General features: G+C 45.5%; 1 protein-coding gene across 1 annotated transcript; it reads right to left on the bottom strand.

Annotated features, from left to right (window-relative positions):
* Positions 1–3673: 3673 nt before the first annotated feature.
* CCDC93 (coiled-coil domain containing 93) lies at positions 3674–38596 on the bottom strand. Its single transcript, XM_056533618.1, has 23 exons — positions 38451–38596; positions 36254–36367; positions 36062–36156; positions 33605–33716; positions 32750–32848; positions 29389–29445; positions 29022–29122; positions 25911–25947; positions 15058–15141; positions 14893–14943; positions 14689–14775; positions 14483–14599; positions 10328–10390; positions 9692–9765; positions 6635–6716; positions 6462–6533; positions 6307–6378; positions 5966–6074; positions 4653–4735; positions 4396–4433; positions 4230–4314; positions 3947–4060; positions 3674–3839 (listed from the first exon to the last, which is right to left on the bottom strand). Exons 1-23 carry the CDS (start codon positions 38541–38543, stop codon positions 3786–3788), a joined length of 1893 nt encoding a protein of 630 aa, XP_056389593.1. The 5' UTR covers positions 38544–38596; the 3' UTR covers positions 3674–3785.
* Positions 38597–62451: the final 23855 nt, after the last annotated feature.

Here is a 62451-nt window from a genome sequence, read left to right as displayed (position 1 = left end):
TATCCACCTTTTCCAGCCCACGGGAGCACCGGAAAGCTGAACTAATTTATGCAGGATAAGTAATCAACAGCCGAGAAGTTCGTGACGAATCGAATTTATAGTAAGTTTGCTCATCTCTAATGATATTCCTTCTTCCTCCAAAAAATTAGAGGATAAGAGATACTATTTTTCGGCCGAAGATACGGATACTCTTCTAAGTGCCGTAAAAAGTACCATGAATATAGAAGACCCTAAGGTTACCCTTTCAGTGCAGGATGAAATGTTTGCGGGGTTAAAACCTAGGAAACAAAAGACGTTTTCTATTCATGAGAACCTGAAAAAGCTTAATTATGGATGAATGGAAAGAACTAGAGATGAGCGAACTTACAGTAAATTCGATTCGTCACAAACTTCTCGGCTCGGCGGTTGCTGACTTTTCCTGCATAAATTAGTTCAGCTTTCCGGTGGTCTGGAAAAGGTGGATACAGTTCTAGGAGACTCTTTCCTAGGACTGTATCCACCTTTTCCAGCCCACCGGAGCACCTGAAGGCTGAACTCATTTATGCAGGAAAAGTTATCAACTGCCGAGCCGAGAAGTTCGTGACGAATCGAATTTACTGTAAGCTCGTGTTATCTAAAGAATTTAAAGCAAGGTTCCCTTTTGGTAGTGAGGATACTGAATTATGGAGTGAAGCTCCCAAGATAGATATTCAAGCGGCTAAAGTGTTCAAGAAAACGTCTCTCCCATTTGAGGACTCACAATTAAAGGAGCCTTTGGATAGGAAGATGGAAGGAATTCTTAGGAAAAATTCGGCTTTATTAAATCCCAATATTGCAGCTACAAGTGTTTGCAAGATCCCTTTTTTCTATGGCTGGGTCTATTAGAAGAGAAGACCATATTGAGAATAAGACGCCCAGAGACCAACTTCTTTCTTCTGTCCCTATGCTGACGCTGGTTACTGCTCTTCTAGTGGACGTGTCCGCTGAGTCGGTAAGAATGGCAGCAAAATCCACGACCTTATCCAACTCTGCCAGGAGAGCCCTTTGGCTGAACAATTGGCAGGGAGATTCTGTCTCTAAGGGTACATTCCCACACGGCGTATTTGCTGCTGCGTATTTTATTTTCTCTGTTGAAGTCAATGGGTAGGAAAATACGCAGCACCAAATACGCCGTGTGGGTACGTACCCTAAAACTAAACTCTGTTCTATTCCCTTTTGAAGGTGAACTGGTGTCCGGATCTGTCTTAGGCTGGGTTCACACTACGTTTTTGCCATACGGTTTTCTTTAGAAAAAACGGATTGAAAACCGTATGGCAAAAACGTAGTGAGCATAGGGAAAGAAGTTGGTCTCTGGGCGTCTTATTTTCAGTATGGTCTTCTAATTGACTGTTTAAAAACGCATACGGTTTACTTTTTTCCATACTGTTCCATCCGTTTTTTTGCCATACAGTTTTCTTTAGAAAAACGGATTGAAAACAGTATGGCAAAAAACGTAGTGTGAACCCAGCCTAAGATAACATCCTACAGAAAGCGGCAGACCACAAAAAGAAGTTTCCTCACGAGAAATCTTCAAAACCAAAGAAGAATTTTCGTCCCTTCAGAAATAGATAAAAGGAGTACAGTGGTCCCTCAAGTTACAATATTAATTGGTTCCAGGACGACCATTGTATGTTGAAACCATTGTATGTTGAGACCATAACTCTATGGAAACCTGGTAATTGGTTCTGAAGGCACCAAAATGTCATCCAAAAATAGGAAAAAGTGAGGATTAAAGAAAAATAAGTAGATAACTAATAGCGATAAAGCAAATCCTTCCATATAAAAGTAATAAAGATCTGCTGGGAGCTGTAATCACTGTCTATTTCAGTGTTTTCCAAGCCAAAGGCTGTCCGGGCATGCTGGGAGTTGTAGTTTTGCAACAGCTGGGGGCACCCTGCTTGTGAAACACTGGTCTATGTAGAGGACAGCAGCTTCTTCAGGGTCCTGTACAGTACACACAGTGTCCTAAAAAAAAAAAAGTCAAATGGCGCCGCCCTCCCCTGGTGTCCAAAGGAGCAGGTAACCCTGGTACAGGTAAAGAGTACAGAACATGTAATATCTCCCTGTACTGTAGGGGGTGCTACCAGACACCAGTCAGTGCATACACTTCAGTAATACAGGTAAAGTGTACAGAACATGTAATACCTCTCTGTATTGTAGAGGGCGCTACCAGACATCAGTCAGTGCATACACTTCAGTAATACAGGTAAAGTGTACAGAACATGTAATACCTCTCTGTATTGTAGGGGGCGCTACCAGACATCAGTCAGTGCATACACTTCAGTAATACAGGTAAAGAGTACAGAACATGTAATACCTCCCTGTACTGTAGGGGACGCTACCAGTCAGTGTATACACTACAGGAATACAGGTAAAGAGTACAGAACATGTAATACCTCCCTGTACTGTAGGGGACGCTACCAGTCAGTGTATACACTACAGGAATACAGGTAAAGAGTACAGAACATGTAATACCTCTCTGTATTGTAGGGGTAACTCTATTCTACCATCAGTGGAAGGATATAACAACAAACCAGTTCATTCTAAATTCCATCAAGAACGGGTTCAAAATAGAGTTTGTCTCCCCTCCACCTCAATCCTTGCGCACAACAAATCTCAGCACAGAGTCTCTAAACAACCAGCTATTTCAGGGTGTTCAGGATTTGTTGGCTCTGGGAGCAGTCATTCCTGGGAACAGGGCCACTACTCTCGCCTTTTTCTTGTTCTCAAACCAAATGGTTCTTTCAGAACTATAATAAATCTAAAACATCTGGCGGGTAACATATGATTAGTTCCCCAATGTGGGGACAGCGCTGCGCTGATAATTCATTCCCAAGGGGGAGGGGCCAAACCGGTATTGCGGTATGGGGAAAATTCATATCGTGCAGCACAAAAATGTCGGTATTCGGTATGAACCGGTATATTGCCTCCCCCCAAACTCAAAAGTGAAGTGCACATCCCAACGGACCCCATAATAGTAAATGGGATCTGTCGGGGCCCGTTGTGACCAGTCAAAAAGAATGTACGTTAAAGCACATAAAAAAAAAGTGCCTGACGGACGTTCTCTGACGGGGCACAACAGCTGTGTGTAAGGGGCCTTACTATTGCACAGCTCTGCACAATGGAGGCGGGGGGGGGGGGTGGGCGGCTAGCTAAGCTCCCCTGCCTCATCCATATTCCCTACATCCTGAAGGCAGCGGCATCTGTATTCTATTCAGAGAGCAGAGCACTTCCCGCACTTCCCCCCCCCCCCGAAGACATTAGCATATTCATTACAGGGGTGGGCCAGACAGGGACTATGGAGGAGGCAGGGGAGCCAGCTGGCTCCCTGCCTCCATTACACATGTGCATGACAGCATTATCTAAATGCAGGTTACAACCCAACATCCATACGCTGCACACAGAGGAGGATAGCCTACTTTATGTATTTCTACACAGCCAGGAAGACATGAAAAAACAGCCGTGAGCGGTCTGCATGGTCTATAAAGCTCTGGGGGTGAGGTCTCTTACAGATGTCTCTTTGTGGTGCTGCTGTGTTCAGTCACTTCCTGTCCCCCGGCTGTAGACTTGTATTGCCTGCTGTAACTTGATGCCTGATTGGTCTACAGGAGAGAGGTGACCACTCTGACAGGGAATAAGATGCAGGAGGCCAGGACAGGAGGATGTGATATAAATTTATTGGAGGGTCACATGACCAGATCGGTGTCTTTCATTCGCGCGTCTCTTTGTAGACATAACACGGATTCAGGTTACCGTGCTGGATGGCTTCACGGTGCGCGATCTTTCAGTTTACTCAGCAGCACCTCATTTTTGCGACATTCCTAAAAACAGGGAGAGAAGCGGTGATAAGAAGCGCGGTACGTCCGTGATCGTATAAAGGAAATCCTGTCAGGTGACCTGTGGAGGAATCGGCCGCCGCAGTTCTCACCTCCTTAAACTCCTTGACGGTCTTGAAGTACAATCTCTGCTTCTCCAGCATCTCCAGATACTCGTCGTTCAGCTGATCGCGCCTCATCTTATTCTCCTGCTTCTTCTTCTCCATCTGGAAAACACAAGATCCGTCAGTCCTCCAGCCTGGGGGGTCTGCACCTCTCCGAACACCCCCCCCCCCCCCTGCACCGCTCCGAACACCCCCCCCCCCCCTGCACCGCTCCGAACACCCCCCCCCCCCCTGCACCGCTCCGAACACCCCCCCAACATTGTGCTCAAACCTTATTCCTGTTCTGTCTGATCCCGTCCACAATCTGCTCCATCTGCCTGAGGAACTGTTCACGGGTGCCGGTTGACGCCATCGCCCTGAGGGGGTTAAAAAATAAATGAGTGCATTATGGTACCATAGGCAGGGACCCCCACAAGTCCGTCCAAACTCCTACTCACTGCTGGAAGTTGTCATGAATGGAATTCAGCAGATTCACCTGAAAGAGAAGATGGAGACGTCACAATCGGCCAAATGCAGCAAGAATCGCCTCCCCGGCTGGTGAGTGGAGAAATGATAGGACCCCATACAGAAACAAAGGCCCAAGCCCCCGAAAAAAGGCAAAGGGAGGGGGGATGGGACAGAGCTGAACCAAGCATGGGAAGGGGGGAGTCTCTATACCTCTTAATAAATGATGAACTTCCCCTGGACCACTTACCTCCTTCTCCAGGTAAAGCTTCTTATCATCCAAGGTGTTGTACAAGGTGAAGAACTGTTTGGTCTCCTTGTGAGTGGCTGAGACTGTAACACAAGAGTTTGGGATTGAAGGGGTTATCCAGGAAAAAACTTTTTTTTTTTTTTTAAATATATCAACTGGCTCCAGAAAGTTAACCAGATTTGTAAATTACTTCTATTAAAAAATCTTAACCCTTTCAGTACTTATGTGCTTCTAAATTAAGGTTGTTCTTTTCTGTCTAAGTGCTCTCTGATGACACGTGTCTCGGGAACCACCCGGTTTAGAGGAGGTTTGCTATGGGGATTTGCTTCTAAACTGGGCGGTTCCCGAGACATATTGAAAAACTTCAACCTCTCCTTCCCATCCCCTAAGGGGGTTCATGTTTGACCTATCGGACTACTACTCCCTTTCATTATGTCATATTTGTGCTTTTGATGTTCCGATTGTTATTCAGTGTTTCATTTGAATCCCCCTTTATGTAAAATTGCTTAATATGTCAATATTTTTCTATGTTAAAAAAATAAATAAAATGTTTTAATTTGAAAAAAACAAAAACAAAAAAACTTCAACCCCCTTAGCCCTTTAGGGCAGTTTTTCCCAACCAGGGTGCCTCCAGCTGTTGCAAAACTACAACTCCCAGTAAGCCCGCACAGCCAACGGCATGCTGGGAGTTGTAGTTTGCAACAGCTGGAGGCACACTGATTGGAACCCAATGCTCTAGGGTTATAATAAGAAGTAGTCATTTTGTTTGTAAGGGCATGTTCACACTATGGATTATGAACGGAATCATCGCTCGCAGAATTTCGCGAGCGGAGATTCCATTCTGGCGGCCGCTGCTGCAATACTTTGACCACGCGGCACTGCGCCGTCACCATTGACAACTATGCAGCGTTCGCCGACTTCCGTGCAAAGAATTAACAAGTTCTTTCTTTGCGCTGAACAATTTCAGTGGCGGAATTCTGCGCCACTGAAACTCCGTCTCGCGGAAACCGATTCACACTGATGTTTATGTTCACAGCACGTAATTCGGCGGGAATTACGTAGTGCGAACATACCCTAAGGCTGGGTTTGCATCAGACCCGTTAAGGATCCGATTGGCTTTTTTTTTTGAGCCGATTTGTCCCGACAGCCCCCATTCACTTCCATGAGGGTCCGTCGGTGATCCGGTAATTTTACGTGATTTTAGCGGAGAAAAAGATAGAGCTTGCGCTATTTTATTTCTCCTCTAAACTCCCGTCCTTCTGGCCGAATAGCGACAATGTGAACGAGGCCTAAGCTGTAATAATAAAAAACACCTTGTCCGTAGAGCTCGATGAACCTCTTCTGATACTGCGTCAGCTCCGCTCGACTGGGAACCTCATCGATTTTGCGCTGTAAAATGGCGATTTCCCGATTCCTTCGAGCCTGGGGACAGTAATCAGGACAAGGAATCAATATCTTCTAATATAAAAGGACACTACTAAAGCAGTGTTTTCCAACCAGGGTGCCTCCAGCTGTCTCAAAACTACAACTTCCAGCATGCCCGGACAGCCGAAGGCTGTCCGGGCATGCTGGAAGTTGTAGTTTTGCAACAGCTGGAGGCACTCTGGTTGGGAAACCCTGCACTATACCCTCTCAATCTTCCGTCATCACTCACCAGGAGGAGCCGGATCTTCTGCAGTTTCTCGCGTTCCGCTTTGTGCTGCTGTTCAAACAACGACGATCTCTCCTGAGAACACAAGACACCTACATGATCCCGACCCAACGGCAGCCGCTCCCAGACATCACCGACCCCCCGGCATCGCCTGTTACCTTCTCCTCCCCGCTCTCCGCCATCTCAGCTTTTAAGGTCTCGATGTTCTGCTGCAGACGGGTCATCTCCTCCTGGGGGCAGCACAGTGGGCAGTGGGGTAAGTATTGTTATTTTAGGGTACAGGACCTTAGATAATAGGGTCATCACACCCCACCGGCTGCAGAGGACTCACCCGGCAGTGCGCCCGGAACTGCTGCTCCTGAGACTTCAGACTCTCGTTCATGGCGACCAGCGATCGCAGCTTCTGTAAGACTCTGCAGACACAGGCGGTATGGATTACAAAGACAGAACCGAGAAGGGGCACAAACTAAAGCCCTGCCGGGACTGGTTTTTCAATCCCACTCCCGCCCGTTCCCGATAACTTTTTTTTACCAATCCTGCCAACATAGGAATGTACAGACACTAGGGTGCAATGCTCTGCACATACTCCCCCTGTATAGCAGTGTGTATAGTGCTATACATGGGGGGTATGTGCAGAGCATTGCACTCTAGTTTATGTGTAGATGCGAATAGCAGTGACTGTGCAGACTCCTGGGTCACTGACTGATGCAATGCTCTGCATATACCTGGCCTACGGGGATGTATGAGGGCTAATTTTTTTTTTTTTTTTTGAGCCGTGATCTGTCGTTTTTATTGGTGCCATTTTTGTTTTAACCCCTTTATGACCAAGCGATTTTCAGTTTTTGCACTTCCGTTTTTTTCCTCCTTACATTTTAAAAATCATAAGCCTTTCAATTTTGCACCTAAAAATCCATATGATGTTTTTTTTTTTCTTTTGCGCCACCAATTCTACTTAGCAGTGACATCAGTCATTTTACCTAAAAATCTATGGCGAAACGGAAAAAAAAAATCATTGTGAGACAAAAGTGAAGAAAAAAAAAAAACGCCATTTTTAAACTTTTGGGGGCTTCCGTTTCTACGCAGTACATTATTCAGTAAAAATGACACCTTCTCTTTATTCTGTAGGTCCATACGGTTATAATGATCCCCTACTTATATAGGTGATTTTGTCGCACTTCTGGAAAAAATTATAACCACATGCAGGAAAATGTATATGTTTAAAATTCTCATCTTCTGACCCCTATAACTTTTTTTTCCCCACTAACAGGGCGGTCATTTTTTGTGCCGTAATCGGAAGTTTTTATCGGTAGCATTTTCGTTTTGATCGCTTTTTATTCATTTTTTTTTTATGGTATAAAAAGTGACCAAAAATACGCTATTTTGGACTTTGGAATTGTTTTGCGCGTACAGTTTACCGTGCGGTTTAATTAATGATATATTTTTATGGTTCGGACATTTACGCACGTGACAATACCACATGTTGGTTTTTATTTACACACTTTTTTTTTTTAAATGGGAAAAGGGGGTGATTCAGATTTTTATTAGGGAAGAGGTTAAACAACATTTAATAACTTTTATTTTCCTTTTTTTATTCAGTGTTATAGCTCCCTCTAGTGGCTATAATACTGCATAGACTGATTGCAGGCACTGTTCAATGCACTGCCATAGGAATGCATTGATCAGTGTTTTCTGCGCTTGATTGCTCAAGCCTGGATTTCAGGCTTGGAGCAATCAAACGCCGATCGGACAGACGGGAAGAAGGGAGGGCACCTCCCGCTATCCTCTCAGCTGTTCGGGACGCCACGATTTCACTGCGGCGGTCCCCAACAGCTCAGCTGAGCTAGCAGATATGGATTTCTCCCGTTTTAGACGCCGCAATCAACTTTGATCGCGGCGTCTAAAGGGTTAATACCGGACATCAGCCCGATCGGCTATGTCAGGTATTAGCCGCGGGTCCCGGTTGCTGATAGCAACCGGGACCCTGCAGATATGAAGCGCGCTCAGCTTCTGAGCACGCTTCACAGATCAAGAGTGGCCATAGGACATAAGTATATCCTCCCCAAAAATAACACACAACAATATGAGGGGAATTCATCAAACAATTTAGACTTTTTTTTTTTCATCTAAATTTGTCGCAGGAAAATTTGCAGGCTGGTCCAGTGCAACTTTTCCTGCAACATTTCATTTACACTGTTTAATTTTTATGACCATGAAGTCATGTGATTTAGATCACTTTGTGCAATGGTCATTAATTTATCGTGTGCGACTTTTCTGCACTGGGCCGGATTTTAGAAGAAATCACAGGGCAATCCAACCCTGTCCATGCGACAATTAAGGTCCGTGCGACTTTTAATACAATCATCTCACGGCCGCTACTGCTCTGAAACATTTACCGTATTTTTCGCTGTACAAGACGCACTTTTTCTTCCCCAAAACTGGGGGGGGGGGGGGAAGTTTGTGCGTCTTATACGGCAAATACACATTAAAACTCTGTCCTATCGCGGCGGTTCCTGCGGCCATCAACGGCCAGGACCCATGGCTAATACAGGACATCACTGATCGCGGTGATGCCCTGTATTAACCCTTCAGACGTGGTGATCAAAGCTGACCGCTGCGTCTGAAGCGAAAGTGACACTAACCCGGCTGTTCAGTCGGGCTGTTTGGGACCGCCGCGGTGAAATCACGGCGTCCCAAACAGCTTACAGGACACCGGGAGGGACCTTACCTGACTCGGTGTCTGCTCCGTGCCGGGATCCCCTGCATGGCCGGCGCTCTCCATCGTCGTCATCACGCACGTCATCCAATAGGAGCGGCGTGCGTAGCGACGTGATGGCGGCAAAGGAGAGCGAGGATACCGGGCAGCAGAGACGTTCCAGAGCGACGGGGACACCCAGGGGACACGGCGACAGCGTTGGAGGGCGACATCCAGGGCAGCGGTGACGGGTCCGGAGCGGCGGGGACACATGAGTATAACCTCCTATACCAGTGGTCTTCAACCTGCGGACCTCCAGATGTGCAAAACTACAACTCCCAGCATGCCCGGACAGCCGTTGGCTGTCCGGGCATGCTGGGAGTTGTAGTTTTGCAACATCTGGAGGTCCGCAGGTTGAAGATCACTGTCCTATACTTTACATTGTATTTGGTTCAGAATCTTTTTTTTCTAGATTTTCCTCTTGGGGGCGTCTTATATGGCGAAAAATGCGGTAATCAGAGCCGTTCAGTGGGCATTCATTAACGTCTGTGGGCTATTTGATAAATTTGGAGCACGGCTGCCACTTTCCCCGAAACGTTTTGGTCTAAAGTGAACAAAAAGCAAGTTCACATTCGGTAAATGCCCCTCTATGTGTCAGATAAGATAGGGTTAACGCATACAGGAAACGTCACCCACCCCGGATCTGCTGTGGACTCCACCTTCTCCAGCGCCGCCATCTCCTCATCCAGCTTCTCAGTGTAACTGGCAACCTGCAGAGTAAATCACAAGTGCAGGTAGGTGAAAGGTCGGGGCAGCAGCAGGCACCGGGGTCGGGGCAGCAGCAGGCACCGGGGTCGGGGCAGCAGCAGGCACCGGGGTCGGGGCAGCGGCAGGCACCGGGGTCGGGGCAGCAGCAGGCACCGGGGTCGGGGCAGCAGCAGGCACAGGGGTCGGGGCAGCAGCAGGCACAGGGGTCGGGGCAGCAGCAGGCACAGGGGTCGGGGCAGCAGCAGGCACAGGGAGCGGGGGAGCAGCAGGCAAAGGAGGTGGGGCAGGGCAGCGACAGGAAATTAGTAGGGTAGCAGCAGGCAATGGGACAGGGGCAGCAGGCACAAGAAAGGGGCAGCAGCAGGCAATTGGGTCAGGGCAGCAGTAGGCACAGGGGAGGGGCAGTGGCAGCAGCAGGCAAAGGGAGCGGGGCTGCGGCAGATAACAGAGGAGAGGTAGCAGCAGATAACAAAGGAAGGGTCAGCCGCAGGCAGCAGGAACCAGGAAGAATGTGGTGGATGAAGGGCAGCGGTCAGCAGGGGGCAGGGTATCAGGGGTTCTCACCTCCGTCAGCTTCTTCTTTGCTTCATCACATTCCGCCTGTAGCTCTGAGGATTTTACTTTCAGCTAAAATCAGAGACAAAATTTATATTGAAAAAAGGAAAGTGCAGCGTCACCGAGTCCCATGAACAGAAGCAACTTAACCCCTTCATGACCCAGCTAAAAAAAAATTCCTCCTCCTTCTAAGGCCCATAACTTTTTTACTTTTCGCCTGACAAAGTTGTATTAGGGCTTATTTTCTGCGTGACGAGTTGTTGTACTTTACACTGAAATATCATCATATAACGTATTACGAAGCCAGAAAAAAATTATACGTAGGGCAAAATTGAAAAAAGAAATATGGAACTGCACAATTTTGTAGGGCAATGATTTTTTCGGGGTTAAAAATACGGTAACTCTTACATACTATATTCTATGGGTCAGTATGATTCCAATGATACCAAAGTTAAATAACTTTTGCTACGTTTTATAGTTTAAAAAAATGAAAACTTGGAAAAAAAATAAATAAATTTCACCATGTTTTCCCCTCTATAACCTTTTTATTTTTCCACCTATGGGGCGGTGTTAGGGTTTGTTTTCTTGCGCCATGAGCTGTAGTTCTTGCTTTTTGGTCACGTTTTATTAATACATTTTTTTCTTTTGGGATATAATGTAACCAAAAATCAGCAACTTTGGCGTTGTTTTTGACTTTTTTGGGGTTTACGCTCTTCACCGCGCAGGATCAGAAACATAATAATTTAATAGTTCGGACAATTACGACGTGATACCAAATATGTGTATTTTTCTTGTTTGTACAGTATTTTATAAAAAAAAATTGAAAAGGGGGAGATTTGATTTTTTATTCGGGGGGAGGAATTTTTTTGTATATATTTTTAAACACTTTTTTTTAATTTATTTTTTTAAACAAACTTTTTGCTCCCCCCCCTTTGGGCCTATCATAAGTCATCATTAAATGGTTTACGTAGATAAATGTAATTCTATTGCATTACATTGATCCATGAAATCTGTGCTTGATTGCTAAGGGCTGCCAAAGGCAGTATTAAAGGGGTACTAGCGTGGAAAACTTTTTTTTTTTTTTTTTTTTTTAAATCAACTGGTGCCAAAGAGATTTGTAAATTCCTTCTATTTAAAAAAAAAATAAAATCTTAATCCTTCCAGTACTTTTTAGGGGCTGTATACTACAGAGAAAATGCTTTTCTTTTTGGATTTCTCTTCTGTCATGACCACAGTGCTCTCTGCTGATCTCTGCTGTCCAGAGCAGCATATGTTTGTTATGGAGATTTTCTCCTGCTCTGGACATTTCCTAAAATGGACAGCAGAGGTCAGCAGAGAGCACTGTGGTCGTGACAGAAGAGAAATCCAAAAAGAAAAGAATTTCCTCTGTAGTATATAGCCGCTAATAAGTACTGGAAGGATTTCAAAATTTTTTTTACAGAAGTAATTTACAAATCTGTTTAACTTTCTGGCACCAGTTGATTTAAGAAAAAAAAAAAAGGGGAGTACCCCTTTAAGCAATCACAGTGCCAGGGAAGACGCCCAGGACAAGGTAAGGCCTCGGGCTTCTCAGGCAACCCATAGCACCCCCCCGCAATTACATCATGGAGGGGCTATGGGACCACTAGACACCGGGGATTACTGTCATTTAATGTTTAAAGGGGTATTCCAGGAAAAAAAATTTTTTTATATATCAACTGGCTCCAGAAAGTTAAACAGATTTGTAAATTACTTCTATTAAAAAATCTTAATCCTTCCAATAATTATGAGCTGCTGAAGTTGAGTTGTTCTTTTCTGTCTGGCAACAGTGCTCTCTGCTGACATCTCTGGTTGTCTCGGGAACTGCACAGAGTAGAAGAGGTTTGCTACGGAGATTTGCTTCTACTCTGGACAGTTCCCGAGACAAGTGTCATCAGAGAGCACTTAGACAGAAAAGTACAACTCAACTTCAGCAGCTCATAAGTACTGAAAGGATTAAGATTTTTTAACCCCTTAACGACGCAGGACGTATATTTACGTCCTGCGCCAGCTCCCGCGATATGAAGCGGGATCGCGCCGCGATCCCGCATCATATCGTGTCGGTCCCGGCGCTAATCAACGGCCGGGACCCGCGGCTAATACCACACATCACCGATCGCGGCGATGTGCGGTATTAACCCTTTAGAAGCGGCGGTCAAAGCTGACCGCCGCTTCTAAAGTGAAACAAAGTATCCCGGCTGCTCAGTCGGGCTGTTCGGGACCGCCGTGGTGAAATCGCGGCGTCCCGAACAGCTGATCGGACACCGGGAGGGCCCTTACCTGTCTCCTCGGTGTCCGATCGACGAATGACTTCTCCGTGCGGCGAGATCCAGGCAGGAGCAGTCAAGCGCCGATAATGCTGATCACAGGCGTGTTAATACACGCCTGTGATCAGGATGAGAGATCAGTGTGTGCAGTGTTATAGGTCCCTATGGGATAACAATGATCAGTATAAGAGATCAGTGTGTGCAGTGTTATAGGTCCCTATGGGATAACAATGATCAGTATAAGAGATCAGTGTGTGCAGTGTTATAGGTCCCTATGGGATAACAATGATCAGTATAAGAGATCAGTGTGTGCAGTGTTATAGGTCCCTATGGGATAACAATGATCAGTGTGTGCAGTGTTATAGGTCCCTATGGGACCTATAACACTGCAAAAAAAAAAGTAAAAGAAAAGTGTTAATAAAGGTCATTTAACCCCTTCCCTAATAAAAGTTTGAATCACCCCCCTTTTCCCATAAAAAAAATAAAACAGTGTAAAAAAATAAATAAATAAACATATGTGGTATCGCCGCGTGCGTAAATGTCCGAACTATAAAAATATATCATTAATTAAGCCGTACAGTCAATGGCGTACGCGCAAAAAAATTCCAAAGTCCAAAAAAGCGTATTTTGGTCACTTTTTATAACATTAAAAAATGAATAAAAAGTGATCAAAAAGTCCGATCAAAACAAAAATCATACCAATAAAAACTTCAGATCACGGCGCAAAAAATGAGTCCTCATACCGCCCCGTACGTGGAAAAATAAAAAAGTTATAGGGGTCAGAAGATGACATTTTTAAACGTATACATTTTCCTGCATGTAGTTATGATTTTTTCCAGAAGTACAACAAAATCACCTATATAAGTAGGGTATCATTTTAACCGTATGGACCTACAGAATAAAGAGAAGGTGTTATTCTTACCGAAATATGCACTGCGTAGAAACGGAAGCCCCCAAAAGTTACAAAATGGCGTTTTTTTTTCGATTTTGTCGCACAATTATTTTTTTTCCCGTTTCGCTGTGCATTTTTGGGTAAAATGACTAATGTCACTGCAAAGTAGAATTGGCAACGCAAAAAATAAGCCATAATATGGATTTTTAGGTGGAAAATTGAAAGGGTTATGATTTTTAAAAGGTAAGGAGGAAAAAACGAAAGTGCAAAAACGGCAAAATCCTGAGTCCTTAAGGGGTTAATAGAAGTAATTTACAAATTTGTTTAACTTTCTGGAGCCAGTTGATTTTATAGTTATATAGTTGATATATATATATATATATATATAAAAGTTTTTGCCTGGAATTCCCCTTTAAATGCTGTGATCTGTAGATCACGGCATTTAACCAGTTTAATGCCAGACATCGGGGCGTCATGTCCGCTCACACAACCCATGACGTACATGTATGTCAAGGGTCGGGAAGGGGTTAAGGGAAACACCACGTTGTCCAGTCATACGAGATTCAAGATGGCCGCAGAGGAATGAAAGGTAAATGCATCCGGTCACCGAAGCAACATGATAATGGATCAATGCACCAGGTTATAGAACTGTGTTGACTTCACACAGAACCTGATCATCTGCACTACAACTCCCAGCATGTCCTGACAGCCTGATGAAGAGCAATGAGTTGGAGACTAGTGCTATAGGATCAGGGGCTACCAACCAGGAGGCCTCCAGCTGTTGCACAACTACAACTCCCAGCATGCCCGGACAGCCTACGGCTGTCCGGGCATGCTGGGAGTTGTAGTTGTGCAACAGATGGTTGCACCCTGGTTTTAAAAAAAAACACTTCTCTATAGTCAAATTTACTATTCTGTAGTCTAGAAAAGCAGAGTGATGAACCCCAGGCCCAGCGAGGACAATGGCGGCCATGTTCTGTTCTATACCTGTTCCAGGGCTTTAGTCCTCAGGGCCATCTGTTTGTTCAGAGACGCCGCTTTCCTGCGATGCTGCTGCGCCGGCCCCATGTGCTCCGGCCGCTCCTCCGCGCTGAGCTCCGATTGCTGGCGGACACGGAGAGGGTATGATAGGGTGACGAGCTGTATCCTCGCAGCGCCCCCCCCCCCCCCCGCTGACAGGACGCGGCACTCACCTTCTCTGCGTATTCGGACGCCATCTGCTTTATCTCGTGTGACTGTAACCCTACGATCTGTCCGACCGTGCTCGCCGTCAGCCGACCCTGCGAGAGTCGAGAGACATTAGCCGTTCAGGTAGAGGGGCAGCAATCTGTGAGGCCGCAGTCACATGATATGTGTAGGCGGAGCCACTGTCTTGTGTAGCCCCGCCCACCACTCACCTGCTCCAGGTCCATGGCCTCCATCCCCGTCATTAGGGCCTTGATGCGAAGCTTTTACACAAAAAAATATATATATTAAGAGAACAGATCCCCGGATCCCTCCAAATGGATCCCTTCACCCCCCCCCCCCCGCCACCATACTTACATGGGATAATGGTCACTTACCTCCTCCTGCGCTTGTAGCTCCTCCTCTTCCTTTAAGTCTCCTTTGACCAATCCAGAAGTGACCGGCAGCTTCTGATCCTCCCGCTGCGCCGAGGACGAGACAAAAAAACGGAGAAATAAATAAGAACAGAGAAAAAAGAACGGACAGCGAACAACCAATCAGCTGTATCCAGCATCACATGATATATTATACAGTAGTGACATCACCGCTCTCCAGATATATATTATATTATACAGTAGTGACATCACCGCTCTCCAGATATATATTATATTATACAGTAGTGACATCACTGCTCTCCAGATATATATTATATTATACAGGAGTGACATCACCGCTCTCCAGATATATATTATATTATACAGTAGTGACATCACCGCTCTCCAGATATATATTATATTATACAGTAGTGACATCACCGCTCTCCAGATATATATTATATTATACAGTAGTGACATCACCGCTCTCCAGATATATATTATATTATACAGTAGTGACATCACCGCTCTCCAGATATATATCATATTATACAGTAGTGACATCACCGCTCTCCAGATATATATTATATTATACAGTAGTGACATCACCGCTCCCCAGATATATATTATATTATACAGTAGTGACATCACTGATCTCCAGATATATATTATATTATACAGTAGTGACATCACCGCTCTCCAGATATATATTATATTATACAGTAGTGACATCACTGCTCTCCAGATATATATTATATTATACAGGAGGTGACATCACCGCTCTCCAGATATATATTATATTATACAGGAGGTGACATCACCGCTCTCCAGATATATATATATTATATTATACAGGAGGTGACATCACCGCTCTCCAGATATATATTATATTATACAGTAGGTGACATCACTGCTCTCCAGATATATATTATATTATACAGTAGTGACATCACCGCTCTCCAGATATATATTATATTATACAGGATATGACATCACCGCTCTCCAGATATATATTATATTATACAGTAGTGACATCACCGCTCTCCAGATATATATTATATTATACAGTAGTGACATCACCGCTCTCCAGATATATATTATATTATACAGTAGTGACATCACCGCTCTCCAGATATATATTATATTATACAGTAGTGACATCACCGCTCTCCAGATATATATTATATTATACAGTAGTGACATCACCGCTCTCCAGATATATATTATATTATACAGTAGTGACATCACCGCTCTCCAGATATATATTATATTATACAGGAGGTGACATCACCGCTCTCCAGATATATATTATATTATACAGTAGTGACATCACCGCTCTCCAGATATTTATTATATTACACAGCAGTGACATCACCGCTCTCCAGATATATATTATATTATACAGTAGTGACATCACCGCTCTCCAGATATATATTATATTATACAGTAGTGACATCACCGCTCTCCAGATATATATTATATTATACAGGATATGACATCACCGCTCTCCAGATATATATTATATTATACAGGAGGTGACATCACCGCTCTCCAGATATATATTATATTATACAGTAGTGACATCACTGCTCTCCAGATATATATTATATTATACAGTAGTGACATCACCGCTCTCCAGATATATATTATATTATACAGTAGTGACATCACCGCTCTCCAGATATATTATATTATACAGTAGTGACATCACCGCTCTCCAGATATATATTATATTATACAGTAGTGACATCACCGCTCTCCAGATATATATTATATTATACAGTAGTGACATCACTGCTCTCCAGATATATATTATATTATACAGTAGTGACATCACCGCTCTCCAGATATATATTATATTATACAGTAGTGACATCACCGCTCTCCAGATATATATTATATTATACAGTAGTGACATCACCGCTCTCCAGATATATATTATATTATACAGGAGGTGACATCACCGCTCTCCAGATATATATTATATTATACAGCAGTGACATCACTGCTCTCCAGATATATATTATATTATACAGTAGTGACATCACCGCTCTCCAGATATATATTATATTATACAGTAGTGACATCACCGCTCTCCAAATATATATTATATTATACAGGAGGTGACATCACCGCTCTCCAAATATATATTATATTATACAGGAGGTGACATCACCGCTCTCCAGATATATATTATATTATACAGGAGGTGACATCACCGCTCTCCAAATATATATTATATTATACAGTAGTGACATCACCGCTCTCCAGATATATATTATATTATACAGGAGGTGACATCACTGCTCTCCAGATATATATTATATTATACAGGAGGTGACATCACTGCTCTCCAGATATATATTATATTATACAGTAGTGACATCACCGCTCTCCAGATATATATTATATTATACAGTAGTGACATCACCGCTCTCCAGATATATATTATATTATACAGTAGTGACATCACCGCTCTCCAGATATATATTATATTATACTGTAGTGACATCACTGCTCTCCAGATATATATTATATTATACAGTAGTGACATCACTGCTCTCCAGATATATATTATATTATACAGGAGGTGACATCACCGCTCTCCAGATATATATTATATTATACAGGAGGTGACATCACTGCTCTCCAGATATATATTATATTATACAGGAGGTGACATCACTGCTCTCCAGATATATATTATATTATACAGGAGGTGACATCACCGCTCTCCAGATATATATTATATTATACAGGAGGTGACATCACCGCTCTCCAGATATATATTATATTATACAGTAGTGACATCACTGCTCTCCAGATATATATTATATTATACAGTAGTGACATCACCGCTCTCCAGATATATATTATATTATACAGTAGTGACATCACCGCTCTCCAGATATATATTATATTATACAGTAGTGACATCACCGCTCTCCAGATATATATTATATTATACAGTAGTGACATCACCGCTCTCCAGATATATATTATATTATACAGTAGTGACATCACCGCTCTCCAGATATATATTATATTATACAGTAGTGACATCACTGCTCTCCAGATATATATTATATTATACAGTAGTGACATCACCGCTCTCCAGATATATATTATATTATACAGTAGTGACATCACCGCTCTCCAGATATATATTATATTATACAGTAGTGACATCACCGCTCTCCAGATATATATTTATACAGTAGTGACATCACCGCTCTCCAGATATATATTATATTATACAGTAGTGACATCACCGCTCTCCAGATATATATTATATTATACAGTAGTGACATCACCGCTCTCCAGATATATATTATATTATACAGTAGTGACATCACCGCTCTCCAGATATATATTATATTATACAGTAGTGACATCACCGCTCTCCAGATATATATTATATTATACAGTAGTGACATCACCGCTCTCCAGATATATATTATATTATACAGTAGTGACATCACCGCTCTCCAGATATATATTATATTATACAGTAGTGACATCACCGCTCTCCAGATATATATTATATTATACAGTAGTGACATCACTGCTCTCCAGATATATATTATATTATACAGTAGTGACATCACCGCTCTCCAGATATATATTATATTATACAGGAGGTGACATCACCGCACATCAGATATATATTATATTATACAGTAGTGACATCACTGCTCTCCAGATATATTATATTATACAGTAGTGACATCACCGCTCTCCAGATATATATTATATTATACAGTAGTGACATCACCGCTCTCCAGATATATATTATATTATACAGTAGTGACATCACTGCTCTCCAGATATATATTATATTATACAGTAGTGACATCACCGCTCTCCAGATATATATTATATTATACAGTAGTGACATCACCGCTCTCCAGATATATATATTATATTATACAGGAGGTGACATCACCGCACATCAGATATATATTATATTATACAGTAGTGACATCACCGCTCTCCAGATATATTATATTATACAGTAGTGACATCACCGCTCTCCAGATATTTATTATATTATACAGTAGTGACATCACTGCTCTCCAGATATATATTATATTATACAGTAGGTGACATCACCGCTCTCCAGATATATATTATATTATACAGTAGATAACATCACCGCTCTCCAGATATATATTATATTATACAGTAGATAACATCACCGCTCTCCAGATATATATTATACAGTAGTGACATCACCGCTCTCCAGATATTTATTATATTATACAGTAGTGACATCACTGCTCTCCAGATATATATTATATTATACAGTAGGTGACATCACCGCTCTCCAGATATATATTATATTATACAGGATGTGACATCACCGCTCTCCAGATATATATTATATTATACAGGAGGTGACATCACTGCTCTCCAGATATATATTATATTATACAGGAGGTGACATCACTGCTCTCCAGATATATATTATATTATACAGTAGTGACATCACCGCTCTCCAGATATATATTATATTATACAGGATATGACATCACCGCTCTCCAGATATATATTATATTATACAGTAGTGACATCACCGCTCTCCAGATATATATTATATTATACAGGAGGTGACATCACCGCTCTCCAGATATATATTATATTATACAGTAGTGACATCACCGCTCTCCAGATATATATTATATTATACAGTAGTGACATCACTGCTCTCCAGATATATATTATATTATACAGTAGTGACATCACCGCTCTCCAGATATATATTATATTATACAGGATATGACATCACCGCTATCCAGATATATATTATATTATACAGGAGGTGACATCACTGCTCTCCAGATATATATTATATTATACAGTAGTGACATCACCGCTCTCCAGATATATATTATATTATACAGTAGTGACATCACTGCTCTCCAGATATATATTATATTATACAGTAGTGACATCACCGCTCTCCAGATATATATTATATTATACAGTAGTGACATCACCGCTCCCAGATATATATTATATTATACAGTAATGACATCACCGCTCTCCAGATATATATTATATTATACAGGAGGTGACATCACCGCTCTCCAGATATATATTATATTATACAGTAGTGACATCACCGCTCTCCAGATATATATTATATTATACAGTAGATAACATCACCGCTCTCCAGATATATATTATATTATACAGTAGATAACATCACCGCTCTCCAGATATATATTATACAGTAGTGACATCACCGCTCTCCAGATATTTATTATATTATACAGTAGTGACATCACTGCTCTCCAGATATATATTATATTATACAGTAGGTGACATCACCGCTCTCCAGATATATATTATATTATACAGGAGGTGACATCACCGCACATCAGATATATATTATATTATACAGTAGTGACATCACCGCTCTCCAGATATATTATATTATACAGTAGTGACATCACCGCTCTCCAGATATTTATTATATTATACAGTAGTGACATCACTGCTCTCCAGATATATATTATATTATACAGTAGGTGACATCACCGCTCTCCAGATATATATTATATTATACAGGAGGTGACATCACCGCACATCAGATATATATTATATTATACAGTAGTGACATCACCGCTCTCCAGATATATTATATTATACAGTAGTGACATCACCGCTCTCCAGATATTTATTATATTATACAGTAGTGACATCACTGCTCTCCAGATATATATTATATTATACAGGAGGTGACATCACCGCTCTCCAGATATATATTATATTATACAGGAGGTGACATCACCGCTCTCCAGATATATATTATATTATACAGTAGTGACATCACTGCTCTCCAGATATATATTATATTATACAGGATATGACATCACTGCTCTCCAGATATATATTATATTATACAGGATGTGACATCACCGCTCTCCAGATATATATTATATTATACAGGAGGTGACATCACTGCTCTCCAGATATATATTATATTATACAGGAGGTGACATCACTGCTCTCCAGATATATATTATATTATACAGGAGGTGACATCACCGCTCTCCAGATATATATTATATTATACAGTAGTGACATCACTGCTCTCCAGATATATATTATATTATACAGGATATGACATCACCGCTATCCAGATATATATTATATTATACAGGAGGTGACATCACTGCTCTCCAGATATATATTATATTATACAGTAGTGACATCACCGCTCTCCAGATATATATTATATTATACAGTAGTGACATCACTGCTCTCCAGATATATATTATATTATACAGTAGTGACATCACCGCTCTCCAGATATATATTATATTATACAGTAGTGACATCACCGCTCCCCAGATATATATTATATTATACAGTAATGACATCACCGCTCTCCAGATATATATTATATTATACAGGAGGTGACATCACCGCTCTCCAGATATATATTATATTATACAGTAGTGACATCACCGCTCTCCAGATATATATTATATTATACAGTAGTGACATCACCGCTCCCCAGATATATATTATATTATACAGTAATGACATCACCGCTCTCCAGATATATATTATATTATACAGTAGTGACATCACCGCTCTCCAGATATATATTATATTATACAGGAGGTGACATCACCGCTCTCCAGATATATATTATATTATACAGGAGGTGACATCACCGCTCTCCAGATATATATTATATTATACAGTAGTGACATCACCACTCTCCAGATATATATTTTATTATACAGTAGTGACATCACTGCTCTCCAGATATATATTATATTATACAGGAGGTGACATCACCGCTCCCCAGATATATATTATATTATACAGGAGGTGACATCACCGCTCTCCAGATATATATTATATTATACAGGAGGTGACATCACCGCTCTCCAGATATATATTATATTATACAGTAGTGACATCACCGCTCTCCAGATATATATTATATTATACAGTAGTGACATCACCGCTCTCCAGATATATATTATATTATACAGTAGTGACATCACCGCTCTCCAAATATATATTATATTATACAGCAGTGACATCACCGCTCTCCAGATATATATTATATTATACAGTAGTGACATCACCGCTCTCCAGATATATATATATTATACAGTAGTGACATCACCGCTCTCCAGATATATATATATTATATTATACAGGAGGTGACATCACCGCTCTCCAGATATATATATTATATTATACAGGAGGTGACATCACCGCTCTCCAGATATATATTATATTATACAGTAGTGACATCACCGCTCTCCAGATATATATTATATTATACAGTAGTGACATCACCGCTCTCCAGATATATATTATATTATACAGTAGTGACATCACCGCTCTCCAGATATATATTATATTATACAGCAGTGACATCACCGCTCTCCAGATATATATTATATTATACAGGAGGTGACATCACCGCTCTCCAGATATATATTATATTATACAGTAGTGACATCACTGCTCTCCAGATATATATTATATTATACAGTAGTGACATCACCGCTATCCAGATATATATTATATTATACAGGAGGTGACATCACCGCTATCCAGATATATATTATATTATACAGGAGGTGACATCACTGCTCTCCAGATATATATTATATTATACAGTAGGTGACATCACCGCTCTCCAGATATATATTATATTATACAGTAGTGACATCACTGCTCTCCAGATATATATTATATTATACAGTAGGTGACATCACCGCTATCCAGATATATATAATATTATACAGTAGTGACATCACCGCTATCCAGATATATATTATATTATACAGGAGGTGACATCACTGCTCTCCAGATATATATTATATTATACAGGATATGACATCACTGCTCTCCAGATATATTATATTATACAGTAGTGACATCACCGCTCTCCAGATATGTATTATATTATACAGTAGTGACATCACTGCTCTCCAGATATATATTATATTATATTATACAGGAGGTGACATCACCGCTATCCAGATATATATTATATTATACAGGAGGTGACATCACTGCTCTCCAGATATATATTATATTATACAGTAGGTGACATCACCGCTCTCCAGATATATATTATATTATACAGTAGTGACATCACCGCTCTCCAGATATATATTATATTATACAGTAGTGACATCACCGCTCTCCAGATATATATATTATACAGTAGTGACATCACCGCTCTCCAGATATATATTATATTATACAGTAGTGACATCACTGCTCTCCAGATATATATTATATTATACAGTAGTGACATCACCGCTCTCCAGATATATATTATATTATACAGGAGGTGACATCACCGCTCTCCAGATATATATTATATTATACAGGAGGTGACATCACTGCTCTCCAGATATATATTATATTATACAGGAGGTGACATCACCGCTCTCCAGATATATATATTATATTATACAGTAGTGACATCACCGCTCTCCAGATATATATTATATTATACAGGAGGTGACATCACCGCTCTCCAGATATATATTATATTATACAGTAGTGACATCACTGCTCTCCAGATATATATTATATTATACAGGAGGTGACATCACCGCTCTCCAGATATATATATTATATTATACAGTAGTGACATCACCGCTCTCCAGATATATATTATATTATACAGGAGGTGACATCACCGCTCTCCAGATATATATTATATTATACAGTAGTGACATCACCGCTCTCCAGATATATTATATTATACAGGAGGTGACATCACCGCTCTCCAGATATATATTATATTATACAGTAGTGACATCACCGCTCTCCAGATATATATTATATTATACAGTAGTGACATCACTGCTCTCCAGATATATATTATATTATACAGTAGTGACATCACTGCTCTCCAGATATATATTATATTATACAGTAGTGACATCACCGCTCTCCAGATATATATTATATTATACAGGAGGTGACATCACCGCTCTCCAGATATATATTATATTATACAGGATATGACATCACTGCTCTCCAGATATATATTATATTATACAGTAGTGACATCACCGCTCTCCAGATATATATTATATTATACAGGAGATGACATCACTGCTCTCCAGATATATATTATATTATACAGTAGTGACATCACTGCTCTCCAGAGATATATTATACAGTAGTGACATCACCGCTCTCCAGATATATATTATATTATACAGTAGTGACATCACCGCTCTCCAGATATATATTATATTATACAGGAGGTGACATCACCGCTCTCCAGATATATATTATATTATACAGGAGGTGACATCACCGCTCTCCAGATATTTATTATATTATACAGTAGTGACATCACCGCTCTCCAGATATATATTATATTATACAGTAGTGACATCACCGCTCTCCAGATATATATTATATTATACAGTAGTGACATCACCGCTCTCCAGATATATATTATATTATACAGGATATGACATCACTGCTCTCCAGATATATATTATATTATACAGTAGTGACATCACCGCTCTCCAGATATATATTATATTATACAGGAGATGACATCACTGCTCTCCAGATATATATTATATTATACAGTAGTGACATCACTGCTCTCCAGAGATATATTATACAGTAGTGACATCACCGCTCTCCAGATATATATTATATTATACAGTAGTGACATCACCGCTCTCCAGATATATATTATATTATACAGGAGGTGACATCACCGCTCTCCAGATATATATTATATTATACAGTAGTGACATCACCGCTCTCCAGATATATATTATATTATACAGTAGTGACATCACCGCTCTCCAGATATATATTATATTATACAGTAGTGACATCACCGCTCTCCAGATATATATTATACAGTAGTGACATCACCGCTCTCCAGATATATATTATATTATACAGGAGGTGACATCACTGCTCTCCAGATATTTATTATATTATACAGTAGTGACATCACCGCTCTCCAGATATATTATATTATACAGTAGTGACATCACCGCTCTCCAGATATATATTATATTATACAGTAGTGACATCACCGCTCTCCAGATATATATTATATTATACAGTAGTGACATCACCGCTCTCCAGATATATATTATATTATACAGTAGTGACATCACCGCTCTCCAGATATTTATTATATTATACAGCAGTGACATCACTGCTCTCCAGATATATATTATATTATACAGTAGTGACATCACTGCTCTCCAGATATATATATTATATTATACAGTAGTGACATCACCGCTCTCCAGATATATATTATATTATACAGTAGTGACATCACCGCTCTCCAGATATATATTATATTATACAGGAGGTGACATCACTGATCTCCAGATATATATTATATTATACAGGAGGTGACATCACTGCTCTCCAGATATATATTATATTATACAGTAGTGACATCACCGCTATCCAGATATATATTATATTATACAGGAGGTGACATCACTGCTCTCCAGATATTTATTATATTATACAGTAGTGACATCACCGCTCTCCAGATATATTATATTATACAGTAGTGACATCACCGCTCTCCAGATATATATTATATTATACAGTAGTGACATCACCGCTCTCCAGATATATATTATATTATACAGTAGTGACATCACCGCTCTCCAGATATATATTATATTATACAGTAGATGACAATTACTTTCCAGATATAACTATTATCTAGATGTCAGTGATGTCATCTCATACACGATATGACCTATATAATATCTGGAGAGAAGTGATGTCATCTCCTGCACACTATAGATTTTATTATACAGCAATGACATCACTGCTCTCTATATACAGGTGACCTTCATAGATACGGATCGCACCTTCTCCATCTTTCCAGTTTTGCTAATTCCATATCTCCTAGGAAAAAAAAAAAAAGATTAATGTTTGCACTGAACAATATCCTGATATTTTATAATTGCCGTCACTATCCCAATCACATGACACGTGCGGCAGATGAAGACAATGTATATAATAGCAGCCGTTCTACACACAGTGAGGAGACACATGATATTAGTTATTACTCTGCACCAATCACAAGTGTCTATTAGATAAAGGGGTCGGTACATCTATTAAAGCTCATCCCTTATCCTCCCCCATCATCTACTCAGCTCTATCCTCCTCCCATCATCTACTCAGCTCTATCCTCCTCCCATCCTCTACTCAGCTCTATCCTCCCCCCATCATCTACTCACCTCTATCCTCCTCCCATCCTCTACTCAGCTCTATCCTCCCCCATCATCTACTCAGCTCTATCCTCCCCCCATCATCTACTCAGCTCTATCCTCCTCCATCATCTACTCAGCTCAATCCTCCTCCCATCATCTACTCAGCTCTATCCTCCTCCCATCATCTACTCAGCTCTATCCTCCCCCATCATCTACTCAGCTCTATCCTCCTCCCATCATCTACTCAGCTCTATCCTCCCCCATCATCTACTCAGCTCTATCCTCCCCCATCATCTACTCAGCTCTATCCTCCCCCATCATCTACTCAGCTCTATCCTCCCCCATCATCTACTCAGCTCTATCCTCCCCCATCATCTACTCAGCTCTATCCTCCCCCATCATCTACTCAGCTCTATCCTCCTCCCATCATCTACTCAGCTCTATCCTCCTCCCATCATCTACTCAGCTCTATCCTCCTCCATCATCTACTCAGCTCTATCCTCCTCCCATCATCTACTCAGCTCTATCCTCCTCCCATCACCTACTCAGCTCTATCCTCCCCCATCATCTACTCAGCTCTATCCTCCCCATCATCTACTCAGCTCTATCCTCCTCCATCATCTACTCACCTCTATCCTCCCCCCATCATCTACTCAGCTCTATCCTCCTCCATCATCTACTCAGCTCTATCCTCCCCCCATCATCTACTCAGCTCTATCCTCCTCCCATCATCTACTCAGCTCTATCCTCCTCCCATCATCTACTCAGCTCTATCCTCCTCCCATCATCTACTCAGCTCTATCCTCCTCCCATCATCTACTCAGCTCTATCCTCCCCCATCATCTACTCAGCTCTATCCTCCCCCATCATCTACTCAGCTCTATCCTTCCCCATCATCTACTCAGCTCTATTCTCCTCCCATCATCTACTCAGCTCTATCCTCCTCCCATCATCTACTCAGCTCTATCCTCCCCCATCATCTACTCAGCTCTATCCTCCTCCCATCATCTACTCAGCTCTATCCTCCCCCCATCATCTACTCAGCTCTATCCTCCCCCATCATCTACTCAGCTCTATACTTCCCCATCATCTACTCAGCTCTATCCTCCCCCATCATCTACTCAGCTCTATCCTCCCCCATCATCTACTCAGCTCTATCCTCCCCCATCATCTACTCAGCTCTATCCTCCCCCATCATCTACTCAGCTCTATCCTCCCCCATCATCTACTCAGCTCTATCCTCCCCCATCATCTACTCAGCTCTATCCTCCTCCCATCATCTACTCAGCTCTATCCTCCTCCCATCATCTACTCAGCTCTATCCTCCTCCATCATCTACTCAGCTCTATCCTCCCCCCATCATCTACTCAGCTCTATCCTCCCCATCATCTACTCAGCTCTATCCTCCCCCCATCATCTACTCAGCTCTATCCTCCTCCATCATCTACTCAGCTCAATCCTCCTCCCATCATCTACTCAGCTCTATCCTCCTCCCATCATTTACTCAGCTCTATCCTCCCCCATCATCTACTCAGCTCTATCCTCCTCCATCATCTACTCAGCTCTATCCTCCTCCCATCATCTACTCAGCTCTATCCTCCTCCATCATCTACTCAGCTCTATCCTCCCCCATCATCTACTCAGCTCTATCCTCCTCCATCATCTACTCAGCTCTATCCTCCTCCCATCACCTACTCAGCTCTATCCTCCTCCCATCATCTACTCAGCTCTATCCTCCTCCCATCATCTACTCAGCTCTATCCTCCTCCCATCATCTACTCAGCTCTATCCTCCTCCCATCATCTACTCAGCTCTATCCTCCTCCCATCATCTACTCAGCTCTATCCTCCCCCCATCATCTACTCAGCTCTATCCTCCTCCCATCACCTACTCAGCTCTATCCTCCTCCCATCATCTACTCAGCTCTATCCTCCTCCCATCATCTACTCCGCTCTATCCTCCCCCGTCATCTACTCAGCTCTATCCTCCTCCTCCATCATCTACTCAGCTCTATCCTCCTCCCATCACCTACTCAGCTCTATCCTCCTCCCATCATCTACTCAGCTCTATCCTCCTCCCATCATCTACTCAGCTCTATCCTCCTCCCATCATCTACTCCGCTCTATCCTCCTCCCATCATCTACTCAGCTCTATCCTCCTCCTCCATCATCTACTCAGCTCTATCCTCCTCCCATCACCTACTCAGCTCTATCCTCCTCCCATCATCTACTCAGCTCTATCCTCCTCCCATCATCTACTCAGCTCTATCCTCCTCCCATCATCTACTCAGCTCTATCCTCCTCCCATCATCTACTCAGCTCTATCCTCCTCCCATCATCTACTCAGCTCTATCCTCCTCCCATCATCTACTCAGCTCTATCCTCCTCCCATCACCTACTCAGCTCTATCCTCCTCCCATCATCTACTCAGCTCTATCCTCCTCCCATCATCTACTCAGCTCTATCCTCCTCCCATCATCTCCTCAGCTCTATCCTCCTCCCATCACCTACTCAGCTCTATCCTCCTCCCATCATCTACTCCGCTCTATCCTGAGACAGGATTAGTGCCCCCTGCAGGCGGCCGCCATGTCATGCAGACTATGCTATACCTGACATGCAGCGCTCAGTACTCACATGTGGGAGGGGCCCATCATATAAGAGAAAGATAAATCTGACAGGAGAAAACTAAATACACCCCGGGGGAGGACATGACCTCTCAGAACCCCCTGCAGTGGTGGTAATAACCCCGTCCACCAGAGGGCAGCACCTGCCGTATTCCAGGAGAGTGGAGTGAACCCGCGACTCCTCATCAGTTATCTCCGCCGCGTCGTCCTGGCGCTTGTATCTCCTGCGCGGTTTGTAGATCTCCTGCGGAGAGAGGGAGGAGGTCAGGAGGTCTCCCCCCCTACTAATGTATGGTATATGCTCTTTACACTACATACAAACACTACAATACAGTGTTTCCCAACTAGGGTGCCTCCAGCTGTTGCAAAACTACAACTCCCAGCCTTTGGCTGTCCAGGCATGCTGGGAGTTGTAGTTTTGCAACAGCTGGATGCACCCTGGTGGGGAAACACTGAACTACATCCTCCACTACAGCCATAACCAAAAGGGAAACACAGGGTTAAACTTACAAAGGTCTCGTTGAGGGTCTTCATGGCTTTCTCCCTCCGGCTTGTAAATTTGGTGTCCTGTTAAGATAAAGCGAGACTGAAATGTTGGAAATAATGCACGGTGCAGCGCCCCCTGGGGGTATACTGGTGGTAATGATGCTCGGTGCAGCGCCCCCTGGGGGTATACTGGTGGTAATGATGCTCGGTGCAGCGCCCCCTGGGGGTATACTGGTGGTAATGATGCTCGGTGCAGCGCCCCCTGGGGTATACTGGTGATAATGATCCAGCGCCCCCTGGGGTATACTGGTGATAATGATCCAGCGCCCCCTGGGGTATACTGGTGATAATGATGCAGCGCCCCCTGGGGTATACTGGTGATAATGATCCAGCGCCCCCTGGGGTATACTGGTGATAATGATGTACGCACCCTGGGGTATACTGGTGATAATGATGCAGCGCCCCCTGGGGTATACTGGTGATAATGATGCACGGTACAGCGCCCCCTGGGGTATACTGGTGATAATGATGCAGCGCCCCCTGGGGTATACTGGTGATAATGATGTACGGTGCAGCGCCCCCTGGGGTATACTGGTGATAATGATGCAGCGCCCCCTGGGGGTATACTAGTGATAATAATGCACGGTGCAGCGCCCCCTGGGGTATACTGGTGATAATGATGCAGCGCCCCCTGGGGGTATACTAGTGATAATGATGCAGCGCCCCCTGGGGGTATACTAGTGATAATGATGCAGCGCCCCCTGGGGGTATACTAGTGATAATGATGCAGCGCCCCCTGGGGGTATACTAGTGATAATGATGCAGCGCCCCCTGGGGGTATACTAGTGATAATGATGCAGCGCCCCCTGGGGGTATACTAGTGATAATGATGCAGCGCCCCCTGGGGGTATACTAGTGATAATGATGCAGCGCCCCCTGGGGGTATACTAGTGATAATAATGCACGGTGCAGCGCCCCCTGGGGTATACTGGTGATAATGATGTACAGTGCAGCGCCCCCTGGGGTATACTGGTGATAATGATGTACGGTGCAGCGCCCCCTGGGGTATACTGGTGATAATGATGTACGGTGCAGCGCCCCCTGGGGTATACTGGTGATAATGATGTACGGTGCAGCGCCCCCTGGGGTATACTGGTGATAATGATGTACGGTGCAGCGCCCCCTGGGGTATACTGGTGGTAATGATGCACGGTGCAGCGCCCCCTGGGGTATACTGGTGATAATGATGCAGCGCCCCCTGGGGGTATACTAGTGATAATGATGCAGCGCCCCCTGGGGGTATACTAGTGATAATGATGCAGCGCCCCCTGGGGGTATACTGGTGATAATAATGCACGGTGCAGCGCCCCCTGGGGTATACTGGTGATAATGATGCAGCGCCCCCTGGGGTATACTAGTGATAATGATGCAGCGCCCCCTGGGGGTATACTAGTGATAATGATGCAGCGCCCCCTGGGGGTATACTAGTGATAATGATGCAGCGCCCCCTGGGGGTATACTAGTGATAATAATGCACGGTGCAGCGCCCCCTGGGGTATACTGGTGATAATGATGTACAGTGCAGCGCCCCCTGGGGTATACTGGTGATAATGATGCACGGTGCAGCGCCCCCTGGGGTATACTGGTGATAATGATGCACGGTGCAGCGCCCCCTGGGGTATACTGGTGATAATGATGTACAGTGCAGCGCCCCCTGGGGTATACTGGTGATAATGATGCACGGTGCAGCGCCCCCTGGGGTATACTGGTGATAATGATGTACAGTGCAGCGCCCCCTGGGGTATACTGGTGATAATGATGCACGGTGCAGCGCCCCCTGGGGTATACTGGTGATAATGATGTACAGTGCAGCGCCCCCTGGGGTATACTGGTGATAATGATGCACGGTGCAGCGCCCCCTGGGGTATACTGGTGATAATGATGCACGGTGCAGCGCCCCCTGGGGTATACTGGTGATAATGATGTACAGTGCAGCGCCCCCTGGGGTATACTGGTGATAATGATGTACGGTGCAGCGCCCCCTGGGGTATACTGGTGATAATGATGTACGGTGCAGCGCCCCCTGGGGTATACTGGTGGTAATGATGTACGGTGCAGCGCCCCCTGGGGTATACTGGTGATAATGATGTACGGTGCAGCGCCCCCTGGGGTATACTGGTGATAATGATGCACGGTGCAGCGCCCCCTGGGGTATACTGGTGATAATGATGCAGCGCCCCCTGGGGTATACTGGTGATAATGATGTACAGTGCAGCGCCCCCTGGGGTATACTGGTGATAATGATGCACGGTGCAGCGCCCCCTGGGGTATACTGGTGATAATGATGTACAGTGCAGCGCCCCCTGGGGTATACTGGTGATAATGATGTACGGTGCAGCGTCCCCTGGGGTATACTGGTGATAAGGATGTACGGTGCAGCGCCCCCTGGGGTATACTGGTGATAATGATGCAGCGCCCCCTGGGGTATACTGGTGGTAATGATGCAGCGCCCCCTGGGGTATACTGGTGGTAATGATGCTCGGTGCAGCGCCCCCTGGGGTATACTGGTGATAATGATGCAGCGCCCCCTGGGGTATACTGGTGATAATGATGCTCGGTGCAGCGCCCCCTGGGGTATATTGGTGATAATGATGCAGCGCCCCCTGGGGTATACTGGTGATAATGATGCAGCGCCCCCTGGGGTATACTGGTGATAATGATGCAGCGCCCCCTGGGGTATACTGGTGATAATGATGCAGCGCCCCCTGGGGTATACTGGTGGTAATGATGCTCGGTGCAGCGCCCCCTGGGGTATATTGGTGATAATGATGCAGCGCCCCCTGGGGTATATTGGTGATAATGATGCAGCGCCCCCTGGGGTATACTGGTGATAATGATGCAGCGCCCCCTGGGGTATACTGGTGATAATGATGCAGCGCCCCCTGGGGGTATACTGGTGATAATGATGCAGCGCCCCCTGAGGGTATACTGGTGATAATGATGCAACGCCCCCTGGGGTATACTGGTGATAATGATGCAGCGCCCCCTGGGGGTATACTGGTGATAATGATGCAGCGCCCCCTGGGGTATACTGGTGATAATGATGCAGCGCCCCCTGGGGTATACTGGTGATAATGATGTACGGTGCAGCGTCCCCTGGGGTATACTGGTGATAAGGATGTACGGTGCAGCGCCCCCTGGGGTATACTGGTGATAATGATGCAGCGCCCCCTGGGGGTATACTGGTGATAATGATGCAGCGCCCCCTGGGGGTTGCAGTCGCTCTGTATATCTAAAATTTGTGCCTCCAGGATTTGTTCTTTAGGAAACAAGGAAATCGCTTTGGCCCCTGTCAGGTGACACATGATGGGGCCCGGACACTGACCTCAGGGAGACTGTGATCCTTCTGGAACTGGGAGACGGAGTACGAGCGGATGTAATCTCCCATCTCCTGCCGCGTCTCGATGGCGCGTTTCACCAACCACTGCCAGGGACAAGACAAAAGTCATCAGGTGCCCACAGATCCAGCTTATGTGATCAACAACCTCCATGTCCAGAGCACCCATATAACCAGGGCCCACAGTACCCCCAGAACCAGCGCCCACAGTACCCCCGAACCAGCACCCACATGACCCCCAGAACCAGCGCCCACAGTACCCCCAGAACCAGGGCCCACAGTACCCCCGAACCAGCACCCACATGACCCCCAGAACCAACACCCACAGTACCCCCAGAACCAGCGCCCACAGTACCCCCAGAACCAGCACCCACATGACCCCCAGAACCAGCGCCCACAGTAACCCCAGAACCAGCACCCACAGTACCCCCAGAACCAGCACCCACAGTACCCCCAGAACCAAGGCCCACAGTACCCCCAGAACCAGCACCCCGAGAACCAGCACCCACAGTACTCCCAGAACCAGTACCCCCAGAACCAGGGCCCACAGTAACCCCAGAACCAGCACCCACAGTACCGCCAGAACCAGCGCCCACAGTACCCCCAGAACCAGCACCCCGAGAACCAGCACCCACAGTACTCCCAGAACCAGTACCCCCAGAACCAGGGCCCACAGTATCCCCAGAACCAGCACCCACAGTACCCCCAGAACCAGGGCCCACAGTACCCCCACATTAACCAGAGCCACCACATCCCCAACATGCCCGTAGCACCCCCACTACCAAACACAGCACAAAGACCAGAGACTTTCAGCGGGTAACATCGCCCCCTACAGCTCATTACCTGGATGACGGGGAAGATGTGGATGAAGTCCAGACCTTGGATCTGATGCGGCTCCAGACGGTGCGGACATTTCATTTTCGGTAAAACAGACACAATCTTCTCAGTTAACGCTCTGAAAGGACAAAACGCAGAGAGTGAGGCCGTCCCTAGAGACACAGAACGTCACCGAGAGCATCAGAGACACAGGACGTCACCAAGAGCATCAGAGTCACAGGACGTCACCAAGAGCATCAGAGACACAGGACGTCACCAAGAGCCTCAGAGACACAAGACGTCACCAAGAGCATCAGAGACACAGGACGTCACCAAGAGCATCAGAGACACAGGACGTCACCGAGAGCATCAGAGACACAGGACGTCACCGAGAGCATCAGACACAGGACGTCACCAAGAGCATCAGAGACACAGGACGTCACAAAGAGCATCAGAGACACAGGACGTCACAAAGAGCATCAGACACAGGACGTCACCAAGAGCATCAGAGGCACAGGACGTCACCAAGAGCATCAGAGACACAGGACGTCACCAAGAGCATCAGAGGCACAGGATGACACCAAGAGCATCAGACACAGGACGTCACCAAGAGCATCAGAGACACAGGACGACACCAAGAGCATCAGACACAGGACGTCACCAAGAGCATCAGAGACACAGGACGTCACCAAGAGCATCAGAGACACAAGACGTCACCAAGAGCATCAGAGACACAGGACGTCACCAAGAGCATCAGAGACACAGGACGTCACCAAGAGCATCAGAGACACAGGACGTCACCAAGAGCATTAGAGACACAGGACGTCACCAAGAGCATCAGAGACACAGAACGTCACAAAGAGCATCAGAGACACAGGACGTCACAAAGAGCATCAGAGGCACAGGACGTCACCGAGAGCATCAGAGGCACATGACGTCACCGAGCATCAGAGACACAGGAAGTCACCAAGAGCATCAGAGACACAGGACGTCACAAAGAGCATCAGAGACACAGGACGTCACCAAGAGCATCAGAGACACAGGACGTCACCAAGAGCATCAGAGACACAGGACGTCACCAAGAGCATCAGAGACACAGGACGTCACCAAGAGCATCAGAGACACAGGACGTCACCAAGAGCATCAGAGACACAGGACGTCACCAAGAGCATCAGAGACACAGGACGTCACCAAGAGCATCAGAGACACAGGACGTCACCAAGAGCATCAGACACAGGACGTCACCAAGAGCATCAGAGACACAGGACGTCACCAAGAGCATCAGAGACACAGGACGTCACAAAGAGCATCAGAGACACAGGACGTCACAAAGAGCATCAGACACAGGACGTCACCAAGAGCATCAGAGGCACAGGACGTCACCAAGAGCATCAGAGACACAGGACGTCACCAAGAGCATCAGAGGCACAGGATGACACCAAGAGCATCAGACACAGGACGTCACCAAGAGCATCAGAGACACAGGACGTCACCAAGAGCATCAGAGACACAGGACGTCACCAAGAGCATCAGAGACACAGTACGTCACCAAGAGCATCAGAGACACAGGACGTCACCAAGAGCATCAGAGACACAGGACGTCACCAAGAGCATCAGAGACACAGGACGTCACCAAGAGCATCAGAGACACAGGACGTCACCAAGAGCATCAGAGGCACAGGACGTCACCAAGAGCATCAGAGGCACAGGACGTCACCAAGAGCATCAGAGACACAGGACGTCACCAAGAGCATCAGAGACACAGGACGTCACCAAGAGCATCAGAGACACAGGACGTCACCAAGAGCATCAGAGACACAGGACGTCACAAAGAGCATCAGAGGCACAGGACGTCACCAAGAGCATCAGAGACACAGGACGTCACCAAGAGCATCAGAGGCACAGGACGTCACCAAGAGCATCAGAGACACAGGACGTCCCCAGCCAGACTCTGCACATCATGTCCAACCAACTATGGACTTACCTGCAGCTCCCAAATATTAACACCTGCTCAGCTGTATCCCTAAGGCAGTGTTTCCCAATCAGGGTGCCTCCAGCTGTTGCAAAACTACAACTCCGGACATGCTGGGAATTGAAGTTTAGCAACAGCTGGAAGCACCTTGGTTGGAAAGCACTGCCCTAATGTAAGCAGGTAAATAACCCTCCCCCAATACTCTCCCTCAGTCTATGGCACCACTGCTGCAGGTCCCTTTACTGCAGGGATAGCCCCGCCCCCTCAGTGACATCAGGGATAGCCCCGCCCCCAGTGACATCAGGGATAGCCCCGCCCCCAGTGACATCAGGGATAGCCCCGCCCCCCAGTGACATCAGGGATAGCCCCGCCCCCCAGTGACATCAGGGATAGCCCCGCCTCCCCAGTGACATCAGGAATAGCCCCGCCTCCCCAGTGACATCAGGGATAGCCCCGCCCCCCAGTGACATCAGGGATAGCCCCACCCCCCAGTGACATCACTGCTCACTCACATCTTCTGGCCAATGGTTGAGTTCTCCTGGAAGAGCAGATCCACGTCAATGTCAAAGTTACAAGTGGTGATGCACCAGGTCATCCCGCCGACCACCTGCAGGAAGAACACGGGGGAGGTCACATGACAGGATGACGCCATTATCACAAACACCCCCCCCCCCCCCCCACACCCGTCAATCATCACCCGTCACCTTGTCAAATGGGGAGAGGCCTTTAATCCGGGCCCTGAAGTATCCGGCGGCCACCAGCAGCTCCAGGATCTCCACCAGCTTCACCTGCTGCTCCTCATCCTCCCGGGTCTCCACCTGAAGGGAAGTCACGTGACAGTCAGGGGTCCGCAGTCATGTGACAGTCAGGGGTCCGCAGTCATGTGACAGTCAGGGGTCCGCAGTCATGTGACAGTCAGGGGTCCGCAGTCATGTGACAGTCAGGGGTCCACAGTCATGTGACAGTCAGGGGTCCACAGTCATGTGACAGTCAGGGGTCCACAGTCATGTGACAGTCAGGGGTCCACAGTCATGTGACAGTCAGGGGTCCGCAGTCATGTGACAGTCAGGGGTCCGCAGTCATGTGACAGTCAGGGGTCTGCAACACCAGCCCCTCCTGTATACATAGATCTATACTGGGGGATACACGTATATACAATGGGGCCTTCACATACAGGGTGTATATACATACAGTGCATTATACAGGATAAATATACAGTGCATTATACAGGGGATATACAATATATTATACAGGGGATATACAATATAATATATATACATTATACAAGGGCTATATATACAGTGTATTGTACAGGGGATATACAATATAATATATATATACACATTATATAGGGGATATATATACAGTGTATTGTACAGGGGAGATATATATACATACAGTGTATTATACAGAGGATATATATAGTATATTAAACAGGAGATATACATATATACAATATATTATACAGGGGATATACAATATATTATACAGGGGATATACAATATAATATATATACATTATACAGGGGATATATATACAGTGTATTGTACAGGGGATATACAATATAATATATATACACATTATATAGGGGATATATATACAGTGTATTGTACAGGGGATATACAATATAATATATATACACATTATATAGGGGATATATATACAGTGTATTGTACAGGGGAGATATATATACATACAGTGTATTATACAGAGGATATATATATATAGTATACTAAACAGGAGATATACATATATACAATATATTATACAGGGGATATACAATATATTATATATACATTATACAGGGGATATATATACAGTGTATTATACAGGATAAATATACAGTATATTATACAGGGGATATACAATATAATATATATACATTATACAAGGGCTATATATACAGTGTATTGTACAGAAGATATATACAGTATACTAAACAGGGGATATACATATATACATTATATTATACAGGGGATATACAATATATTATACAGGGGATATATATACAGTACATTATACAGGGGATATATATATATATATATATATACGGTTTAATATACAGAGGATATACATATATATACAGTTTATTATACAGAGGATATATACAGTATACTAAACAGGGGATATACATATATACATTATAATATACAGGGGATATATATACAGTATACTAAACAGGGGATATACATATATACATTATAATATACAGGGGATATATATATATACAGTACATTATACAGGGGAGATTATATATATATATATATATATATATATATAATCAAGGTTTAATATACAGAGGATATACATATATACGGTTTATTATACAGAGGATATATACAGTACATTATACAGGGGATATACATATATACAGTACATTATACAGAGGATATACATATATACAGTACATTATACAGGGGATATACATATACATACAGTACATTATACAGAGGATATATACAGTACATTATACAGAGGATATACATATATACAGTACATTATACAGGGGATATATACAGTACATTATACAGGGGATATACATATATACAGTACATTATACAGAGGATATATACAGTATACTAAACAAATATATATGTTATATTATACAGGGGATATACAATATATTATACAGGGGAGATATATATATATGGTTTAATATACAGAGGATATATACAGTATACTAAACAGGGGATATACATACAGTGTATTATACAAGGGATATACATATATACAGTACATTATACAGGGGACACTAATTATATATATATCTCCATTATACAGGGGATATACATATATACAGTACATTATACAGGGGATATATATCTTGTATTATACAGGGGACACTAATTATATATATATATATATATATCTCCATTATACGGCGGCCGCTCCGCTCTGTACCTCGCTGTCTCCCCGGTTTCTGCTCATCCTCTCCGCCCTGCAGAGTCTCTTCTCCCAGCACCAAGAAGACTGGTGGAGCACGTGATCAGTCATATGATCGATCCAGGCAAAGTCACATGACGATGTCCGGAAAAAGAAAGAGCGAAGGCTTACTGACTCACAACGTCCAGCAGATGGCGCAGTGCAGTAAAATGATCTGGAGCTATAGGAGCGTCACGTCCAGCAGGTGTCGCTGTACATCGATATGACCAAGATGAGAGAAGCGAAGCATTCTGGAATCCCGCACTGACATGATAGGAGCTCGATGTCCAGTAGGTGGCGCTGTGTAGTGAAATGACCTAGATGATAGGAGAGCAGAGTCCAGCAGGTGGCGCTGTGTAGTGAGATGATCTTAGATTGGAGCGCAGTGTCCAGCAGGTGGCGCTGTGTAATGATATGATTCTAGATGATAGAAGCGCAGTGTCCAGCAGGTGGCGCTGTGTAATGATATGATTCTAGATGATAGGAGCGCAGTGTCCAGCAGATGGCGCTGTGTAGTGATAATATCCTAAATGATAATAGTCCAGCAAGTGGCGCTGTGTAGGGATATGATCTTAGATAGAAGCACAGTGTCCAGTAGGTGGCGCTGTGTAGGGATATGATCTTAGATAGAAGCACAGTGTCCAGTAGGTGGCGCTGTGTAGGGATATGATTCCAGATGATAGGTGCGCAGTGTCCAGCAGGTGGTGCTGTGTAATGATATGATTCTAGATGATAGGAGCGCAGTGTCCAGCAGGTGGCGCTGTGTAGTGATATGATTCTAGATGATAGGAGCACAGTGTCCAGCAGATGGCGCTGTGTAGGGATATGATCCTAGATGATAGGTGCGCAGTGTCCAGTAGGTGGCGCTGTGTAGTGATATGATTCTAGATGATTGGAGCGCAGTGTACAGCAGGTGGCGCTGTGTAGTGAGAGGATTCTAGATGATAGGAGCACAGTGTCCCGCAGGTGGCGCTGTGTAGGGATATGATCTTAGATAGAGCACAGTGTCCAGCAGGTGGCACTGTGTAATGATATGATTCTAGATGATAGGAGCGCAGTGTCCAGCAGGTGGTGCTGTGTAATGATATGATTCTAGATGATAGGAGCGCAGTGTCCAGCAGGTGGTGCTGTGTAATGATATGATTCTAGATGATAGGAGCGCAGTGTCCAACAGGTGGCGCTGTGTAGGGATATGATCTTAGATAGGAGCACAGTGTCCAGCAGATGGCGCTGTGTAATGATATGATCCTAGATGATATGTGCGCAGTGTCCAGTAGGTGGCGCTGTGTAGGGATATGATTCTAGATGATAGGTGCGCAGTGTCCAGCAGGTGGCGCTTTGTAATGATATGATTCTAGATGATAGGAGCGCAGTGTCCAGCAGGTGGCGCTGTGTAGTGATATGATTCTAGATGATAGGAGCGCAGTGTCCAGCAGGTGGCGCTGTGTAGGGATATGATCCTAGATGATAGGTGCGCAGTGTCCAGTAGGTGGCGCTGTGTAGTGATATGATTCTAGATGATTGGAGCGCAGTGTACAGCAGGTGGTGCTGTGTAGGGATATGATTCTAGATGATAGGTGCGCAGTGTCCAGTAGGTGGCGCTGTGTAGTGATATGATTCTAGATGATTGGAGCGCAGTGTACAGCAGGTGGTACTGTGTAGGGATATGATCCTAGATAGGAGCACTGTGTCCAGCAGGTGGCGCTGTGTAGTGAGAGGATTCTAGATGATAGGAGCGCAGTGTCCAGCAGGTGGTGCTGTGTAATGATATGATTCTAGATGATAGGAGCGCAGTGTCCAACAGGTGGCGCTGTGTAGGGATATGATCTTAGATAGGAGCACAGTGTCCAGCAGATGGCGCTGTGTAATGATATGATCCTAGATGATATGTGCGCAGTGTCCAGTAGGTGGCGCTGTGTAGGGATATGATTCTAGATGATAGGTGCGCAGTGTCCAGTAGGTGGCGCTGTGTAGTGATATGATTCTAGATGATAGGTGCGCAGTGTCCAGCAGGTGGCGCTGTGTAGGGATATGATCCTAGAATATAGGAGTTTGATAGTAGCACAGTGTCCAGCAGGTGGCGCTGTGTAGTGAAATGATCCTAGATAGGAGCACAGTGTCCAACAGGTGGCGCTGTGTAGTGATATAATTCTAGATGATAAGAGCGCAGTGTCCAGCAGGTGGCGCTGTGTAATGATATGATCCTAGATGATAGGAGCGCAGTGTCCAGTAGGTGGCGCTGTGTAGTGATATGATTCTAGATGATAGGTGCGCAGTGTCCAGCAGGTGGCGCTTTGTAATGATATGATTCTAGATGATAGGAGCACAGTGTCCAGTAGGTGGCGCTGTGTAATGATATGATTCTAGATGATAGGAGCGCAGTGTCCCACAGGTGGCGCTGTGTAGTGATAATATCCTAAATGATAATAGCGCAGAGTCCAGCAAGTGGCGCTGTGTAGGGATATGATCTTAGATAGAAGCACAGTGTCCAGCAGGTGGCGCTGTGTAATGATATGATCCTAGATGATAGTAGCACAAAGCCCAGCGGGTGGCGCTGTGTAGGGATATGATCCTAGATGATAAGAGCGCAGTGTCCAGTAGGTGGCGCTGTGTAGGGATATGATTCTAGATGATAGGTGCGCAGTGTCCAGCAGGTGGCGCTGTGTAGTGATATGATCCTAGATGATATGTGCGCAGTGTCCAGTAGGTGGCGCTGTGTAGTGATATGATTCTAGATGATAGGTGCGCAGTGTCCAGCAGGTGGCGCTTTGTAATGATATGATTCTAGATGATAGGAGCACAGTGTCCAGTAGGTGGCGCTGTGTAATGATATGATTCTAGATGATAGGAGCGCAGTGTCCCACAGGTGGCGCTGTGTAGTGATAATATCCTAAATGATAATAGCGCAGAGTCCAGCAAGTGGCGCTGTGTAGGGATATGATCTTAGATAGAAGCACAGTGTCCAGCAGGTGGCGCTGTGTAATGATATGATCCTAGATGATAGTAGCACAAAGCCCAGCGGGTGGCGCTGTGTAGGGATATGATCCTAGATGATAAGAGCGCAGTGTCCAGTAGGTGGCGCTGTGTAGGGATATGATTCTAGATGATAGGTGCGCAGTGTCCAGTAGGTGGCGCTGTGTAATGATATGATCCTAGATGATAGGAGCACAGTGTCCAGTAGGTGGCGCTGTGTAATGATATGATTCTAGATGATAGGTGCGCAGTGTCCAGCAGGTGGCGCTGTGTAATGATATGATTCTAGATGATAGGTGCGCAGTGTCCAGTAGGTGGCGCTGTGTAGGGATATGATCCTAGATGATAAGAGCACAGTGTCCAGTAGGTGGCGCTGTGTAGGGATATGATTCTAGATGATAGGAGCACAGTGTCCAGTAGGTGGCGCTGTGTAATGATATGATTCTAGATGATAGGTGCGCAGTGTCCAGCAGGTGGCGCTGTGTAATGATATGATCCTAGATGATATGTGCGCAGTGTCCAGTAGGTGGCGCTGTGTAGTGATATGATTCTAGATGATAGGTGCGCAGTCTCCAGCAGGTGGTGCTGTGTAGGGATATGATTCTAGATGATAGGAGCACAGTGTCCAGCAGGTGGCGCTTTGTAATGATATGATTCTAGATGATAGAAGCGCAGTGTCCAGCAGGTGGCGCTGTGTAATGATATGATTCTAGATGATAGGAGCGCAGTGTCCCACAGGTGGCGCTGTGTAGTGATAATATCCTAAATGATAATAGCGCAGAGTCCAGCAAGTGGCGCTGTGTAGGGATATGATCTTAGATAGAAGCACAGTGTCCAGCAGGTGGCGCTGTGTAATGATATGATCCTAGATGATAGGAGCGCAGTGTCCAGTAAGTGGCGCTGTGTAGGGATATGATTCTAGATGATATGTGCGCAGTGTCCAGTAGGTGGCGCTGTGTAGTGATATGATTCTAGATGATAGGAGCGCAGTGTACAGCAGGTGGTGCTGTGTAATGATATGATTCTAGATGATAGGTGCGCAGTGTCCAGTAGGTGGCGCTGTGTAGTGATATGATTCTAGATGATAGGAGCGCAGTGTACAGCAGGTGGTGCTGTGTAGGGATATGATCCTAGATAGGAGCACAGTGTCCCGCAAGTGGCGCTGTGTAGTGAGATGATTCTAGATGATAGGAGTACAGTGTCCCGCAGGTGGCGCTGTGTAGGGATATGATCTTAGATAGAGCACAGTATCCAGCAGGTGGCACTGTGTAATGATATGATTCTAGATGATAGGAGCACAGTGTCCAGCAGGTGGCACTGTGTAATGATATGATTCTAGATGATAGGAGCACAGTGTCCAGCAGGTGGTGCTGTGTAATGATATGATTCTAGATGATAGGAGCACAGTGTCCAACAGGTGGCGCTGTGTAGGGATATGATCTTAGATAGGAGCACAGTGTCAAGCAGATGACGCTGTGTAATGATATGATCCTAGATGATATGTGCGCAAAGTCCAGTAGGTGGCGCTGTGTAGTGATATGATTCTAGATGATAGGTCCGCAGTGTCCAGCAGGTGGCGCTGTGTAGGGATGTGATCCTAGAATATAGGAGTTTGATAGTAGCACAGTGTCCAGCAGGTGGCGCTGTGTAGTGAAATGATCCTAGATAGGAGCACAGTGTCCAACAGGTGGCGCTGTGTAGTGATATAATTCTAGATGATAAGAGCACAGTGTCCAGCAGGTGGCGCTGTGTAATGATATGATCCTAGATGATATGTGCGCAGTGTCCAGTAGGTGGCGCTGTGTAGTGATATGATTCTAGATGATAGGTGCGCAGTGTCCAGCAGGTGGCGCTTTGTAATGATATGATTCTAGATGATAGGAGCACAGTGTCCAGTAGGTGGCGCTGTGTAATGATATGATTCTAGATGATAGAAGCACAGTGTCCAGCAGGTGGCGCTGTGTAATGATATGATCCTAGATGATAGTAGCACAAAGCCCAGCGGGTGGCGCTGTGTAGGGATATGATCCTAGATGATAAGAGCGCAGTGTCCAGTAGGTGGCGCTGTGTAGGGATATGATTCTAGATGATAGGTGCGCAGTGTCCAGCAGGTGGCGCTGTGTAATGATATGATCCTAGATGATAGGAGCACAGTGTCCAGTAGGTGGCGCTGTGTAATGATATGATTCTAGATGATAGGAGCGCAGTGTCCAGTAGGTGGCGCTGTGTAGTGATATGATTCTAGATGATAGGAGCGCAGTGTACAGCAGGTGGTGCTGTGTAGGGATATGATCCTAGATAGGAGCACAGTGTCCCGCAAGTGGCGCTGTGTAGTGAGATGATTCTAGATGATAGGAGCACAGTGTCCAGCAGGTGGCGCTGTGTAGGGATATGATCTTAGATAGAGCACAGTGTCCAGCAGGTGGCACTGTGTAATGATATGATTCTAGATGATAGGAGCACAGTGTCCAGCAGGTGGTGCTGTGTAATGATATGATTCTAGATGATAGGAGCGCAGTGTCCAGCAGGTGGTGCTGTGTAATGATATGATTCTAGATGATAGGAGCGCAGTGTCCAGCAGGTGGTGCTGTGTAATGATATGATTCTAGATGATAGGAGCACAGTGTCCAGCAGGTGGTGCTGTGTAATGATATGATTCTAGATGATAGGAGCGCAGTGTCCAGCAGGTGGTGCTGTGTAATGATATGATTCTAGATGATAGGAGCACAGTGTCCAGCAGGTGGTGCTGTGTAATGATATGATTCTAGATGATAGGAGCACAGTGTCCAGCAGGTGGTGCTGTGTAATGATATGATTCTAGATGATAGGAGCGCAGTGTCCAGCAGGTGGTGCTGTGTAATGATATGATTCTAGATGATAGGAGCACAGTGTCCAGCAGGTGGTGCTGTGTAATGATATGATTCTAGATGATAGGAGCACAGTGTCCAGCAGGTGGTGCTGTGTAATGATATGATTCTAGATGATAGGAGCACAGTGTCCAGCAGATGGCGCTGTGTAGTGATATGATTCTAGATGATAGGAGCGCAGTGTCCAGCAGGTGGTGCTGTGTAATGATATGATTCTAGATGATAGGAGCACAGTGTCCAACAGGTGGCACTGTGTAATGATATGATCCTAGATGATAGGAGCACAGTGTCCAGCAGATGGCGCTGTGTAATGATATGATCCTAGATGATATGTGCGCAGTGTCCAGTAGGTGGCGCTGTGTAGTGATATGATTCTAGATGATAGGTCCGCAGTGTCCAGCAGGTGGCGCTGTATAGGGATATGATCCTAGAATATAGGAGTTTGATAGTAGCACAGTGTCCAGCAGGTGGCACTGTGTAGTGAAATGATCCTAGATGATAAGAGCGCAGTGTCCAGCAGGTGGCGCTGTGTAATGATATGATCCTAGATGATATGTGCGCAGTGTCCAGTAGGTGGCGCTGTGTAGTGATATGATTCTAGATGATAGGTGCGCAGTGTCCAGCAGGTGGCGCTTTGTAATGATATGATTCTAGATGATAGGAGCACAGTGTCCAGTAGGTGGCGCTGTGTAATGATATGATTCTAGATGATAGGAGCGCAGTGTCCCACAGGTGGCGCTGTGTAGTGATAATATCCTAAATGATAATAGCGCAGAGTCCAGCAAGTGGCGCTGTGTAGGGATATGATCTTAGATAGAAGCACAGTGTCCAGCAGGTGGCGCTGTGTAATGATATGATCCTAGATGATAGTAGCACAAAGCCCAGCGGGTGGCGCTGTGTAGGGATATGATCCTAGATGATAAGAGCGCAGTGTCCAGTAGGTGGCGCTGTGTAGGGATATGATTCTAGATGATAGGTGCGCAGTGTCCAGCAGGTGGCGCTGTGTAATGATATGATCCTAGATGGTAGGAGCACAGTGTCCAGTAGGTGGCGCTGTGTAATGATATGATTCTAGATGATAGGAGCGCAGTGTCCAGTAGGTGGCGCTGTGTAGTGATATGATTCTAGATGATAGGAGCGCAGTGTACAGCAGGTGGTGCTGTGTAGGGATATGATCCTAGATAGGAGCACAGTGTCCCGCAGGTGGCGCTGTGAAGTGAGATGATTTTAGATGATAGGAGCACAGTGTCCCGCAGGTGGCGCTGTGTAGGGATATGATCTTAGATAGAGCACAGTGTCCAGCAGGTGGCACTGTGTAATAATATGATTCTAGATGATAGGAGCACAGTGTCCAGCAGGTGGTGCTGTGTAATGATATGATTCTAGATGATAGGAGCGCAGTGTCCAGTCGGTGGCGCTGTGTAGTGATATGATTCTACATGATAGGAGCGCAGTGTACAGCAGGTGGTGCTGTGTAGGGATATGATCCTAGATAGGAGCACAGTGTCCCGCAGGTGGCGCTGTGTAGTGAGATGATTTTAGATGATAGGAGCACAGTGTCCCGCAGGTGGCGCTGTGTAGGGATATGATCTTAGATAGAGCACAGTGTCCAGCAGGTGGCACTGTGTAATGATATGATTCTAGATGATAGGAGCACAGTGTCCAGCAGGTGGTGCTGTGTAATGATATGATTCTAGATGATAGGAGCGCAGTGTCCAGCAGGTGGTGCTGTGTAATGATATGATTCTAGATGATAAGAGCGCAGTGTCCAGCAGGTGGCGCTGTGTAATGATATGATTCTAGATGATAGGAGCGCAGTGTCCAACAGGTGGCGCTGTGTAGGGATATGATCTTAGATAGGAGCACAGTGTCCAGCAGGTGGTGCTGTGTAGGGATATGATTCTAGATGATAGGAGCACAGTGTCCAGCAGGTGGCGCTTTGTAATGATATGATTCTAGATGATAGGAGCGCAGTGTCCAGCAGGTGGCGCTGTGTAATGATATGATCCTAGATGATATGTGCGCAGTGTCCAGTAGGTGGCGCTGTGTAGTGATATGATTCTAGATGATAGGTGTGCAGTGTCCAGCAGGTGGTGCTGTGTAATGATATGATTCTAGATGATAGGAGCGCAGTGTCCCACAGGTGGCGCTGTGTAGTGATAATATCCTAAATGATAATAGCGCAGAGTCCAGCAAGTGGCGCTGTGTAGGGATATGATCTTAGATAGAAGCACAGTGTCCAGCAGGTGGCGCTGTGTAATGATATGATCCTAGATGATAGTAGCACAAAGCCCAGCGGGTGGCGCTGTGTAGGGATATGATCCTAGATGATAAGAGCGCAGTGTCCAGTAGGTGGCGCTGTGTAGGGATATGATTCTAGATGTTAGGTGCGCAGTGTCCAGCAGGTGGCGCTGTGTAATGATATGATCCTAGATGATAGGAGCACAGTGTCCAGTAGGTGGCGCTGTGTAATGATATGATTCTAGATGATAGGAGCGCAGTGTCCAGTCGGTGGCGCTGTGTAGTGATATGATTCTACATGATAGGAGCGCAGTGTACAGCAGGTGGTGCTGTGTAGGGATATGATCCTAGATAGGAGCACAGTGTCCCGCAGGTGGCGCTGTGTAGGGATATGATCTTAGATAGAGCACAGTGTCCAGCAGGTGGCACTGTGTAATGATATGATTCTAGATGATAGGAGCACAGTGTCCAGCAGGTGGTGCTGTGTAATGATATGATTCTAGATGATAGGAGCGCAGTGTCCAGCAGGTGGTGCTGTGTAATGATATGATTCTAGATGATAAGAGCGCAGTGTCCAGCAGGTGGCGCTGTGTAATGATATGATTCTAGATGATAGGAGCGCAGTGTCCAACAGGTGGCGCTGTGTAGGGATATGATCTTAGATAGGAGCACAGTGTCCAGCAGGTGGCGCTGTGTAATGATATGATCCTAGATGATATGTGCGCAGTGTCCAGTAGGTGGCACTGTGTAGTGATATGATTCTAGATAATAGGTGCGCAGTGTCCAGCAGGTGGTGCTGTGTAGGGATATGATTCTATATGATAGGAGCACAGTGTCCAGCAGGTGGCGCTTTTTAATGATATGATTCTAGATGATAGGAGCGCAGTGTCCAGCAGGTGGCGCTGTGTAATGATATGATCCTAGATGATATGTGCGCAGTGTCCAGTAGGTGGCGCTGTGTAGTGAAATGATTCTAGATGATAGGTGTGCAGTGTCCAGCAGGTGGTGCTGTGTAGGGATATGATTCTAGATGATAGGAGCGCAGTGTCCCACAGGTGGCGCTGTGTAGTGATAATATCCTAAATGATAATAGCGCAGAGTCCAGCAAGTGGCGCTGTGTAGGGATATGATCTTAGATAGAAGCACAGTGTCCAGCAGGTGGCACTGTGTAATGATATGATCCTAGATGATAGTAGCACAAAGCCCAGCGGGTGGCGCTGTGTAGGGATATGATCCTAGATGATAAGAGCGCAGTGTCCAGTAGGTGGCGCTGTGTAGGGATATGATTCTAGATGATAGGTGCGCAGTGTCCAGTAGGTGGCGCTGTGTAATGATATGATTCTAGATGATAGGAGCGCAGTGTCCAGTAGGTGGCGCTGTGTAGTGATATGATTCTAGATGATAGGAGCGCAGTGTACAGCAGGTGGTGCTGTGTTGGGATATGATCCTAGATAGGAGCACAGTGTCCCGCAGGTGGCGCTGTGTAGTGAGATGATTCTAGATGATAGGAGCACAGTGTCCCGCAGGTGGCGATGTGTAGGGATACGATCTTAGATAGAGCACAGTGTCCAGCAGGTGGCACTGTGTAATGATATGATTCTAGATGATAGGAGCGCAGTGTCCAGCAGGTGGTGCTGTGTAATGATATGATTCTAGATGATAGGAGCACAGTGTCCAGCAGGTGGCGCTGTGTAATGATATGATTCTAGATGATAGGAGCGCAGTGTCCAGCAGGTGGCGCTGTGTAATGATATGATTCTAGATGATAGGAGCGCAGTGTCCAACAGGTGGCGCTGTGTAGGGATATGATCTTAGATAGGAGCACAGTGTCCAGCAGGTGGCGCTGTGTAATGGTATGATTCTAGATGATAGGAGCGCACTGTCCAGCAGGTGGTGCTGTGTAATGATATGATTCTAGATGATAGGTGCGCAGTGTCCAGCAGGTGGCGCTGTGTAGGGATATGATCCTAGAAGATAGGAGTTTGATAGTAGCACAGTGTCCAGCAGGTAGCGCTGTGTAGTGAAATGATCCTAGATAGGAGCACAGTGTCCAACAGGTGGCGCTGTGTAGTGATATAATTCTAGATGATAGGAGCGCAGTGTCCAGCAGGTGGCGCTGTGTAGTGATAAGATCCTAAATGCTAATAGCGCAGAGTCCAGCAGGTGGTACTGTGTAGTGATATGATCCAAGGTGATTGAAGCACAGTGTCCAGCAGGTGGCGCAGTGCAGTGATATGATCAGGAGTGATAAGTGCTTGGTTTCCAGCAGGTGGCCCTGTGCAGTGATATGATCAGGAGTGATAAGTGCTTGGTTTCCAGCAGGTGGCCCTGTGCAGTGATATAATCTGGAGTGATAGGAGCACTGTGTCCAGCAGGTGGCGCTGTGTAATGATATGATTCTAGATGATAGGAGCACAGTGTCCAGCAGGTGGTGCTGTGTAGTGATATGATTCTAGATGATAGGAGCGCAGTGTCCAGCAGGTGGCGCTGTGTAGTGATATCTCTTGATGATAGGAGCGCAGTGTCCAGCAGGTGGTGCTGTGTAATGATATGATTCTAGATGATAGGAGCACAGTGTCCCGCAGGTGGTGCTGTGTAGTGATAAGATCCTAAATGATAATAGCACAGAGTCGAGCAGGTGGCGCTGTGTAGGGTTATGATCTTAGATAGGAGCGCAGTGTCCAGCAGGTGGTGCTGTGTAATGATATGATTCTAGATGATAGGAGCGCAGTGTCCAGCAGGTAACGCTATGTAGTGATAAAATCCTAAATGATAATAGCGCAGAGTCCAGCAGGTGGTGCTGTGTAGTGATATGATTTATTGATGATAGGAGCGCAGTGTCCAGCAGGTGGCGCTGTGTAGTGATAAAATCCTAAATGATAATAGCACAGAGTCCAGCAGGTGGCGCTGTGTAGTGATATGATCCAGAGTGATTGAAGCACAGTGTTCAGCAGATGGTGCTCTGCAGTGATATGATCAGGAGTGATAAGTGCTTGGTTTCCAGCAGGTGCCGCTGTGTAGAAATATGATCCTAGAAGATAGGCGTTTGCTAGTAGCTCAAAGCCCAGCAGGTGGCGCTGTGTAATGATATGATTCTAGATGATAGGAGCGCAGTGTCCAGCAGGTGGCGCTGTGTAATGATATGATTCTAGGTGACAGGAGCGCAGTGTCCAGCAGGTGGCGCTGTGTAATGATATGATTCTAGATGATAGGAGCGCAGTGTCCAGCAGGTGGTGCTGTGTAGTGAGATGATCCTAGAAGATAGGAGTTTGATAGTAGCACAAAGTCCAGCAGGTGGCGCTGTGTAGGGATATAATTCTAGATGATAGGAGCGCAGTGTCCAGCAGGTGGCGCTGTGTAATGATATGATTCTAGATGATAGGAGCGCAGTGTCCAGCAGGTGGTGCTGTGTAGTGAGATGATCCTAGAAGATAGGAGTTTGATAGTAGCACAAAGTCCAGCAGGTGGTGCTGTGTAGGGATATAATTCTAGATGATAGGAGCACAGTGTCCAGCAGGTGGTGCTGTGTAGGGATATGATTCTAGATAGGAGCGCAGTGTCCAGCAAGTGGCGCTGTGTAATTATATGATTCTAGATGATAGGAGCGCAGTGTCCAGCAGGTGGTGCTGTGTAGGGATATGATTCTAGATAGGAGCACAGTGTCCAGCAGGTGGCGCTGTGTAATTATATGATTCTAGATGATAGGAGCGCAGTGTCCAGCAGGTGGTGCTGTGTAGGGATATGATTCTAGATAGGAGCGCAGTGTCCAGCAAGTGGCGCTGTGTAGGGATATGATCCTAGAAGATAGGAGTTTGATAGTAGCACAGTGTCCAGCAGGTAGCGCTGTGTAGTGAAATGATCCTAGATAGGAGCACAGTGTCCAACAGGTGGCGCTGTGTAGTGATATAATTCTAGATGATAGGAGCGCAGTGTCCAGCAGGTGGCGCTGTGTAGTGATAAGATCCTAAATGCTAATAGCGCAGAGTCCAGCAGGTGGTACTGTGTAGTGATATGATCCAAGGTGATTGAAGCACAGTGTCCAGCAGGTGGCGCAGTGCAGTGATATGATCAGGAGTGATAAGTGCTTGGTTTCCAGCAGGTGGCCCTGTGCAGTGATATGATCAGGAGTGATAAGTGCTTGGTTTCCAGCAGGTGGCCCTGTGCAGTGATATAATCTGGAGTGATAGGAGCACTGTGTCCAGCAGGTGGCGCTGTGTAATGATATGATTCTAGATGATAGGAGCACAGTGTCCAGCAGGTGGCGCTGTGTAATGATATGATTCTAGATGATAGGAGCACAGTGTCCAGCAGGTGGTGCTGTGTAGTGATATGATTCTAGATGATAGGTGCGCAGTGTCCAGCAGGTGGTGCTGTGTAGTGAGATGTTCCTAGAAGATAGGAGTTTGATAGTAGCACGATATCCAGCAGGTGGCGCTGTGTAGTGATATCTCTTGATGATAGGAGCGCAGTGTCCAGCAGGTGGTGCTGTGTAATGATATGATTCTAGATGATAGGAGCACAGTGTCCAGCAGGTGGCGCTGTGTAGGGATATGATTCTAGATTATAGGAGTTTGATAGTAGCTCAAAGTCCAGCAGGTGGCGCTGTGTAATGATATGATTCTAGATGATAGGAGCACAGTGTCCCGCAGGTGGTGCTGTGTAGTGATAAGATCCTAAATGATAATAGCACAGAGTCGAGCAGGTGGCGCTGTGTAGGGTTATGATCTTAGATAGGAGCGCAGTGTCCAGCAGGTGGTGCTGTGTAATGATATGATTCTAGATGATAGGAGCGCAGTGTCCAGCAGGTAACGCTATGTAGTGATAAAATCCTAAATGATAATAGCGCAGAGTCCAGCAGGTGGTGCTGTGTAGTGATATGATTTATTGATGATAGGAGCGCAGTGTCCAGCAGGTGGCGCTGTGTAGTGATAAAATCCTAAATGATAATAGCACAGAGTCCAGCAGGTGGCGCTGTGTAGTGATATGATCCAGAGTGATTGAAGCACAGTGTCCAGCAGATGGTGCTCTGCAGTGATATGATCAGGAGTGATAAGTGCTTGGTTTCCAGCAGGTGGCGCTGTGTAGAAATATGATCCTAGAAGATAGGCGTTTGATAGTAGCTCAAAGCCCAGCAGGTGGCGCTGTGTAATGATATGATTCTAGATGATAGGAGCGCAGTGTCCAGCAGGTGGCGCTGTGTAATGATATGATTCTAGGTGACAGGAGCGCAGTGTCCAGCAGGTGGCGCTGTGTAATGATATGATTCTAGATGATAGGAGCGCAGTGTCCAGCAGGTGGTGCTGTGTAGTGAGATGATCCTAGAAGATAGGAGTTTGATAGTAGCACAAAGTCCAGCAGGTGGCGCTGTGTAGGGATATAATTCTAGATGATAGGAGCGCAGTGTCCAGCAGGTGGCGCTGTGTAATGATATGATTCTAGATGATAGGAGCGCAGTGTCCAGCAGGTGGTGCTGTGTAGTGAGATGATCCTAGAAGATAGGAGTTTGATAGTAGCACAAAGTCCAGCAGGTGGTGCTGTGTAGGGATATAATTCTAGATGATAGGAGCACAGTGTCCAGCAGGTGGTGCTGTGTAGGGATATGATTCTAGATAGGAGCGCAGTGTCCAGCAAGTGGCGCTGTGTAATTATATGATTCTAGATGATAGGAGCGCAGTGTCCAGCAGGTGGTGCTGTGTAGGGATATGATTCTAGATAGGAGCACAGTGTCCAGCAGGTGGCGCTGTGTAATTATATGATTCTAGATGATAGGAGCGCAGTGTCCAGCAGGTGGTGCTGTGTAGGGATAAGATCCCAACTGATAATAGTGCAGAGTCCAGCAGGTGGCGCTGTGTAGTGATATGATTCTAGATGATAGGAAAGCAGTGTCCAGCAGGTGGTGCTGTGTAGTGATAAGATCCCAAATGATAATAGTGCAGAGTCCAGCAGGTGGTGCTGTGTAGGGATATGATTCTAGATGATAGGAGCGCAGTGTCCAGCAGGTGGCGCTGTGTAGTGAGATGATTCTAGATAGGAGCACAATGTCCAGCAGGTGGCGCTGTGTAGTGAGATGATGCTAGATAGGAGCACAGTGTCCAGCAGATGGCGCTGTGTAGTGATATGATTCTAGATGAAAGGAGCGCAGTGTCCAGCAGGTGGTGCTGTGTAGTGATATGATTCTAGATGATAGGAGAGCAGTGTCCAGCAGGTGGTGCTGTGTAGTGAGATGATTCTAGATGATAGGAGAGCAGTGTCCAGCAGGTGGCGCTGTGTAGTGATATGATTCTAGATGATAGGAGCACAGTGTCCAGCAGGTGGTGCTGTGTAGGGATATGATCCTAGAAGATAGGAGTTTGATAGTAGCACAAAGTCCAGCAGGTGGTGCTGTGTAATGATATGATTCTTGATGATAGGTGCGCAGTGTCCAGCAGGTGGTGCTGTTTAATGATATGGTTCTACATGATAGGTGTGCAGTGTCCAGCAGGTGGCGCTGTGTAGGGATATGATCCTAGAAGATAGGAGTTTGATAGTAGCACAGTGTCCAGCAGGTGGCGCTGTGTAGTGAAATTATCCTAGATAGGAGCACAGTGTCCAACAGGTGGCGCTGTGTAGTGATATGATTCTAGATGATAGGAGCGCAGTGTCCAGCAGGTGGCGCTGTGTAGTGATAAAATCCTAAATGATAATAGCGCAGAGTCCAGCAGGTGGCACTGTGTAGTGATATGATCCAAGGTGATTGAAGCACAGTGTCCAGCAGATGGTGCTCTGCAGTGATATGATCAGGAGTGATAAGTGCTTGGTTTCCAGCAGGTGGCGCTGTGCAGTGATATAATCCGGAGTGATAGGAGCACTGTGTCCAGCAGGTGGCACTGTGTAGGGATATGATCCGAGAAGATAGGAGTTTGATAGTAGATCAAAGTCCAGCAGGTTGCGCTTTGTAATGATATGATTCTAGATGATAGGAGCACAGTGTCCAGCAGGTGGTGCTGTGTAATGATATGAATCTAGATGATAGGTGCCCAGTGTCCAGCAGGTGGCGCTGTGTAGTCATATGATTCTAGATGATAGGTGAGCAGTGTCCAGCAGGTGGTGCTGTGTAGTAATAAGATCCCAAAGGATAATAGCGCAGAGTCCAGCAGGTGGCGCTGTGTAGGGATATGATCTTAGATAGGAGCACAGTGTCCAGCTGGTGGTGCTGTGTAGTGATATGATATAGAGTGATTGAAGCACAGTGTCCAGCAGGTGGTGCTCTGCAGTGATATGATCAGGAGTGATAGGAGCCCAGTGTCCAGCAGGTGGCGATCTGCAGTAATATGACACAGAGTGATAAGTGCATGGTGTCCAGCAGATGGCGCTTTGCATTCATATGATCCGAAGTGGTAGGAGCACAAAGTCCAGCAGGTGGTGCTGTGCAGTAATATGATCTAGAGTGATGCGTGCGTGGTGTCCAGCTGGTGGCGTTGTGCAGTGATATGATCTGGAGTGATAAGTGCTTGGTGTCCAGCAGGTGGCGCTGTGCAGTGATATAATCCAGAGTGGCAGAAGCCCAGTGTCCAGCCGGTGGCGCTGTACAGTGATATGATCTGGAGTGATAAGTGCATGGTGTCCAACAGGTGGCGCTGTACAGTGATATGATCTGGAGTGATAAGTGCATGGTGTCCAGCAGGTGGCGCTGTACAATGATATGATCTGGAGTGATAAGTGCATGGTGTCCAGCAGGTGGTGCTGTACAGTGATATGATCTGGAGTGATAAGTGCATGGTGTCCAGCAGGTGGCGCTGTACAGTGATATGATCTGGAGTTATAAGTGCATGGTGTCCAGCAGGTGGCGCTGTACAGTGATATGATCTGGAGTGATAAGTGTGTGGTGTCCAGCAGGTGGCGCTGTACAGTGATATGATCTGGAGTGATAAGTGCATGGTGTCCAGCAGGTGGCGCTGTACAGTGATATGATCTGGAGTGATAAGTGTGTGGTGTCCAGCAGGTGGCGCTCTACAGTGATATGATCTGGAGTGATAAGTGCATGGTGTCCAGCAGGTGGCGCTGTACAGTAATATGATCTGGAGTGATAAGTGCATGGTGTCCAGCAAGTGGCGCTCTACAGTGATATGATCTTAAGTGATAAGTGCATGGTGTCCAGCAGGTGGCGCTGTACAGTGATATGATCTGGAGTGATAAGTGCGTGGTGTCCAGCAGGTGGCGCTGTACAGTGATATGATCTGGAGTGATAAGTGCATGGTGTCCAGCAGGTGGCGCCGTACAGAGGTATGATCTGGAGTGATAAGTGCGTGGTGTCCAGCAGGTGGCGCTGTACAGTGGTATGATCTGGAGTGATAAGTGCGTGGTGTCCAGCAGGTGGCGCTGTACAGTGATATGATCTGGAGTGATAAGTGCGTGGTGTCCAGCAGGTGGCGCTCTGCTGTCATACAGCCCATAGGGCTACGTTGTCAGCACCGTCACCATTCTCCTTGCCTGCAGTTAGTGCAGCCGCCGTTTCTTTTGATGTATAGTCAGAGTGGCCACCATTTTATGTTTTGTGACTCGTCTGCCATTTCTTCTTCAGAATACTTGGCCCGGACACCATTTTGGTTACGTGCAGCCCGTCCATCCGCCATTTCTCCTTCCGTGTAGGCAGAGGCCCGCCATCGCCTCCCGATTGCTAATTACATGGCAGTAAACAAGCTTCGTTGTAAACGTGTTATCCAAACAATCCACCCGATCTATCAATCACGGTAATTACTGCGCACTCATGTGGTCGCACTCTGGACGGAGCACATAATTACACGGCCACTGAATGCATTATATTATCCAAACACTACCAGGAGATGGAAGCGACGTGTCAGGATGGATTTATTGTCTCCACTCAGTTCATCGCAGCTTCATCTCCACATTTATTTCATGTGTCATAAACTTTGCAACTTACAGGGACGTGAGATGAGCGGTGGCGGCGGCGCCTCTAATCTGCAATGCATCGCGGTGCTACGGCGCACAGCGGGGATGTATGATACGTGGTAATACACTGCCATATAGGACTGACAAAATACACTGTGATATATGGCTATGGAGTAATAGTCTAATGCCTAGGTCTCCAAACAGTGGATCTCCACCTGTTGCAAAACTACAACTCCCAGCATGCCCGGACAGCCAACGGCTGTCCGGGCATGCTGGGAGTTGTAGTTTTGCAAAATCTGGAGGTTCACAGTTTGAAGACCACTAGTCTCGTGATAATACAGTATAATTATGGTGCTGGCAACATATCTTGAAAATCCCTATTTACATTAACTACGGGAAAAGTCCAAACTTCTTAAATCTTTATTCCAACTCAAGACATGACAAAAAAATAAAAAATAAAAAAATGCATATATAGGACCCATTCAGCATGCTGTGATCACCCATTATCGCACAAAATAATTGTCATGTTGGAATACAGGTTCAGATTCTAATACAACACACAACAGGCACAGGGGCTAAGCAACAGAAGCAATGGATCAGGACCCATGCCATGGCGGAGTACTAAACAAAAACAGGTCTAAGGATGAGTCAAGATTCTATACAGATCAGGATACGCAGATTACACAGACTAGACACAGAAACAACACCAGGTATAGGGGCAAAGCAAGAGAAGCAATGGATCAGGACCCATACTGTGGCGGAGCACAAAACACACAAATATGTCTGAATATGAGTCACAATTCTATACAGATCAAGATACCCAGATTCTCGATTACACAGACTAGACACAGAAACAACACCGGGTATAAGGGCAAATCAAGAGAAGCAATGGATAAGGACCCATACCGTGGCGGAGCACAAAACACACAAACAGGTCTGAATACGAGTCAGGATTCTACACAGATCAAGATACACAGATTCTGGATTACACAGACTAGAAAAAGAAACAACACCAGTTATAGGGGAAAAGCAAGAGAAGCAATGGATCAGGACCTATATCATGGCACCTCACAAAACACACTAACAGGTGTGAATTCAAGTCAAGATTCAGGTTCACTGAACAGATACAAACTAGATATGATTAAACTGACCATAGTACGGATAAATATATGGATATATAGGATAGATCACTAGACAAACAAGAATAGGCTAAAAGCTATAAAAAAAAATGGGTTAAAACTAGAAAGCCATGGCTAAAACAAAGAAACAAGTCTGAACTAAATACAACAGGACTAAAACCAGATCAAAGCTGAAATCAAGAGCAAAAGACAGATGGCTGAGGAGAAATGAAATACCTCTCCTCAACTGCTAATTGGCCCGGGCCTGTAACTCCTCACTGACCAGAGGGCAACATGCCTGGCCAGGTGCGATCACTACAATAATGTTGACCTAATAATAATAATCCCCCTGGGTAACAGGGGCTTAAAGGGGTACTCCGGTGCTTAGACATCTTATCCCCTATCCAAAGTCACACCCCCGCCCCCGTGTGATGTCACGCTCCGCCCCTCAATGCAAGCCTACAGGAGGGGGCATGATAGCTGTCACACACCACCCGCCCTGTAGTCGCCGGTAATCAGTGCCGGAGCGAACACGCTCCGGGGACTGATTACAAACGGGGTGCCGCGTGCAAGATCACGGGGGTCCCTAGCGGCGGGACTCCCGCGATCAGGCATCTTATCCCCTATCCTTCCTGTACTTATTAGCTGCTGAATACTACAGCGGAAATTATTTTCTTTTTCAAACACAGAGCTGTCTGCTGACATCATGAGCACAGTGCTCTCTGCTGACATCTCTGTCCATTTTAGGAACTGTCCAGAACAGCATATGTTTGCTATGGGGATTTCCTTTTACTCTGGACAGTAGTAGGAGCGGAGATCGACTGCTTCAGTCTTGCGGAAGTTCCTGGTGAGAGCAAGAATATGGCGGATGCGCAGCAGACTACACGTGCAGAGAGTCCCAAGATGGCGCCGGAGATCCGGAGAGTCGTCGCCGCGGCGCACATATTCCAGGAGTTTGCGGACCATCTCCAGAAGATCTCCATGGGGGCCGAGGAGGCCTGCAACCCCGGCAGAAGGTACGCCAAAGTCATCAAGAGAGCTGTCGCCGGTGAGGCTGTCACCCCACCACCAGACCTGGGGATCCTGGGCAGAGATCTACACGGAGGTCTGGCAGCCCACAGCACAGCCCCAGTCACCACCGCTACCCAAGTGCTTATTTCGCGACGAACCAGCATTAGTCCCATTCATGAGGGACCATCTCCTACCCCTGCCAGGGAAGTCCTATCCTCCTGTCCCTGCAGCCCATGCCGAAAGGGCCAAACATGAGGACGAAGTGGCTGCCATAATGGAAGAGTTAAAGGAGCAGAGGAGAAGGGATTATGGCCCTAAAGTTATGTCATATGAAGTATGTCACATCCAGCAACAGGACACCAAGAGCCTCGCGGCCCTATATATCCAGAGGCTAGAACAATCCCGAGAGGGGGAGCCACTCCTAGAACAGCGAAGAGCTACAGTCGTCAAGTTTGACAGAGTGAGGGGGTATGGCACATTAATGGACTGTCACCATGGTGGTACTCTTCTGGTCAACAGGAAGAGAGACTATCTCCCTCCACTTCTACACTCCCTAGAGAGCGGGGAGATTGTAGAATACACCCCTGTACAGAGCCTACAAGGGGAATGGGCAGCAGCTGTCACAAGCCCAAGACTCCTACGCAAATCCACTTTGCCTATTTCCCCTCTGAAGATTGGCCCTTCAGTAAAGCTACCGTTGTCCCGTTGTCTGTAACTTGGCGTCAGTGTCTTAAGCATATGTGGTGTCCCGTACCGCATCCTATACGGTACCTATGTATGTGTGGGTCCCCATAGCCAAAGTCCCTAGGACGTAGGGATCCCTGTGACTTAATTAACCCCTTGTCGCCTCTATTTCTACTAATAGACCAGTGGTCTATATAAGGTTAATGTAAATATAATGATATATCTGTAAATGGTTAATTACCTGTGCCATAGCGTTGCAGGAACTGCAGGTCATGTGACTAGGTGAACTCTATGGTATTAAGCTTAAGGACCTTTGGAGGCCCTGTGACGTAAGCAATCCCATTACTCTCTGTAATGGTGAATGGCAGATGTTCGGACCAATTGGATTTGCCCCGCCCCCTGCCCATATAAGGGAGCAGCCGCCATGTTTCGCTCTCTTACCTCGTGGGCTTTCATGAGAGAAGGATCTGCGCAGCAACTAATGCAGTGAGTTAGGCCCGAGCCTTGCGGCAACGGCTGAACAATTCTAAGTCTAGAGTGTATCAATCCCCAGACACTCTGCAGCATCACCGGACCTAATAATACCCCTAAATCCGGACGGATCTGCAAATATCTACCCTAAATTCAGAGACTGTATGACTAGCTCAAGGTCCGCAACAACTGCCAGTCACTAAGCAAGATAAGGACTGTTTGTATGAGACTGTTACTGTGCCTTGGATACTGCAAGCACTTAAGTAAAGTTGTTCAAGTTCAATCTCTTTGTGGACCTTCAGTCATTTCATGCACCTATCATTACTGGGAAGGGCGGCGATAGACCTGAGCATTGACTCAGCATACCAGCCCTCAGCCTGGCGTCACAAACTATAGGTTTAACATTAACCCCTCCTATACCGATACCATACCACCACTACCATACACCCCCCCAAGGGCTACCACACATATGTTTGCTATGGGGATTTCCTTTTACTCAGTGTCTGAAGATTGGCACCCTCAGTAAAGCTACCGTTGTCTGTAACTTGGCGTCAGTGTCTTCATTGCCCCCGTGCCTAGCCCAGGATCCTAAACCACGCCCTGGCTCCTACCACCAAGCGTCAAGGGGAAAATCATCCAAGAAGAATGGTATCTTGAGACACCTGCTATGGACCCCAAGTATTTGTGTCAAGGGTCCTCTACAGAGGTGCCCAGGCCTACTCCTGGGGTTGACAAGGTTTGGCCTAACCAACGAGCACCAACTAAAGTGCCTCGGCCTACTCCTGCTGAGGAGGAAGTTTGGCCGGCCCAACAGGCACCAACACGTGATCCCTCAGTGGCGCAAGCTGCTGCTGTCCGGGTGGTGGTCACTGTGAGCCCGACCATGACCGAATCCAGTTTGTCCCTTGTGTCGTGGGATACACATGTCAGCCCCATGGAGGGGGCACAGTTTAGTGGTCCTAGGTACATGTCCCAGACTAGAAAGCAAGGTAACCGTCGAGGCTGGGATGGGAAGTTACCAGTCCACAGTATTTGAAAAGCATTACTATTGAGTCGTGAGACTGACTGTGTGCAGAAATCTTTGTTGTTTTCGGTTTTGCAACGTTTAAAGTGTACCTGTCAGATCCAACAACATTTTTTTTGAATACATCACTCAGTACCTAATCCTGACATGTACATGTAATTTTTATGTGTCTAGCACCTTTATTTATTTTTTATTACACTTTTAATTTAGCTCACTAGTCTGAATTCCTCTCAAAGGGAGGGGGCGTGGCCTCACTGTGCAGGTATCCGCCCCCTTCCTCTGTATGCTGTCTGCTCACATCTCCCCTAGCATTAGCAAAACTACAACTCCCAGCTTGTCCTCACTGACAGTAGCGGGACACAAGCTGACAGTGGGAGGATTTTTCCTCCAGCTCTGAGCCCTGCGCTCACAGCTGTCAATCAAGGAAGTGTGTCCATGACATAGGTGATGACTCATGGACACAGCAGGACTAGTATGTGTCCAAGCAGGCAGGGGGGCAGTTGTTTGACTGGCTTTTTCAGTATGAAATACTGAACATTTTCTAATGAAAGCAATTGCAAAACCTATTGGTTATAAATGCTTTACAACAAATCAAAAGTTTTTGTATCTGACAGTGCCCACTTAAGAAAAGCGCCTGACAAACTTGATAAGAAGTTTACTTGTAACCATATGAGTAAGTGTTCCTACCTGGCTTTTTAGCCGTGAACCTTTACTGAGAACTCAAAAATGTACCTGAACTGTAGAGCGGTACAATGAGAATTTGTACATATGACCAAAGTTATATATATAATTTATTTATTTATTTAGCCTATAATTTTTGTACCAATAAAAATTCGTGTTGGTATACTGTAATAAAACGTGTAAAATGTGTTTGTACAGAAATGGTTAAGGTGTACAGTGTCCTTATTTCTAGCGAGGTACAAATATAAACTTGCATACAAATAACAGGTAAGTACCACACATAGTATAATATAGTCGGTACACTATCACTAATCTAGTCAGTCAACATGTCTAGAAAGGACTGTAGTTTTGTACATTTTTCAGTCCACCAATGTTTATGATGTAATGTCTAATGTTGTCTCCTGTCCCAGTGTGCAGGATACTTTACTGGCCAGAAGGTATTCCTGATAACCTCACAACACACATGTAGTGGCAGAGGTACTCAAATGTATATATAATCAAAAAGTCTGGAGTCTGTGTATAGTGTTCTGGGGGTAAGTGTGTCACACCAAGGGACCCCAGTAGCCAAGGCATTGGGTAGATAGCCTCAGGCAGCCCAATCCGTAATGTTTTGCCAACTTGTTATATATATATAGTTGTTGAAAAATGTTGTGCAGGAGATTACAAGGTCAAAGATCTCCACACTGTCTAGAGCCCATATGGACTCATTGCTGTTTCCTAGACATAGAAAGGACATTGAAAACAAAATACCCCAGGAACTGTTAGTGGCCCCGGTGGGCACTTCGGTCCTCCACCCTCCAGGAGTGGGTGTAGAGGGCGACATTAATTAAGAGGGGGAGTTTATGGTGGCCCAGTACGGGATGGTGTTTCCCCGTACCTTCCTGCCCTGTAAGGCTGTCTCCCTCCATGTCCCCAGGGCCCCCTGCAGTTGTATTCCCCATATATATAACTTGCATATTTTATTGTGTATTGTAGCTTTAATAAATTTACCATGTGATTGTTACCCAGGAGGTACTAGTGACCAGCTGACCCCAAAGGTGACCTATGGGCTCCCTGCTAGTCTCCCTCTTATAAACCCTGGGGGGAGCTAGCCTCACTCTCTTTGAGCTCTGCTCTTGTTCCTGAGGTCCAGTCCAGTCAAGACGTCTCAGAGTGTGTGTCCAGAGCATTGTAGGCCTCAAGTCAAGTCCTGCAGCCTCAAGTCAAGTCCTGCAGCGTCAAGTCCTGCAGCCACATGTCAAGTCCTGCAGCCTCAAGTCAAGTCATGCAGCCCCAAGCCAAGTCCTGCAGCGTCAAGTTCTGCAGCCACAAGTCAAGTCCTGCAGCCACAGGTCAAGTCCTGCAGCCACAAGTCAAGTCCTGCAGCCACAAGTCAAGTCCTGCAGCCACAAGTCAAGTGCACAGTAAGCTAAAGTCATAGCCCTGTCAGTCAAGTCAAGTCTATTGTCTATCCAGCGTGGCCTGCACTAAATTCTCCCATCCACTACAAGTCCCAGCAATCCTGTGAGGTCTCTGTGTCACTGGTCACCTCCTTGGGTCCTGACTGTACTGTATAGACTTTACCATCTCTCATCCCTCAGTAAAGCTACCATTGTAACTTGGCGTCAGTGTCTTCATTGCCCCCGTGCCTAGCCCAGGATCCAGCGGTATACCTTCGGGTGATTAAAGCTAAACCACGCCCTGGCGTTATGAACACAAGGGGTTAATAACATCTGACTCTAGGGTAATAACATCTTCCCTCATCACACCCTCTACACCACTACCACAGTAATATACTGTATGATGGTTGAGTGATACCTGATGATAATGATCCCTGATGATCGGTGTAATACACTTGTATAGCGGTACGCTGCGGTCTAGTGTGTGGAGATGTTTCGCTCTCCGCTCAGGTGACAGGTGGGAGATTATCACCGTCCACTCAAGCAAAGTAAATGAAATTAATGGAATAAATTCCTCCTGTAATTAAGATGAAACTTCCTGCCAGCGTTCACCTTCCTGCACTAATTGTATCCAAATGATTT

Source organism: Hyla sarda, chromosome 8, assembly GCF_029499605.1.
Source record: "Hyla sarda isolate aHylSar1 chromosome 8, aHylSar1.hap1, whole genome shotgun sequence".
Taxonomy (NCBI): domain Eukaryota; kingdom Metazoa; phylum Chordata; class Amphibia; order Anura; family Hylidae; genus Hyla; species Hyla sarda.
This window is presented reverse-complemented; position numbering and strand designations above follow the sequence as displayed.

Excerpts from the sequence above, each read along its gene's own strand:
- CCDC93 (XM_056533618.1), bottom strand. The coding sequence starts at position 38,543 with ATGACTGATCACGTGCTCCACCAGTCTTCTTGGTGCTGGGAGAAGAGA. Across the intron at positions 32,849-33,604 it reads ACATCTTCCCCGTCATCCAG|TGGTTGGTGAAACGCGCCAT; the intron begins GTAATGAGCTGT and ends TGTCCCTGGCAG. Across the intron at positions 29,446-32,749 it reads AGGATCACAGTCTCCCTGAG|GACACCAAATTTACAAGCCG; the intron begins GTCAGTGTCCGG and ends TTATCTTAACAG.